This window comes from Citrus clementina, unplaced genomic scaffold (assembly GCF_000493195.1).
Source record: "Citrus clementina cultivar Clemenules unplaced genomic scaffold, Citrus_clementina_v1.0 scaffold_5, whole genome shotgun sequence".
Lineage (NCBI taxonomy): Eukaryota > Viridiplantae > Streptophyta > Magnoliopsida > Sapindales > Rutaceae > Citrus > Citrus x clementina.
Genome location: NW_006262201.1, coordinates 8,498,122 through 8,570,210, shown reverse-complemented (window position 1 = coordinate 8,570,210; position 72,089 = coordinate 8,498,122). Strand labels below are relative to the sequence as shown.

At 32.7% G+C, this 72,089-nt stretch overlaps 4 protein-coding genes across 6 annotated transcripts; 2 read left to right on the top strand and 2 right to left on the bottom strand.

Annotated features, from left to right (window-relative positions):
* The first annotated feature begins 30,427 nt into the window (after positions 1-30,427).
* On the top strand, positions 30,428-37,895 carry LOC18042686. Its single transcript, XM_006431766.2, has 11 exons — positions 30,428-30,755; positions 31,305-31,429; positions 32,896-33,340; positions 33,596-33,708; positions 34,000-34,783; positions 35,156-35,629; positions 35,769-35,957; positions 36,033-36,260; positions 36,495-36,843; positions 36,954-37,137; positions 37,239-37,895. Exons 1-11 carry the CDS (start codon positions 30,534-30,536, stop codon positions 37,720-37,722), a joined length of 3,597 nt encoding a protein of 1,198 aa, XP_006431829.1. The 5' UTR covers positions 30,428-30,533; the 3' UTR covers positions 37,723-37,895.
* Positions 37,896-40,560: 2,665 nt separating this feature from the next.
* LOC18040555 (ATP-dependent DNA helicase Q-like 4A) lies at positions 40,561-51,564 on the bottom strand. 2 transcript variants are annotated; one of them, XM_024184810.1, is made up of 26 exons: positions 51,410-51,564; positions 50,730-50,796; positions 50,456-50,629; positions 49,834-49,891; positions 49,077-49,502; positions 48,479-48,652; positions 48,265-48,395; positions 47,633-47,993; positions 47,426-47,557; positions 46,990-47,076; positions 46,772-46,899; positions 45,874-45,994; positions 45,635-45,786; positions 45,432-45,567; positions 43,903-44,026; positions 43,752-43,822; positions 43,540-43,608; positions 43,197-43,325; positions 42,947-43,105; positions 42,748-42,828; positions 42,375-42,536; positions 42,213-42,268; positions 41,672-41,804; positions 41,477-41,571; positions 41,246-41,323; positions 40,561-41,175 (listed from the first exon to the last, which is right to left on the bottom strand). In XM_024184810.1, exons 2-26 carry the CDS (start codon positions 50,732-50,734, stop codon positions 40,779-40,781), a joined length of 3,639 nt encoding a protein of 1,212 aa, XP_024040578.1. In that variant the 5' UTR covers positions 50,735-50,796; positions 51,410-51,564; the 3' UTR covers positions 40,561-40,778. The 2 variants fall into 2 exon arrangements, with proteins under 2 accessions (XP_024040578.1, XP_024040579.1); XM_024184811.1 differs by having other exon boundaries at positions 50,456-50,495.
* A 631-nt stretch (positions 51,565-52,195) lies between these two features.
* LOC18040554 (thiamine biosynthetic bifunctional enzyme TH1, chloroplastic) lies at positions 52,196-57,829 on the top strand. 2 transcript variants are annotated; one of them, XM_006431763.2, is made up of 10 exons: positions 52,196-52,285; positions 52,514-52,753; positions 52,873-52,947; positions 53,167-53,242; positions 53,328-53,403; positions 53,965-54,099; positions 55,199-55,263; positions 55,380-55,507; positions 56,192-56,448; positions 57,117-57,829. In XM_006431763.2, the coding sequence occupies exons 1-10, from the start codon at positions 52,241-52,243 to the stop codon at positions 57,646-57,648; spliced, it is 1,629 nt and encodes a 542-aa protein (XP_006431826.1). In that variant the 5' UTR covers positions 52,196-52,240; the 3' UTR covers positions 57,649-57,829. The 2 variants fall into 2 exon arrangements, with proteins under 2 accessions (XP_006431826.1, XP_006431827.1); XM_006431764.2 differs by having other exon boundaries at positions 52,480-52,753.
* A 3,668-nt stretch (positions 57,830-61,497) lies between these two features.
* Positions 61,498-66,286, bottom strand: LOC18042495 (serine/threonine-protein kinase SRK2A). The gene is made up of 9 exons (XM_006431761.2): positions 66,113-66,286; positions 65,892-65,966; positions 65,650-65,751; positions 65,434-65,487; positions 65,246-65,338; positions 65,058-65,150; positions 64,184-64,288; positions 63,998-64,096; positions 61,498-62,334 (listed from the first exon to the last, which is right to left on the bottom strand). Exons 1-9 carry the CDS (start codon positions 66,230-66,232, stop codon positions 62,020-62,022), a joined length of 1,056 nt encoding a protein of 351 aa, XP_006431824.1. The 5' UTR covers positions 66,233-66,286; the 3' UTR covers positions 61,498-62,019.
* Between the last annotated feature and the right edge of the window lie 5,803 nt (positions 66,287-72,089).

Here is a 72,089-nt window from a genome sequence, read left to right as displayed (position 1 = left end):
CATTGCCCGGTCATGATGGAAGCTAAAGAAAAGGAGCAGAGCCTGGAATATGAGAGGAAACATGTTCGTAGAATTCATTACGAAGACATGTGGAGTTCTTATGAGGCATGTAAGGACATAGTGAAAAATGAATGGCTCAAATGGCATACAAACACAAGAACCAGCCCTGTGCAGATGTTCAAAACAGTTGCCAAAAATTCCATGGCTCAATTGCAAGTGTGGAGCAGGGAAGAATTCGGGGACAGGAACAAAAAGTTGAAAGAGCTAATAAAGAAGCTTCAGGATGCAAAAGAAAACAGTTGTCAGTATGAAAAAGAAAATGACATAATAAGCATTGAGAAGAAAATTCAGAGAATGTTGATGGATGAAGAGATGTACTGGAAACAAATATCGAGGGCTGATTGGTTAAAGGGAGGGGACAAGAATACCAAGTTCTTCTATGCCAAAGCATCATCTAGAAAGCGGAAGAACAAGATAGAAGGCATTGAAGGCAGATCGGGGATTTGGCATAAGGATAAAGATGAGGTTGAAATGAGGTTTTGTGAATATTTTCAAGAGTTATTCACTACTTCAAGTCTAGGGAACGACCAGATCAGTGCAGCATTGCAAGGGTTAAGCCCAAAAGTCACCACAAAGATGAACACTTTCTTAGAACAACACTACACAGTAGAGGAAATCACAACATCCCTTTTTCAGATGGGCCCAACAAAGGCTCCAGGACCAAATGGATTTCAAGTCGTTTTCTTTCAAAAGCACTGGGAAGCAGTCAAAGACGAAGTCCTTGCAACATGCCTTTATGTCTTAAATGAACAAGGTACCATAGCTCCACTTAATCACACACATATTGCTTTGATTCCTAAGACGGCAAGGCCTAGGAAAGTGACTGAATTCAGACCTATTAGCTTATGCAATGCAATTTATAGATTAGTAGCTAAAGTGATTTCTAATAGGTTGAAGCAAGTACTTCATGAGATAATATCCCCAACACAAAGTGCCTTTGTACCAAATAGATTAATAACTGATAATATTATTATTGGTTATGAATGTTTGCACAAAATTAGGCATAGTAAGAGTAAAAAGAAAGGGCTAGTTGCCTTGAAGCTAGATATTAGCAAAGCATACGATCGAATAGAGTGGTTGTTCTTGAAACATACAATGGAGAGACTTGGTTTTTCTGATAAATGGATTAGGCTTGTTATGGACTGTATAACCACCCATTCCTTTTCTATTATCATAATAGGAGTTGCTAAGGGGCTGATACAACCTCAAAGAGGGCTAAGGCAAGGGTGCCCTCTTTCCCCCTATTTGTTTTTAATGTGTGTAGAAGTTTTCTCCAACCTACTGATGCAGGCTGAACGACATAATTTAATTCATGGCCTGACGTTAACCAGAAATATTACAATCTCTCATCTACTCTTTGCGGATGACAGCTTAGTGTTTACAAGAGCCTCAACTGAAGATTGTAACAAATTGAAAGCAATCTTTGAGTGTTATACTTCAGCTTCTGGCCAACTTTTCAATTACGACAAGTCATCAATATTTTTTGGGGGAAATGCCTCGGATGGACAGAGAGAGGCAATCGAAAGGATTTTTCAGCTGAATGTAGTGTCTAGACATGAAAGATATCTGGGGCTGCCCTCGATGGTGGGGACAAAGAGAACTAGCTTCTTCAACGACATTAACCTCAAAGTATTGACTAAAATTTTGGGCTGGCAACACAAATTCTTTTCTAGCGGAGGCAAAGAGGTTTTGATCAAAGCTGTAGCTCAAGCAGTACTAGCATATGCCATGAGCGTTTTCAAAATGCCCCTAACAGTAAGCAATGATATTCAGCGAGCAATTACAAGATTCTGGTGGAGTTCCAAAGAAGATAAGAAGGGGATACACTGGACAAAATGGGAGAAAATCAACCATGCAAAAATTAGAGGGGGATTAGGCTTTAAAGATTTCTCAAGCTTCAACCAAGCCTTGGTGGCGATGCAAGGGTGGAGATTACTTCAAAACCATGATTCATCAATCACCAAAATCCTGAAGGCCAGATATTTTAGACATGCTGATTTTATGGAAGCTAAGCTTGGCTCTAACCCATCTTTTATATGGAGAAGTATTTTATGGGGCAGGAAAATTCTTCAAAAAGGAACAAGATGGAGAGTTGGGAATGGAAACCAAGCACTCGTCATGGGCAGCAACTGGATTCCCAGACCTTCAACATTTAGACCAATCTTCACATCATCATTGCCCCCAAATACTAAAGTCTCAGACTTAATTGATTCAGATCACCACTGGAACCTCAGGTTGATTGATCAACGTTTTGCCAAGGAAGATGCAGAGGCAATAAAGAAAATTCCATTACCAAGATATCCCTAAGATGATGAATTGATATGGCACCATGACAAAAAAGGACAATACACAGTAAGAAGTGGTTACCAGGTTGCTCTCGGATTGAAGTTTGGGGAAACTCCAACAAGCTCAATAGGTGGCTCTCATGGCTGGTCTATGATATGGAATCCCAACCTCCCAAGGAAAATTAAAATCTTCTTCTGGAGAGCCACCAAGAACCTACTACCAACCTCAGAAAAGTTGTTGAAGAGGAAAATCTTGGAGGAACCAGTCTGCCAAATCTGTAAAATGGGAATTGAGGATGTTTTTCATGCTCTCATGGGTTGTAAAATGGTGAAAAAGGTCTGGAAACGTACTCATGTTAACGCTACAGTGCATGATTTGGGGAGAGAGGATATGTTAAGCGTTATGTTGAGCTTGGTGAGGAAAATGCCTAAGAGAGAGGTAGAATTTGTAATTGTTGTATGGTGGGTACTATGGCATGCTAGGAATAAGTTTATCTTTGAAGGAAGAACTTTGAACCCTCTGATGATAATCGCCAAGGCCAACGCAATTATAGAGGCTTATCAAGGGATGCATGGAATGGAACAGCTAAGCAAAAGTGGTAATGAAACCATTAAGCAAGACCAATGGAGACTACCACCTAGCGGACATTACAAAATCAATGTAGATGTTGCTGTACATATAGAGCAACAACTTATAGAACTAGGGGCTGTTATTAGAAACTCAAAAGGCCAAGTTCTGGGTGCAGCAGTGAGAAGCACAGCGTTTCAGGAAGATGTTACAGCTGCAGAGGCTGAGGCTATCAAATGGGGGATGGAAATGGCAAAGGAAGCAAGGCTAATGGATGTGATTGTGGAAACAGATTGCATGGAGGTAGTTAATTTAGCCAATAATGAAACCAGCAGCAGAAAGGAGATCTTGTGGACTATCTCAGAAATCCAAGAATGCAAGGCAGGGTTCCAATCGATTCAAATCCAACATGTTCCAAGATGTTATAATAAATTTGCTCACTCTCTAGCTAAAAGAGCTTTGAAAAGCTCGGAATCTGTCATGTGGTTAGAAACCCCTCAAGCTGATGTACTGACTTGTTTCAGTTTCTTTTCAAAAAAAAAAAAATAACTCAACCAAGCACAACATGTATACAAACAATGTTATCACGTTAAGGACATCTCTCCTACGCCTCAAGGATGTGTAAATAGTGTCTAAGATTTTTTCAATGAGTAAATTTTGAATTATCCCCCTCCTAAATTGACTATTTTCAAATACTATCTTTATTTTTATAAACCTTAGTTTACCCCCTTTTCTTAAAGAACCAAAAAATAATTCATCAACCCACCATTTTTCTCTTACCTTTTGAAAAGAATAAGAGTGATTTAAAGTCCTTAAAAATAAAAAAGATAATTTAAAAATAATTAATTTACGGAGAATAATCCAAAATTTACCCTTTTCAATTGAACGTGGATTGTACAGAATATTATTGAACCACACTAATTGTGCTTCACTATTTTTATTAAATTTTGACTTTATAAAACGACCAAATAAAATTGACTTGGAATGTTATCATTTCAAGATAGATTATTTAGCAAAAACTCTTCCACTAAACAAGAATTATATTATTGTTTCAGGCTCAATTAACAAATAATCAATTAATTAGCTGTCTTGGCTACTTTTTCCTCGTGAAATTAAACAAATTCTATTTATTCAACTGTCTTAAGCTTTGATAAAATAGAAATGATACATATATGCATACACTTGATCAGGTCCCTCTAATCTCCAATTCTTCTCCCTCTTTCTTATTTATTCTTCTTCATCAAATATTATGCAGTTGTTTATCATAATTTTAATTTATTGAAAAACTAATTGATTACCCTTAACTTAAGGACATCACATGACAATTAGAATTAATTTCTAACATTCATGTCAAGTCAAGTAAATTGAATTACAAAATTAATTATTTTGGGCCTAGTTATAAGGGTATAACTCATTTATTATTGTCAACTGTCAAAAATCTCAAATATTAACCTCCAAGGCAGAGTATTTATGGTTGAATTCTTTCATATTAGTAATTTATATTCAGAACATCTGTGTGATTTAATTTTTGTCTAAAAAATTGATAATAGAGATACAAATTCTTGTACAAATTGATTTAGCCTAAATTCATTTGTTCAATGAAAATACAAAATCATAAAAATAAATTATAAGAACCAAAAGTTATTTAATTCAACCAATTGGTATAAGAAATTGTATCTCTATCTTTACTCTTGAAAGATTATAGGAATGGGCAAAACTCAAATTGATATTTTAACAATTAACCTCTTTAAGACTTGAACTCACGCGAATAGTAAAAAAAAAATCACTTAAGAATCACTCCAACAAAAAGAGACGTGTGACTTTAAGTTAAATTTTGCTTCCAACAAGAAAACACTAGTATACTTATATGTTCAATGATATGTGTAAATTTTTTCCTATGATGTTTTAATTTATTGTTGGCTAAACAAACAACCTGTGTATTGCTAGATAATTAATGCTTGAATTTAATGGCTTCATGTATAATACAATTAATTTTCCATTGCATAAGAAACAAATAAATTGTTGTAATATTGACTAGGTGAAGGGGCATGAATTGAAACTTCGTGTGTGTGTCTCTATATGTCTTTTCTCATACAGGAGTCTTTATTTTTTTATTTTATGCAAACACGTTGTTAAGTCATACGATTTAATAGAGTTAGTACTTAATTCACTATTAAACTATTTAATTTAATAGAGTTATTATTCAATTAACTATAAAACCAAATAGCTTAATTGAAACAAAAAATGAGAGCACCCGCACTTGAAGATTTATATATATGTATATAATCATTCTTAGGTGTTGGAACCCTCATTTATTTTAATACGGACTCGTCGTTAAACTATCCAATTTAATAGATTTATTTTTCAGTATACTATAAAATTATACAGTTTAATAATGTATTTGCACTGACTTTATTAAATCACACGATTTAACAAAGTACCCACTTGAAGAAAAAGTTTGAGGGCTATGGTGTGGGTTTTATAATATTCCAATATTCCTGTATGAACAAGCAAATATAGTTAAAATAATTGATGCCAAAAATGGAAAGTTGGGTCCTTACAAAGATCGAATCTGCATTGTAAACATAAACTAATTAATTTTAATACAGAAAATTAATCCATCACAATCACTAGTCATCACAAACTAACTCTTCATTTTTTTTTCATTTTAATAACCAAACAACATATAACATTACTCCAGTATGAATGGGACTACAAAACCATTGTGTAAAAGAAAAACAACGTGGGAAAGCATAAGATCAAAAAGGTGAAGAAGCCAAACTGCCAAAGAGACCACTCAATTCAAAAGTGAAGAACCAAATCAAAATGGAAGAATGAGAAAGAGAATCCCAGTCTAAGTAGTCAAACTTTTACTGCCCAAGAAAGAAACATATAATAAAATATTTCGTAGAATAAAGAGCCTCAAGCATTGTTTTGATGATCTGCCTTTTTATCCGGCCCATATCTTACAGTAGTACTATACAACTGACTCCTTTTTGAGAAACTTCAAATTTTAAAAGCAAAAGAGCATAAAGTAGAGACAGACTCTCAATATTTGTGTGTTTTATGTTCTAGAAATTAGGATATTGGAGTATTTGGAATTTATAATCCCGCCCAAGATTTTATTATTTGTTAATTTAGAGGTGAATAATCATTTTATTATAATATTGCCTCTGGACCTGGTTTAGTTGAACATAAATGCATTTTATGTTCGTAATTACTTGATATGTGAGATTTTTCATCCACATCCAAACCTCTTCTTTATAAAATTTTATTACAATATTCATTTTATGACAGATGTATTTCATTTATTAAATCAACAAACTTATAAGACATTTTTAAAAAAAAAATTGCACAGATAAATTTTATAACAAGACATCTCCAATTTATTCTAAAATTTTATTGTAATGAATGTTTGGTTATGTTTTTTAAACGAAAACATTTGGTGTAGTGCTTTCAGAAATCATTTCGAAAACAAAAGCAGCTTCTTTTCTATGCAAGTACTACAAAATTATTTTTTCGATTTTGGAAATTTATTTTCATCCCTCCAAAAAAAAACATTATTTTCAAATCTACTACCAAAAGCACCCGAAAATTCTTACACTTTTTCTTTTTCTTTTTTCTTTTCTTTCTATTCATTTGTGTACAATTAAACAATAAAAACAGAAGATTCCCCAATCATCTCCACCACTTTGTAGGAAACACCCATAATTGCACCCAACGATCCCTTTCACCATACCCTTAACCTGTTCATCATCATATCACTTCCCCCACTTTCTTTCACAAACCCCTTTTAATTTAATTTCTTCTTCTTCTTCTCACCTTCCAATGATATTATTAATTATAAATATCTGTCAATCTCCAACCATCATCTTTTTATTTTCCCCCAAACAATAATACCATCTTTTCAATTAATTTCTTCCCTCATCAACGACATGGATCCTTCTTTTTCTTCTGTCAATGACTTCTACACTTTGCTCAATCATGAACTTGATGATCTTGGTCACTCTTTTAACACTCATAACTTCATGTCAATCCAGTTCCTTCAAAAAGTTTTATCCTCTCTTTGTTATTTTCATTCTCAACTAACCGTTTTGGTCCAAAAACTTCACTTGCCTGTTGGTGAAAAATGGCTTGATGAATACATGGATGAAAGCTCCAGGCTATGGGAAGCTTGCCATGTTCTCAAAACCGGTGTTTCAAGCATGGAAAATTATTATTCTTCTGGAGCAAATATTGCTTCTTCTTTCGATGGTTTGCACCATTTCAACCCCCAAGTTTCCCGCCAGGTATGTATATGTTACATGCATATATATTAAACCCTAGAAATTAATTGCAAGGTTCAGTGTTGTCTGTAAATACAAGTTGGTTCGACTGATAAGATCTCTATTTATTAAATTTTCATTTATGTAATTTTTTAAATTGAATAAATGGCTAGTAATTTGATTCTTTTAACTCTTTTTTTTAATCCTTTTTGGTTCTTGCTTATAGGCTATTCGGGCAATCATGGGTTGCCAAAGGGAAATTGTAGTGCTGGAAGAGGAGAATAAGAGCTTAATGGAAACAAGAGTTGGGCAATTATCACTAAAACTAGATGATGAAAACATCATGCAAGAGTCAAAGTTCAATGCTTTTAATGGGTTTAGAGGAGTGCTTTACGCAATGAGAAACGTTAGCACATTGCTTTTGATGATTTTGCTAAGTGGGCTAGTATTTTATTGGCCTAAATCGAGCTTTTGCCAAGAAGGGTATGAAGGTCACATAATATTTGGCTCAGGCTTCATGATCTCATTAGCAAGACTGCAACAAAGAGTGGCAAATGAGATTGATCACCAAATTGGAGGGCAGCCAGGGCTTATGCTTTTTGAGTTTCGAAAGGCGAAAACCGCCATGGAAGATCTGAAAGAAGAATTGGAGAAGGTTGTTGAATTTGAATCAGAAGAATTTGATGAACAAATCCAAGAAAAAATCGAATGCTTGAAGAATTGCTTTGGTTTGTTGAGATGTGGTGTGGAAACAATTGTCGGGCAGATTGATGATTTGTTTGATGAAATAGTTGAAGGAAGAAAGAAACTTTTGGACATGTGCGGTCATAGATAAAGAGAACAAATTTTAAAGTTTTTGGACATGTGCAGCCGTAGGTAGAGAAAATATTAAAGCTGAAAATTGAAAAAAGGAAGTAAAAGAATATCAAGTGTGTTAAAGTGCCTATAGTGGCAGTACCTTTTAATATATATTTTTTTAGTTTTTAATTTCTTTTTGCCATTGAAGTGACTTTCTTTTGCAGCTACCTAGAGATTTGTCCTGATGAAAGTATGAAACTTTGAGGGAGCTAGGAGAAAGGAAAATTCTGAAGGAAAGGGGAATAGTGAATTGTTCTTCCTTGGAAGAAAGGCAACAAAACTTTTACTGTCAAAAGAGAAGAAACAAGAAGAATATTTAAGATATAGCTACTATAGCTTAAATGGAAAGCAATATTTTTCCCATAAAAAGTGAAGATTCTTATCTAGGAGGAAAAAAGTTTGTAAATGGGATAAAAATTATGCTTCTTGTTTGTACCTACAGAGGTATTTTAAATTAAATTACAATTTTTTTATGTTTGTATATATTTGTGTGTGTGGGGGGGGGAATTGAATTAAAGATTTTTGGGCATATCTAGAAGTATTTATTTTTCCAATCAATTATTCCTTTCCTTTATTTTTTCCCTATTATGAAAAATTGATATTGTAACAAAATGTATAAGAATTTGTTAGTTAAAAGAGAAAAGGAAGAGAAACACTCACTAACGTCTGTTTGGGATTGAGATTTAAATGCTATAAGGAATTTTCTTTTTATAAGATTTGACAAAAATAGTGTTTGGTAAATTTTAAAAAGTATTTATTAATAGGTTTCTTTATTTTGATAGTAGCTTTTAAAAGTAAATAGGGATTACTTTTTATATGCATGTTATTAAATAAGCTATCAAACCTTTTTAAAGTTCCTATTATAACTTTAATATTTTAACATAAATATAATTATATCTTTTTTTTATAAACCCTAATATATAAATAAAAACTTATATATATTTTAGTCATTATATAATAAAATAGCAGTTTTGTAATAAAATTTACCAAGTACATGTACTTTGTTTTTAAACTAATAATAACCGTAACAATACAGTTTATCAAACATCAACTTCCTTTTTTAATCACTAACTTATTTCATTTGCATGGTAAAAGCAATTATTTTATCAACCACTGCAATTCTAAATTGCCCTAAAATTGGGTAGATGTTTTAGTTGCACTCATTCCCTCCCACAAGCAGAAATCTCCCTAAATATGGAGGCAAACAAAGAAAATGAGATACAAGAATTTGAAAACATAAATTTGTTTCTTGTATATTAAAGAATTTTCACATGTCTATTTCTACAAAATGAAGATATAAAAGGAACAAATATTTTATACATTATAACCTAAAACAAGGCTGAATTTTTAGACTAGCAGTTAGACCTAATGTTGTGCTAGATTCATTCCCATTTGTTTGTAATAATCTTGCTAATAGAAAGCCTCTTGCTAAAGATACACAAAATACTAAATTGGTCTCAAACTCATGTATTGTATGCTCCAACAAATTAGGTTGATGAGAGTCTGTTATATTTGTACCAAGATTCTTGTTTGTAATGTGAATCTTGTCATCCCCCCTCAAACATGGCAGTGACATAAAATGCATCGTCACATAAGAAGATGAACTATCACTAGGCCAAAGGTTTGATGAAGGTGTCAGCAACTTGCCCTTATGTCAGAACACAAGAGGGGTGAGGAAATCCTCGAACTATTTTGTTTGTGCATGAAATATTGTTCTTGCTAATCAAATTGCACTCTTATCACAAAACAATATAGGTTTTTCCTTTAATTGTAAATAGGGGTGAGCAAATGATCCAATCTGATTCGACCCAATAAAAGAAAAAAGGGTTCGGATCGAATCAGTTTACTGGCCCTATCCGATCAGATGGTATTTTAACCAACCTGATCAAATCGTGATCCAAAAAGGTTTAGCCTAAGTCGATCCAAAAATCTAATCGAGTTTGTTTCTTTTAACAAGAAAGTTAAAACTAAAAAACAAATAAAATCTAATTGAACATTACAAACATTTGGTCTCTTCTCTTCATACATACAACAAAACAATATTTCATATACACATCATGCCAGCAATGGTAACACACCACACACGGTCATACATGTAGTGGCAGTTGGCAGCACACACCAATCATAGATCAGAGACAGCACACCAATGAAAATATTGAGACGTTGACTTACAGCCATAAAGCAGCCCGCAATTGCAACTGTGAGCAATCTGCTGCACCATGACCACTGTTGTCACTTGATCCACAAGCCACCGCGACTGCTATTGCAAGTTGCTTCACCTCGACCAACTACCACCATCACCAGGTTCTTTCAAGCCTTAACCCAAATATTTTAAATTGCACTGACCCAAGTTATCCCAAACCAAAATTGACTCGAACGTATTTAATCTTACCTGATTCACTCCGAACTCAACTTAATTTTTCTATCTAGTATGATCCAACCTACATTAATCTGAACATGTTTCGATTGGATCAAATTAGATTACAGGCTTAGGTTGAGTACATATGACATTTTTCCTAAATTGATTAACCTGAAACTTGATTAGATTGATCTGAACTGAATTTTGCCCTCACCTAATTATAAACCAATCTCATATAAGATGCACTAAATCCAAGTGAGTTCTATAGCACTTGTTACCATATAGCGATACTCCAGTTCAGCCTAGATTGAGATATAGTGCATTATCTGTTTGAACTCACAAAATGCATTTACCACTAAGATAAACATAATATCCAATTGTGCTTTTTTTAGCGTTTCAAAAACATGGCCAATTAGAATAAGAAAAAGTGTAAGGATTGAAAGCACTTTGAGAAGTATATTTGAGGCTATAGTCTATTGTTCCTTTAAAGTATCGAATGATTCACTTGATTGCCTTGAAATCAGCCATGATAGGGCTTTGAAAGCTTTGATATACTTTATTGACTGATTGTGTGATGTCTGGCCATGTGTATGAAAGATATTGTAGATTGCCAACAAGAGCATGGTAGTTACTGGCATATACATGTTTTCCAATGAAGTTGGAGATTTTACAACCATTGGGATCTTAAAAGAACATCATTCGAGCATGTGTGCCTTGGTGAGAGATCAAGTATGTACTTGGGTTGGGATATAAAAAGTACCGTTAAGAAATTTTTTTCATTTCAATGCTAAAAAGGTACTTTAAATTACCATGGTCTTTTAATGCGAATTTAGAACTCAAATTGTGAATGATGGAATGAATTTTGCCACTATCGTTACCTATAATAACATCATCATCAACATAAATTAGTATAAGAATTAATATTTAGTTGCAACAGAAAATAAATAAGGATAATTTGGCTTTGATGCTAATAAACTAATAAGGCCTTTGAAAGGTACTCAAACCAAGCCTTAGGTCTTGTTTAAGGCCATAAAGCAACTTTTGTAACTTGTAGACAAATGAAGGGTGAGTGGTTTCTTGGAAGCTAGAAGATTGTTCTGTATATGTTGTTTCATTCATCTTGCCATGTAAAAAAGCATTGTTGACATCTAGTTATTGCATTTCTCAATTTGAACTAACTGTAATTTCCAAAATAAAACAAATAGTGGTGGCTTTAACGATAGGACTGAAGGTCTCATCGATGTCAATGCTGTAAATTTGAGTAAATCCCTTTGCTAGTAGTCATGCTTTGTAAGGGTCAATACTGCCATCCCCTATGTATACTTTATATGGTAGACCTACTTCAATCCTATGATATTTTTGTTGCACGACCATAAGACTAGGTCTAAGTTTGATTTATGTAGAGTGCTTGGATTTCATTTTTCATGGTTTGCACCCATTTTAGACTTTTAATCGTAGTTTGGAAGGCTTTAGGTTTAGTTTGTGTTACTAGGCTAGTTTAAGGTGCAAAAATTAAGATTTTGTCCCAACTTGTGGAAAGTAATCATAGGGTGAGTGTTAAGGGTTTGAGAAATGTTTTCTAAAGAAAGGATAGTTTTTTAGATGTTGGTAATTCAATAGTTATGTGATGGGATATATCAAGGAAGGTCTCAATAGTGCTTGAGGAATTTGAACTTTTTGTATGTGAAACTGTATGATCAAATTTGGAGGTTCATGATTGATTTTGGGAGACTATAAGAGTATCATTAGTTTTCAAGTTTTGATTTGGATTAGGCAATATTATTAGACTATCATCAGTTTCCAAGTTTGTTTGTGGTACAGTAAAGGAGTATTATGTCGATCATAAAATACCATAAAGGGAGGAGAAGATATAGCCGGGTAAATGTTATTTTATAATGCTGGTGGGTTAGAGTTTACGTTGTGCCTAAATTCTACTTGAGAAAAAAGAGTTAGATTTACGTGACTTCAAGATTTTAATGGGGTAGAATTCACATCATGGCTAAATTCCTTGTTGATGTCTTATTTGGATAACCATTTATCATTGGAAAGAAAGCTTGCAATCTCTATTTTTCCTTGCACAAGTCCAATTTATTAAGCTTTTTTGAATAAGGTAAAGTAAATTTATCAAAAACAATGTATCATGAAATACAAACACGATTTTTTTTTTTACTATAGACATCTATACCCTTTATGTAAAGGGCCACAGACAATTAAAATCTGAGGATATGACTTCTAGTTAAATTTATTTTTAGTATAGTCCCTTAGATAAGGAAAACATCTAATAAGAAATTTGTTAAAAAGATTTTCATAAGGACTATGCATGTTAAGTGTAGATTAAGGTAGTCCATTAATAACATATGTAATAGCTAGAAATGTGTCCACCCCTAATTGTAAAGGTATAGAGGATAGAACATCATAGTGAGAGTTGTTTCCAGTATGTGCCTATGGTTATGATCTACGACTCTGCTTTGTTTAGGAGTGTAAGGACATGAAATTTGACATTGTATTTCATATTGTTCTAGATGTTTGATGAAAGTTGTTGAATTGAATTCAGCTCCACTACTACTTTGGAATATTTTTATTTTTATGTCGAATTGGTTCTCTACCTACCTATGAAATTTTAAGAAACATTTAAAAATTTCATATTTTTATTTCAAAGAAAACAACCAAGAGAAACGAGAACGATCATTTATAAACAATGTATAAAAATGATAATTTTAAAAAGAGCAGGTAGAAGTAGGATTCTATAAATCACAATGTATTTTGTGAATAGTAAAATTTAAAATTTTATTAGACACGTCATGATGTAGGATGTTATTTTGGGATTTTGAAATTTTATTATTATAGGATTTTCCATTTTAATTAGAGTTAATTATGGTATGTATCTCAGTCTTCCATTTCTATTATAATTGTGATTTAGTTTCCCATTTTCAATTAATTCAGAGAAGTAGGTTTCCTATATTATAAATAGAGAGATCTTATTACTTTAACTACAACCTTTGATCAATTAATAAAACCTCTCTTTTACAATTTCCTTAGGGATATGTATCAAAATTTTCTTTTGTAGAGTTGTTTGGGTTAGAGCATCAACTAATTTCGCTTTAAGGTTGTTAAAAATTTTATTGATTCGTTTGGATTATAACAAGATCTAATCACGCTTCGATTAGAGCATAAGTTAATCGCGTTTACTTGATTTGGTACTAAAACTATATCTAGTGTTATTTATCCTATCAATTTCGCTTCCGCTATGCCCACCCTATCAATTGATGTACGGTGTTATTTAAGAATTCTAGAATTTTTATTATTTTAGGATATTCTCTTTTAATTAGAGTCAATTTTAGTATGTGTCTTAGTCTTTTATTTCTATTATAATTGTGATTTAGTTTCCTTTTTTAAGTTAATTTAGAGAAGTATGTTTACTCTATTATAAATAGAGAGGCCTTATTATTGTAACTTCAACTTTTGATCAATTAATAAAAGCCCTCTTTTAAAATTCCTTCTAGGATTATCTATCAAAAATCTCTCTTGTAAAGTTGTTTGAATCAGAGCATCATCCAATGTCGTTTTAAGCATTATTAAAAATCTTCTATTAGAGCGTAAGCTAATTGTACTAGCTTGGTCCGGTACTAGAACGATATCTAGTGTTATTTATCCTATCAATTCCACTTCCGCTACACTCGATCCATCAGTTGGTATCAGAGCAACTTGTGCCAATTGCACAGCTTTCTTGCCCACCATATCCCTCCACCACAAATCACCCAAATCATCCATCATCGTTCATCGTAGAAAAAAAAAACCAAAAAACCCCAAATTTGAAAAACCTAGTCACTGCCACAACCACCACTGCTACTGCTACAATCCAGCAACTGTCACCACTTGCAGCCACCACCGCCAAACAACTGATGGAGTGGGCATAGCGAAAGCGGAATTGACGGGATAGATAATATTAAATATCGTTCTAGTATCAGATGAAGCTAACGCAATTAACTTATGCTCTAATCAAGGTGTGATTAGATCTCGTTCTAATCCAAACAATTCAATTAGATTTTTAATAATGTGTAGAGTTGGATTAGATGACGCTCTAATCCAAGTGACTTTACAAGAGAGATTTTGATAGATAATCTCAAAGGGAATCATAAAAGGGGGTTTTATTAATTGATCAAAAGTTGAAGTTACAATAATAAGGTATCTCTATTTATAATAGGAAAAATGTGCTTCTCTAAGCTAACTTAAAAAGGAAAACTAACGAAGCAGGCGTAGCGAAAGCAGAATTGATAGGGTAGGAAACATTATATATCAATCTAGTATCGAAACAAGCCAATGCAATTAGGTTACACTCTAATCGAAATGTGATTAGATCTCGTTTTAATCCAAATGACTCAAAGAGATTTTTAATAACGAGTAAAGCGAGATTAAATTATGTTATAATCCAAACGATTATATAAGAGAGATTTTAATAGATAATTCCAGAAGAAATTACAAAAAAGGCTTTATTAATTGATCAAAAGTTGACGTTACAATAATAAGATCTCTTTATTTATAACAAAGAAACATATTTCCCTAAATTAACTTAAAAAAGAAAACTAGATCACAATTATAATAGAAATAAAAGACTAAGATACATACCATAATTGGCTCTAATTAAAATTAAAAGTCCTAAAATGATAAAAATCCTAGAATCCTAAAATAGCATCCTACATAATTCTCCTCTTGAAAGAAAGTTGTCCTCAAGTTTGACTATAGTTTGGAAGATGAACTTATAGTGTAATACCAAATCATCTCGTAATTCAAACTTGTTATCTTTCTCATCAATCTTTTTTTAAACTCTGAAGAATCTATACTTCATCAATTTTCTTTCGCTTATATATTCATCAAGGTTATGGAGATTTCCAAGAACGACATGATCAAACAACTCTTGCCCTTCCCCAATTGACACTCAATTTGCTCTCTAATAAATTTCACCTTTTCAATCAGATCTTCTTCAAGTACAATCTTCTTGTCTTCAATGTGGATAGGTAGAACCATTTTGATCATTTCAGCCTCTTCTACAATAATAAGAGAATTAGGCATCTCAAGTGAGTATTCTTCTTGAACAATAGCTGAACTTATTATTAAATCTTTAGACAGTTTCATATAGACATGCCACGGCTTAATTAAATCATGGACTTCACCAAGTCTTTTAATCACATCATCTAAGTTTCTTTGATTTTATGACTCGATTTGCATGGCCAAATGAATAGCATGTTGTAAAAGTGTAGATAGTGTATGTAGGCATTTTAATTTGAATTTAAAAACTTAGCCCCTTCAAAAACCTTGCAACCATATCCTTCCCAGGTTGTTAATAATATGTATGCCCATAAAAGTGTTCAAACTCACATGCGTAATCAAAAACTAATCTCACACCTTGTTGTACCAATACAATAATTAAGAGGGATAAACTCAGGTTGTAGAATACGCTTCATATGTTTCTATGATAGAATTTTGCATTTGCCTTGGTCAAGTCAAGAATATTGCAACAATTCCTACCAATCTGAAACACTGAATTTTAATTTACTGGCAACAAATGATAATTCTTTTTCTTTAAGAGTGCACAAAGCTATAAACCAACACTCAACCTTGCCTAACCAATCAAGAAATTTGTCAGGATAAATGTACAAAAATAATTTTGATACATGATCATAAGTAGGGTAAGAATGATAGTTTGACATTTATTTTTCACACAATGGTTGTTAGCCTATATGACTATAAAATGTTAATTTTAATGATAACAAACCACATGTTTTAGATAAATAAGGAAGTACACATTATGTTTTTAAAACAAGAAAATGATTTCATGAAATTGGTTGTTTTCAAGTTTATGGTTTAAATTGAAAAGTTTTGAGAACTTTGGAATTAACAAGTATTGTTTTAAAATTCTGAAAATGGACATATTTGCAAAGTTCTATAAAGATTTAGGTCATAGTATAATTTTATAAAATTTTAGGGCAAACTATAATTTTAATAGTTGTTTCATTGTAGCAAGCGGCAAACTAGATGTTATAAATGGCAAAACGGTAGTTACATCAAATGTGCTCTCTAAAATTAAAACGGCTAACCGGATTCACCAAGCGGCAAACTGGTTATCAGGCAAAAGCTTTCTGGAGTAAAACGGCTAACCGAAAAATGAGAAGCAGCAAACCGATTATGCAAAAAAAATCAAATCTTTGACTATAACGGTAACATCAAGCGGAAAACCGGTTAACATAAAATGGAAAGCCGATTATCACCAAAATGTGAACAACAACTAGTTTTCAACTCCAACTATAAATTGACTCAATCAAATTCAAACAATAACAAATCCAAGAGTTATCATTGAGCTTACTACTGAGCATACATTTTTATTTGAGCTTTAAAGTTGTTTTTGTTTCATTGAGCTTTCATTTGTAATCAAACATATTGTGTGAGAGAAATTTATTTGTAATCTTTTTTGTAAAATCAAGTTGAGAGGTTGTAAGTGTTGGGATACACTTGGATTAAGAGATTGAGGATAATCACTTATCGTAAAGCTCTATTGACACCTTGGAAGTCAATTGTAAAAGCTACTAAAGCCTTGGAGGCTCGTTTAGTGAAATCTTTGATTACAAAGCGTGGATGTAAATTCAGTTGGTCGAACCACGTAAAAATCACGTGTTTGCTTTCTTCTACCCTATCTCTTTATTTTTCATTACACATTAATTTGTTTATTTTGAATTCGGTTGCTTTGTTTATATTGCATTAAGTTTTAATTGTTTAAATTTTTAGAAACTCAATTCATCCCCCTCTTGTGTTGCTTAGTATTTCAATGGAAAAACTGTCAATAAAGCTCAACCTCATTTTTGGTGTGGCCAGTAGTTGGTGGTCATGATTTGGTATCTAATGGTCAGATCTGGTAGATTTGGTAGTAATGAACATGATGGTTACTGTGGATTGGCCGGATTCTCATATGTTTGGTCAAAAAATTGACTTGAAGTGACAACTACGGTGCTTAGCTCGTGGTGAAGATTTCGGTCGTTAATCATATCTAACGTTAGCTGGGATTTGATGTACGACATATGGGGAGTTTGATGATGGTTGAGATTGATAGTGAGAAAGCTGGTTGGTTGTCGTGAAGGTGGGTGAACGACGATGGGTTAAGTAGTGAAAGGTTGCAGGTTTTAAGTATTTTATGGTAGTTACCAGCAGCAGTTGAGGAGAGGTTTGGCAGGGGCTTGGTTAGTGGATGATGGCAGGTATGGTGGCGGCAGTGGCGAGTCGTAACGGTTGCTAGTTATGATGGCGGTTAGGTTTTTCAAATTTGAGGATTTTTTTGTCTTTTTTATTTTCACATATCATAATTTTTAGATTTTTCATTTATTACCTAATAAGTCACATTCTCCTCTAGCATAAAGAGTTTTCCTTACTTGCATTCTCTACATATGACCTTGTTTTCCTTGTTCTTCACAACAACCCATTAGTATAAAAAATAATAGAACACTAAAGATCATCAATAAGTTGCCCAATAGATAACAAACTGTTTTTTAGTTTTGGAGCAATAAGAATATTCTGAAGGCATAAATTACTGAGAGATGTTTTTAAAGAGGCACAACCCACATGTGTTATGGATAATGCCAAAATTTTAGACCTTTCTACGATGAAATTTTAATTTCACCACTAAATGGGTATCGCTAAGTGGGTATTTTTAGGGACGAAAATATTATTTCATTATTGAAAATGTTCATTTAAAAATTTAAAGCAGTTAATTTGCTGCAAAAGTTTTAGATTTTTAGCGATGAAATTAAAATTTTGTTGCTAAACATATACCTTTACCAACAATTTTCATTTCATCGTTGAACAACATGAAAATTTCAAAATTAAAGGCTAATTATTTTTCGCCAAAATTAAGTTTTGGTTAGAAATTTTAAGTTTCATTGCTAAGAACTTCAATTCTCTATTTATATATCATTTACTTTTATTTTTTTTTCACTCTTTTTTATTCTCTCATTCTCTTACTTCTAAAAGAGAAAAGAAGTAGAGATTGAATTAAAGAATGAGAATTGCATATTAGAGATGAGAGAAAAGAAGTAGAGATTGAATTAAAATTTATTTATGCTTATCTTATTTGTTGTAAATTATATTACTATTATGTTTTGAAGTTAACTAATTATTAACTTCTAATAATTAGTTAACTAGAATTTAAAAAAAATACTAATAATATTTGAGCACCATTTGGCCACCGGCATGGCACCACCACTGGTTAGTGGAGGTGACCAGGCTTTGCCGACTTTCCCTCACCCCACTAGTGACCTTCCTCTAGCCAAGCAGCCACCATCTCAACCACATGCACGTTCGAACCGTAAGCCACGCAAACGGTCTAGATGTAAAATCCAGCCCTTGGACCCATCGACAGCTATTGGGTGATTTCTATTGCAATAGAAATTTATATTCATTTGTAAAAAAATTCTTTCAAAACAATAGATATTAAATTTTGTAATTATTTTTGCTTTTTCATCAATAATAATAATTCTTTTTAAATTAATTTAGTGTTAGAAATTATAATAATTCTCTTGTTATCATAATGGGGTTAATTATCATTGCAATTTAGTGATAAAATGATAATATTTTAGTGTTAATTATCATTGCAATTTAGTGATAAAATGATAATATTTTAACAATAGTAATAATAATTAAATTTTAGAAAAATAATATTTTTTAGCGACAAAATAATATTTGTTGCTAAAAACAGTTTTAGCAACCATTAGTATTTTGTCACTAAAAATAATTTTGGCGACGAATAGTATTTCATTGCTAAAAGTGTTGTTAGCAACAAATACTATTTTGTTGCTAAAAGTGTTCTTGGCAACGACATATTATTTCATCACTAGAAATATTTTAGCGAGCATTCACAGCATAAAATACTCCCTTTGCTACGAATTTAGTGATAAGATTTCATCGCCTTTACCTTTTTTGCAATGAAAGTAATTCCGTCATTAAAACATTGAACAACAAAATTTGAGAATTCGTTGCCAAAAACTTAAGTCGACGCTCCTATTATGACGAAAAAGCAAGGAAACTTTTTTCGTCACTATAACCTTTAGTGATGAAAATTGTATGTTTTAGCAACGTGTTTTTTTTTTTTTTTTTTTGCGAAAGCCCTTTTTTGTTGTAATGTGCTAAAGCTGAACAAAACGCTAAATTGGTCTCAAGCTTGTGTACTATATTCTTCAGTAATTTGGTTGAAGAAAGTCTATTGTGCTTGTTCTAAGGTTCTTGCTTGCAATGTGAATCTTGTCAGCAGAGTATTGCTTCTTATTTGTGTTAATTTATGAATTACAATCAACAAATCGCTTACTTGTAACTACTGAATATCCTTATGAAAAATTAATCACATAAAATCATTTTACGGTCAAATCGATTTTAAATTTGATAAATGGGTTGTTTGTAAAGTATGCATTTGGATATGTCCTATAGACCTACTGTTGTTGATTGGAAATTTTTGAAACAAATATACAAAAAAATGATTGCTTAGTTATAGTATTGATTTTGGAATTTGTATTTTTTATGGTAACTACGTTGAGTATTGTCCAAGAAATTATTTATCAATGATTGATAATATGAACTCACAACTTAATAACATCAAGAATTAAATTATAATCAAATTGTTGTAAGTTGTTTACCAATGTCAGTAGTTAACGATTTTACAATTCAAACAGTTTTGAACTCGCCTCATTGAAAAAACAGCTACACCTTTTTAATCTTGAACTACTAAGGTTTAGTTTTGGTATAGTTGGTATAAAGGGATAAAGTTGTCTTTTTTGCTTCGTCAGTAACTCCAAATCCCAATTTTGATTGGTTGATGAAAAGTACAACTAACTTTGTATTGAAATGAAATAATATATAGACAAAAGCTTTTTTGAACTATATAACTTCAATTTCAAAATGCCATTTAGAATAACAAAAAGAACAAAATTGATCCTAGAACAGTGTCTGCATCAATTTCCACTTAGTAGATTAGAATTTCATTGAATTCGAATTGAGAATGTCTTATAAATAATTTTTCCTGATTGGCTCAATAAAGTCATGAAAAAGATTTGATTTATTTATCTCCTCTCTTATATTAGGAGGTCTGGGAGTGGTGTTATCTACCAACCCAATTTATTTTACCTTTTCCTTGGAATTGGTTCTTATTTATATATTATTATTCAATATTATATCAAACTCTCATTTTGTAGCTACGGCGCAACTCTTTATTTACTTGGGAGCTGTAAATGTTTTAATTTTATTTGCTGTAATGTTTATGAACCGCTCATACTATCCGAAAGATTTTCATTTGAATCTTTGGACTATTGGCAATGGTCTTACTTCCTTGTTTTGTACAATTTTTTTTTTTTTTGGGTTAATCACTATTATTCTAAATACATTGTGGTGTGTGATTATTTGGAATGTACGAGCCAACCAGATTATTAAACAAGATTTGATAAGTAATAGTCTACAAATTGGAATTCATTTAGCAACAAACTTCTTTCTTCCATTTGAACTCATTTTAATAATTCTTTTATTTGCTTTGATAGGTGCAATCACCGTGGCGCATCAACAAAAAATCTTTATAACTAGGAACAACAATTGCAAATTCTACTTTTTTTATATGTCATCATATTCATTTCCCTTAAATTCTTTTAAAGTATAGTTGAATACTATTCAAGAATTAATGGAAAATCAAAATCAATTTTTTTTTTATTTGATACATTACCAAACAGATTTTTTGTTCCCTGCCGGATCTATTTTAAACAATCAAATCACTTGCATAGCCCTCCAGAATGAACTATAATTATAATTATTAATTCAAATATCCAATAGACCCATGTTATAATATACGTAAATTTTGTCACCAATTAAATAAAATTAAGGCTAATTTCAAAAAAAAATCATGGTTATAATAAAATGTTTTTGAAAAATGACAAACAAGTTAATGTAATGATGTGAACAACCTCTAAACCAAGGTGAGGAAATATGATTTAGCCTCTCAAGAAAAGGCAACACCAATAAACAGAAGAAAAAGGTTGTATTAGACAGACCCAATCACTCAACTTCCAAGAAAAGCTTTAATTGATTTCTCATCATCAAAGTCGCTCTCCTGTCGAGCGGAAAAGAATGATTACACCAAAAAAAGGGAGATATGCTAGTTGCTCAGAAGACAATTTTTTTAAAAAAATAACAATAATAATCAAGACAAAGACAGATTTTGGTTGAAATGAAAACAGCATTTGCTTTTTATTTTTTTATTTTTTATGAATTTATATGTGGGTCAGCTAATTTGCTTTCATTTTCAAGCTGTCCAATTTCAATGCCAGTTCACTTCATCAAGATTTAGCTTATTAGATGAAGATCTCTTACAAAAATTTAAAATTAAGCTACAAGTAAAATTTCCTTTTTAAATTGTTCAACTAGAGCAGATTTGATTTGATACATATAGAATTATAAGATATCATACTTTTGATTTTGTTTACGTGCACCTTAAGGATCTCGTGAAGACTTTTAAAAGTTGATTGTCTAGAAAATTTAGAAAATTGGTTCCTGTCAATCTAATCAAAATTTTTATCTTTCGTGGAGACTAAATAAAAATCTATATAACATATTGTTAGTAATCATGCACTACAAAGATCTTAAGATGTAGGACATGTAATTATACAAGTCAGCTAACTATAAATGAGAGTAACTTGTGTAACAGAGACCAAAATATAGTATATAATTTCTAATATTTTCTTTTTAACGATAAAATCTCATTTGCAAATCATAAATTTATTCAATATTACGACCTGCTAAAAGTAATAACCCATTCGTATACGAGTGAGATTTTTATTGTTTGAACATTAAAATTTGTAACATAGAATATTAAATTTGTGAAATACCATCTTCATAACTTATTTATGACTTTTTTTGTCTCCAGAAGTCTAATTGAACAAATTTTAAATAGTTGTATTAAATTAACAATCTTAAATTTTATAGAGGAATTGTTAGTTTTATACTGTGAATGGACTACTGGCACCCCTCTAAATATCTCTTAACACCCTTTTTCTTAATTAACCCCACTAAAATATTTTAAAAAATTATAAAATTCTTTTAACACCTTCATCAATGACAAAATACCCTCAAGTAAAACTTATTGTATAAATATCATTCTCTAACTTTTATTATTAAACTCCATTTCAACAATCGGGTCTCTTCCATTTAAAAGAAAAAAAACATGGGTTGTCATTCTCTCTATTATAGTCATCGGTAGTAAATTCCTCACCCAAAAATTAGATAACAAAGCAACCTTTTTAATTTCTAAAATGAAAAAAATTATTTAACTTTTGCGTGGTGATTTAATTAGAAATTATCCTATTATATAATTTTAATAAAAGTTAAAATTGTAAAATAATTAAAATTATTTTAAGAGGTATTTAGGGAGTGCCAATAGTCCCACTCTTATGTTTTATATTTTAAGTTTTAGATTACAAAAATCACTTGTTAATTAATTCCAACACCCTAATTAATTGTATCTTAACCAAATCCATCTTGTCAAAATTGACCAATTAATGGCACTATAATTATAATTTGCATGGAAAGTTCAAAGCTATAGTAACGGAGCATTAATTAGTTAGTGGCACTATATATACTTCGTATTTAGATTTCTTTGTTATCTTGAACCACGCAATTAGAAGCATTATAAATTCGTGGCACTTGAGTGGGAAAAGAAATCTCCCCACTACATTTTTTCTTCTTCTTCTCTAGATTATGATGATTTTTTTTTAAAGTAAAATTGTTGCCCTTGTAGCCATTGAAAAAGCTTTATCTCCAGCAAATCTTTTGCATTTTTCCATAGAGATTCTGTAAAGTTGTGATAGTAAATGACTAATCATTATAGTCGTGAAACAATGATGAAAAAGTAAGAGAAAGACAGGAGGGAGAGATTCCTAAGTTTGCTTTACTAAACATATTTTTATATTTTTCCAAAAGAAGCGTCTTCAAAGTCTTTGCCCTTGGGGTGCCTGCCTTAATTTGTCTGATCTTTGCTTGTTTAGTTGCTATTGTTCACTATGGAAGTTGATGAAAGTCACTGTCGAGACGCCTTAGCATCATTTTCTTGACAGGTTTTGCTCTCTTCATTTGATTCCACAATCTCATAATTTCTGCGCGGCGTGCATATATATATATATATATATATATATGAGTAATTATTTGGTGTGAGTTTTCGCAGAGTTTTCATATTTTATTAAAGTGCCGAAAATTATTACACCATATAGTGTAATAGGTATTACGCTATTCCACCATACGGTGTCATAGCATTTTCACACTTTTATAAAGTGTGGAAAAATTGTTACGCTATATAGTGTAATATCATATGCATGCATACATCCATACAAAGCAATGTTCTAATAAGGAATCTCATATTTTATTAAAATTAAGAATTTTTTAAAAGATAATAAAAGTAAACACTCTAATACTTTACAAGATTAAATACATTATATTATGATGTGTAATTTTTTTATCTTCTAATTTATCTTTATTTTAATAAAATAAGGGATCCTTTATTAGATAATGAGTCTATATCAAAAATATGAATTTCATATGGACACAAAAAAAAAAAAAAACAAGAACTCCTAGATACTTGAAGATAAAAAGCAATGCATTGAAATATGTGGTCTTCTTATCTTTTAACTGCATCCACATTATATTTCATATTTTAGCGCCTATTCGTGATGAAGTTAAAGTCCAAGAAAGCTATTAAACCATGTAGTTTAATAGCACAATGGCATTATACTATTAAACCGTATAATTTAATAGCTTTCCCGACTTTAGTTTATATATATAGGAAAATTTTTCAATTTAGGATTTTAAAATGTGAAAAAAATTTGGTTCCGGAAAGTTTTAAAACCGCGTGGTTTTAAAACTTAATTTCATAATGTTTTAAAACTCTACGATTTTAAATATTCTCGGACTTTTCTGCATTTTAAAATTTTAAAACAGAAAACTACTATCAATAAAAAGATGAATATTATCACAAAATTTAGAAAAAGGGCTTCGTCACTGATAATTTGATATCAATATCATGTCGGTGGCTTTTGTATAATTGCCAAAACCCAAATTGTGATATGTCATATGTTTACCTCAATCATTGTTTAATCTTTTGTAAGGGAAAACTGATTATTCACAATTTGAATAGATATAATTCTTTATAAACTGCAAACTTAGGTGTCAGTATAAATTTTGCAGGGACTGGCCCAAACTACGGCCCGAGATAATTTGTGGCACGACTTGATTCGTCAACTCGACAGGATTAATGAATAAGAATTATAAGTTTGAGTTGACATAAATTATGTACATCACTTGTCCGCTAATCTCGTCAGGTTTGAGTTTCCAACAAGCGAACTCATAAATGATAAAATTAATTATTTGATTAATCTTATTATTGTTTTTCTTGTTTACTGATAGCGTTCGGTTCGAATTTAACAAAGTATCACTGGTATATGTTTTTTATGCTTTCGTTAGAATCACCACTATCCAACTTTGAGGATTTATTAGGCCCACGATTGATAGCCCAATCCAAGTCCATGACCAAGATGGACTATAAAAGTAATAGAAGCCCTTGTTGCCCAAGACCACAATGGCTAAAGACGAAAGTAACAAAATGCAGATAGCTGCAATGTCGCATACTACTCGCATTACCAATAATAAATATTAGGGTCACCCTATGTTACGTTAAGTGTAACATACACGCACTCACAGCAACAGTAACAAGTCCCATTATTAGCACTGTTGTTGTGAGTGTGTGTATGTTACACTCAACGTAACATAGCAGTAACCTAAATATTAATATGGGCCACGACTTATAGTGCTTAATGTTTATCATCATTAGGGACTATGGTTAATCGACATGTATTCATAAATTGGACCCCGAACTGACTTATCATCATTAGGGACTATGGTTAATCGACATGTATTCACAAATTGGACCCTGAACTGACCTGTTTCTTTTAAACATACAAAGCCATTATCGATTCTGAAAGCAAAGAAAAGTCAAAATTTACTAGTTATTTCGGCTACGTGTTGCAACATTTAACTCACATGAAAAAATACAATAGTTTAAAAATAAGAATATATATATGTGTGTGTGTGTGCGCCCACAAAAGCTCATGAATACCCTACTTTAACAATCTACTTTCTAAAACCCACGGATTAAATATCATTTGATATCAGAGCAAGCATCTCGCCGACTCCGAGCATGCATGGGGATAGTTACTGGTGTGGTTTCTTGACCTATGTTGCGGATAGCACAACCAAGGGAGGATTGTCACCTTCAAGGAAAAAAAAAAAAGAAAAAGAAAGGGCATTTGGTGATATGGTTCGCCATTGTGGACTTCGCCTGTAAAACGTGATGGAATGTTAGAATACAATATGCTAATAGGGGGAAAATGCAATAATCTAAATTTTAATATAAATTATAATGTAATTGGGAATATAAGCTTGCAGACATCCATCCTTCACAAACTAGATTTTAAGAGTAAGTTTGACCTTACTAATTGAATTTTAAGAGCGAGTGTTACTTTTTAAGTTTTTATTTATTGTTATCAGAGCAGGCAACATATAAAGTATAAAAAATCACTATAAGTGTTTCGAGACAATCTAAATTGAAATATATTTTTATGGGCACCCTTTTCATACAAGTTAGTTCATAAAAATTAAATTCTACCTATAAGTACTTATCAAAAGTGTAAATTTTTAGGTTATCCTCTTGAAAAATGATACTATTCAAAAATTCACAAACTATTATAAATTTCAACTTAGTTTTATTTTTGTTTTAAAAAAAAAAAGGACAGATTGATGAAAGTATTTTTATTTTTTAAAAAAAGATAAATTAAAATTTACGATAATTCAAAATATTTTAAAAATTGTTGTATTACAAGGGGCGATCCGAAATTAACTCCCATCAAATTTCTATTATAAATCGGTAATGTATTAATCAAGATATTTAATTTTGAATTAATGAAAATTCGAGAGCAATAATTGGGGGGCTGTATGAATCCGGCACGTAAGCTTTAGCGAATACAGGTGGCGTTAAATTGCGCGGTCCAAGATTTCAACAAACTTTTTCAAGTATGGGTCCACATGTGAGGCCCACCATCTGGCAATTGTCTATTTGGTTGGTATTCAATTGTCCTGATTTCGCAGCCGGACACGTGCCTATTTCACGCATGCTTTTCGTGTCAACCAGGCACCAGCCGCTCTCAGCTAAAGCAAAATATCTGGTACATCCCGCACTACAGGTACTTCTGTACTCTAACCGTTTGTGTGCGTACGCGTAGCGGGCAAAATATGATGTTCTAGGATTCTCTAAAGTTCGGCGCGGAAATGGATTGACTTGAGAAAACAGGTGAGTGACTGGGAGACAGGGCCAGTACAAATAGTATTTCTAAACGCGCGAGAGTGGGCAAGAAAGCTGCCGAATATGAGCGGATGAAGAGTGTTCTGTCGTTTGGCTCACGTGGCTAACGTCCACTGAAAGGACGTGTCACTTGACGGTAAAGCGTAGTCGACTCGTCCGTTGGCTGCCACCGAAGACCGAAACGAAATTTAAGCTATTAAGAAATCATGGAAATGACCATGTTATCCTCTAGCTCTTTTTGTCAAGAAAATTATACTGAAATTTTGCCAATTTTATTTTTAATTAACATACGCTCACTACTGAAGATCGAATTTCAAATTTAAGTTGCCACTCGTTACCAGTAAAGCTAGATCTCGGTATTATATCTTTGATAATAAGAAAAATTAAAGAAAATTTTACTTTTTCAGAAAGTTAATATTATAGTGTAATATAATTAATTTTCTCGAAAAATCCTTAAAAAGAATCCTAAAAATGAAATACTTATTAAATTTTATTTGATTTAGTTTTATCGATCTCTCCCACAATAAGAACTTAGAAAAGGGCCATGGTACCTACATCTTTATAGAGTTGAAAAATGAAACATTGAAACCTACTTCTTTTGTAGAAGTTGAAAATGAGAGTGACATGAGTTGGCTTCCAACTAAAAGTTTTTTATTTAGGATCTCATCTATAGGAATTTTTCTATTCTTTTTTTTTTCCCCTAGACTCAAGCCCTCCATGTGAATCAATAACTACTAGGAAAAAAATATGAATGATGATTCTATGATTCAAGCATTTTACCTAATTTATTTTAGCTATATGTGTTTATATATATATATATAACGCACAAAATTATACAAATAATGACTAAAAGATAAATGTTCTACAATTTTGAATAATTAAGCGATAAGTTTTTGTTGCAACGTTCTACTCTAACATAGTATGGAATTATTCGCTTTTAGTTCGTATGTTGAGAGATTTTGATAATACTCACCCTTGTGTATTATATAATCCTTTCTCAATGGATACTTAATCTCATGTGCAGTCATGGCTTATGTCTACTACGCCCAAATAGGATTTCACAGCTCCTCTATGTTTTTCCACTATGAATCAGTTGGTCCATTCCATATGGTAAGATAAATTTGACTCTGACACCATTTGTAGCAATTCGTTCTCATATTTAAAAAAAAAATACAATTAAAATTTTTTTACACCAATTGTGATTGAATTATTCAAATTTCAAATAACTTAGGACAACACAGCAGCCCTAAACGCACCCTTAATTATGTATCTCATTGATATATTTCACTTGAATTTTGATATATGTATTAAAACTCATAATCACTTAATTATCACTTTGGACTACCTAAATGTGATCCGTTCATAAGATTTTGGCTTAGTCGATTGAACATACACTAACAAAGTACAACAATTAATAGAAATAATTTTTGTTAATGAATTTTACCATTTTCAATAAGCTATTTCAGTAAAAGGGTAAAAATCTTTTATACACAAGTAAATTGATATTTTCCTTTCCAAATACATTTTAGAAAAAAACTCAAAGCTCAAATATTGAAAGATTATAGAAAACTCTTTCTACTACTCTACATATAGTGTTAAATTAATTAAAATAGTTTCATTTTTTATCTTATATACATGCAAACATCGAGTAATGATTATTTATTGTGCACATTCTACTTGCATCTTTTTTCATTACTTGCACATTTTTATATATTTATAGGACCTGTCTATGTTACAGATTCTGTAACAAACATCTCCCGTCATCCCACCATCCGATTTTCTTTTGTTTAGTTTCTCACTCCACATCCAACCACATCCAACGGCTGATGCTGCAGTCTGTACCTTACAGATTCTGTAACGTAGTTTTGTCCATATTTATAATATGTATGCTTTTCAAAAGGAAATGCATGATAATGATTATAGTGGCGTGATTCCATGAATGGTCTACATTGAAACGGTGGGTACTACTTTTATCTCATGGGATTTGACTCTTAAAAGTCTGCTTTCGGAGTAGCAAAACTAAAAGTTTATTATTTATGAATTTTTAAACACATTAATGATAAAAATAAAAATAGGTGGTGGACTCTCTACAAATTAATATTCCCAATTCATTAATTCATTTTCTAAACATCATATGATAGATAAATAACTTGGACTAATTAATGTGATGTCAATTGTATTCAAACAGTTTTTATTAATGCGATGTAAATTGTGTTCAATCAGTTTTATTTAGCAATCATCCGAATTTAAATTTACTTTTTTATTAATTAAAAGCAAAGTTTAAATAATATTATATAAAATATTCTCATTCAAGCATTACCCCCTTAGAGTGGCTTGTGATTTTTTTTTCACCTAACCACGCTATTACAACCAAAGATACCAAACCTGCTTTTAGACTTTACCCAACTAATAAATTAAAGGACTCATTCCAAAGTACAACTAATTAAATAAAACGAAAACTTAAAGGTCTAAACTCTAAATGACGCTTGAATCCCCCAAGCTTAATACAATACCAATTAAGTCCATTATGTGTTACACTATGTTGCCACAAATGTTTTAACATATTGGTTAACATAAAAAGATAAGAATAATAATATAATCACAAACTCTTATACAAATTTATGTGTGTACAAACTGATTTAACATTAATTCATTAGTTGAATGAAAATATAAAATAATAAAAATAGGTCATATGAGCCCAGAGATATTTAATTCAATTAATTTTATCATATCACATCAGTTTGTATAAAATAAATTTATATATGAGTTTGTGGTGATATTATTACTCAAATGATAATAATAAAATAGTAATGTTATAGTAACAAACTCTTATACAAACTTATCTTAAACAAATTGACGCGACATGATTAAATTAGTTGAATTAAATATCTCTTAGCTCACGTAATTTATTTTTATTATTTTATATTTTCATTCAATCAATGAATTAATGCCACATCAATTTGTACAAGATGAGTTTGTATAAGAGTTTATAATTGTATTATCACTCATAATAAAAATAAGAGATATAGGTGATCATAAAATTAAATAAAAAATAATAATTTATGATGCAAGTGTAACTGGATAAGGAGATAAATTTATTTTTAATACATATCCCAATTGATTATAACAATTCTTTACACCCTCGGTCGGTCATTTAAATTTGAGTAATAATTTAAGGTAAGAGTCGATTTTTAGTGGATAACAAATTGAGATTTCTTATCTCCTGACAAATCTTACAAATCTTTAAAAGCAAAGTAAGGAGGTAATATTTGTATTTTTCAGAAAAAAAAAAATGAATAAGAGGACAAAATTGTCCTTAGAACAACGTCAGGTGGGTTAAAGTGTCATTAAACCAAAACCCCGAAGGTCATAAACGTAAATTAATATCAGTCCAGGAGCATAAAGTCAAACAGGAAACTAGAAAACGTACCGTTTGGCCGAAAGCTTACGTGTCAAGAACCTGGATAAATAAAGCAATACAAAATACAGAGATTATAAGTTCCATTAAACACAAAACAACACGCTTTGTTACGACTTTGTTTCATCATATTCAAAATAAAGCTGAGAAGGGAAAAAAAAAAAAAAAAAAAAACACAACACGAAGAAGCTTTTAATTCTTTTAATAATTTCTTGAACCATATTTAACTTTTTTTAATTTTTATTATTTTGTAAATAAAAAAAGAAATAGGAATTTGGAGATATTCATTGAAGAGTAGTGATGATGATGGAGTCGTCGGAGGGGGTGAGACCGGCGGCGGGGGTAGCGATGGAATTTTCCGTGAGTGACGAGAAGGCGGCTGAGACGACGTCGTTTTCGTCGGCAACGGCAACGAGAGTGCCTAGGAGGCTAAGGAAGAGGCTTCTGGCTGAGTGTAGTAGGTCTCCGTGTACTGTTGAGGAAATCGAAGCGAAGCTCCGCCACGCCGATCTTCGCAGACAGGTTTTCATATTCAATTTCACCTTTATTTTTTTTAGAAAAAATTATTTATTTATTCTGGAGGAATTTAATTTTTTTCCAAAAAGAAATTTTGAAGGTTTTAATTGCTAATTAATTATTTGCAGTGATCAATTCTTTGATATTCATAATTAGGAATTAAAGTTTTGAAACTCGAAGAATATCAAGCAAGTGATCAGGTTGAAATTAGAAAAATTTAATATCTAAACTTTTAAACTTATGATTTTAAAAAATAAAAATAAAAGTCTTTCTTGTGAAGGTGTGTTACTGTTGTGTTAGGTGAATTTTGCTTTGCACCTTTTTTCTGATTACTCTTTAGCACATGGGTGTCTTTCTCTATGAAAACTTGAGGTTGAATATTTTTAAATACTCTCTTGACATGTGCTTAGTTCTCCAAGTATTAAGAAATTCTCATTTTGTGTTTATTTTGTGTTCTCTTTGTTATTATCTTATAATAATTGTATTTAACTTTGGCTTTAAAAAAAAATTAAATTTTATACCATTATTTATTAATTTGTCATTTCCTTTCTGTAGCAATTCTATGAGAAGTTGTCAAGCAAGGCCCGGCCAAAGCCAAGAAGTCCCCCACGGTCTTCATCTAATGAGGAAGACCTTGGTCAGCGCCTTGAAGCAAAGCTTCAGGCAGCCCAGCAGAAAAGGTAAAATCTTTATATCATATGGTCTCTCGGAATACGAATATAGTCGTCTCACTCTTCCTGATTACATGCTTGAAGTTAAAGAGGGCCATTGGTAGTTGAAATACTGATCATGGTTTTGATAAGTCTGGTTTTAGGATGAAGCCAGTCTACAGTTTTCTAGATGTTTTCCTGTTTGATAATGTGGAACCCCCACATGGCATCATTCCTTGTCAAAGCCTTATCTGATTTGTGTTTTATTGATCATCCCACTTTACTAATGAGCCATGATATGGTTTGTGGGTTTATGATGCCTAATTATTTTCCTTCAATACTCTTTGGTGGTCCACATTCCCTTGAATGTCTCCTTTTTAATGCTTACAAAGGCTTTTAATATGGATCAGATCACTCACACAGAAAAGCAAGGACTAAGCTAAAAGACAAGAAAAACACAATATCCTTTAGCTTTAGCAAGTTACTAATAAATTTTGACTTTTGAAGTTGCTCCCAGTTATTGATACAATTGTTTTGCCAAAAAAATGTAACTACTTGTTAGGATGGCAATTAAAAAATTCCACCACAATAATTGTTGCTGCAACAACTTTTCTTCTTTGGAAAACCTTTTTCCTTTTTCTTCTTTGGGAAATTATCAGCCATATACTCTTAAATGACACCAGTATCAAACGTGTTACAACACTTTTCAAGTGTATCACTCGTATACCCTAATTTGACAAAACACTTCTACCGTCCACCAATCCGTTAACTGCCGTTTGCGAGCGCTGACATCATACGGGTAATCTAGTCTTTTTTTAAAAATGACATGTCATCTCATTTACCTAGTAAAAAACGATATGTCATATGATATATTTTGATAAAAATGACATGTCATCCCATTTATCGGATAATTGTTAATAATTGCTAAAAAAAAAAGCTACTTTACAACCGAATCTACTCCTCCAAAATTTAACCTAAATTATTGAAGATCTACTCCTCCAAGCTCCAACTTGAATTTTTTATGGTATAATATGTATAATTGTAAATAATATGTTGTTAATAATTTTTTATGGTATAAGATGAATATTTTTTATGGATAATTGTTAATAATATGTACCATTAATAATTCATATTTTTTTAATAAAAAATGTATTGTTAATAACAAAATAAAAAAATTGTGTATTGAAAATTTACATTAATTTTCAAGGTAAATTTGTCTTTTTACCTCATTTTGAGTTTAAAGGGTAAAATAGTCATTTTGCTCAAATTCTGTTAAGTTCTTAACGGTAGTAAATGAAAAGGTGGACGCCAGAACTCTTTTGTCAACTTAGGGTATACGAGTGATATAAGCGAAAAGTGTTGTAGCACGTTTGATACTGGTGTCATTTAAGGGTATATGGCTGATAATTTCTCTTCTTCTTTTTTCATAAATTTTTTTAAATATTAAAATATATATTGGATTGAGTTTACAGGACAACTAACTATTGAGTCTGCAGGCTGAGCATTTTGGCTAAGGCTCAAAAGCGCCTAGCTAGGTTGGATGAGTTACGGCAAGCAGCTAAAACTGGGGTTGAAATGCGTTTCGAGAAGGAACGTGAAATGCTTGGCTCAAAAGTGGAATCAAGGGTTCAGAAGGCAGAGGCAAATAGGATGCTTATCCTCAAGGCTTACAGCCAGAGAAGGGACAAACTAAAAGAGAGGTCATCTCAATCGTTATTGCGAAGGATGACTCGTGAAAGTAAGTATAAGGAGCGTGTGCGTGCTGCCATTCACCAAAAGAGATTAGCTGCCGAGAAGAAGCGATTGGGACTGTTGGAAGCTGAAAAGAAGAAGGCACGTGCGAGGATGTTGCAAGTTCGGCGTGTAGCTAAGTTTGTTTCTCATCAGCGTGAGGTTGAGAGGAGGAAGATGAGGGAGCAGTTGGAAGATCGACTGCAAAGGGTATGCTTGCTTTCTTTTTTCAGTTAATTTACTTTTTGTTTCAAATATTGCATCAATGAAAACTAAATCCCCTCCCCACTCATGTGAGCGGGGTTCAAACCCCAAAATGTACCACCCTGAGTGGTTTTGCCAGATGAACATACTAACATGCAGAGCTTTCTGTATGTTTGAATCATATATTCATTTTTAATTTTGTCACTTTTGACAGCTACTTGGCTACTTTGCATATTTGATGTTTTGAATAATTTATATCAGGCAAAGAGGCAAAGAGCAGAATATCTGAGGCAGAGAGCAAGGCTACATACTGTTCGAGTAAATTGGAATAGGATGGACAAGCAGGCTGATGTCCTTTCCAGAAAATTAGCAAGGTAGCTGAATTTGTATTTCCTTTTTGATAGCTTCACAGATTTGTTGCTTTCTGTCATTCTGTGTATTAAATCTTTGCTGACCTTAACCAGCCATAAGTTCTGTACAGTATCAAAGTTTGCGATGGCTTAGTAATTGTTTATTGTATGTGATGAGTTTGTCATATCTCTCTATATCTGGGATAAACTCGCGTGTGTAATTGTGTTGTTTCATACATTTTCTTCCCCCAACACCCCCCCCCCCTCTGAGTATCAAGATATGATCTCAAGCCCAACATTATTTGCTTTTATCAGGTGTTGGAGACAATTCCTTAAGCACAGGAGAAGTACCTTGGAGTTGGCTAGATCTTATGATGCCTTAAAAATTAATGAAATTTCTGTTAAGTCACTGCCATTTGAGCAACTGGCTCTTCTGATTGAATCTACAGCTACCCTTCAAACAGTGAAAACTCTGCTTGAACGGCTTGAGAGTCGCTTTAAAATCTTTAGGGCTGTTGATGCGGCTAGCAATCATTCATCTTGTTTGGATAGCATTGATCACCTTCTTAAAAGAGTCGCATCTCCAAAGAAAAGGCCTACTCCTAGAACACCTCTTAGGAGCAGAGAGGCAAAGAAAGTAAGTTCTTCTAGGGAGGCAGGTAGAACTCCGGCTAAATTATCAAGGTATCCAGTGAGAGTAGTCCTTTGTGCTTACATGATACTGGGTCATCCAGATGCCGTTTTCAGTGGGCAAGGTGAGCGTGAGATTGCTCTAGCGAAGTCCGCTGAAGAATTTATTGGACAGTTTGAGTTATTGATAAAGGTTATATTGGAGGGTCCCATCCAGAGTTCTGATGAAGAGTCTGACTCTTTGCCAAAACGCTGGACCATCAGGTCTCAGCTTGCTGCATTTGATAAAGCATGGTACTCCTACTTGAATTGCTTTGTGATGTGGAAAGTTAAGGATGCCAAGTCATTGGAAGATGATTTGGTGAGAGCAGCATGCCAGCTGGAACTCTCGATGATTCATAAGTGCAAGATGACTGCAGAAGGAGATAATGGTGCTCTTACTCATGATTTGAAGGCTATCCAGAAACAGGTCTATAGCTATAGCCCTCTTATTGATACTCTTTCTAGAGAGATCTACAAGCATGCATGAGATAAATAGGTTCTAGCAACCCAACAAAGTAAAATGAAGAGAGCTACTAACTTGATTTAGAATTGCATCATTTTCACCAAGTCTTTTCTGCTTTTATCTCCTTCGATTCATAGTAAACCTAGAGTTACTTTATTGATTTCTGATTGGATATTCCTTTTTATCAAGAGGAGGAGCAGTTTTTTAATTAATCTTTCAATTAATAACAATAATAAGTACAATACACTATTGATTTGTTTTCTATCGTTTTTGGTCAGCTGCTGACCCAAAAGCATTTTCATAGGCATTTATATCCTGAAATTTTACTTGATGCAGGTAACAGAGGATCAAAAACTTCTACGAGAAAAAGTCCAACACCTTAGTGGAGATGCTGGGATAGAGCGGATGGAATGTGCGTTATCTGAAACCAGATCTAAGTACTTTGAAGCGAAGGAAAATGGAAGCCCAATAGGGTCGCCAATCACGAACTTCTTATCTACCAGTCCACCTAGTTCCTCAGCTGCTTCTGCATCTGTTACTAGCTTGGATCATAAAAGTAACCAAACTAAGGGTGCTGAGAGGCCAAAACATGTTGTTCGGTCCTTATTTAGGGAGGAAAATCCATCTGTAACCAAAAGAATTGATTCCTCTGCTTCTGGGACCATCTCTGTCAGTGGTCAATTGGCTTCATCTGTTGAAAGGCGGTCTGTTAAAGAGAATGAAGTGATTATCAATGAATATGTCCACAATCAGCACTATGCTGCTTTTGATATATTCACTGTCAATAATGAAAAACCAAACATTATCAAGGTTAGTGAATTCTCACAGTAGGAAAGTTCATTTGTGGGCAGTCACTGAATTGTACCTGTGAAATTGGGACATGAAAATTGTTTAAATTGCATTGATGACAAGTTTAAAAGGTTATGTTTATCTTTTCTTCACTTAACAGGCTAAGATTAGAGAAACAATGGAGAAGGCTTTTTGGGATGGTATTGCAGAATCTGTAAAACAAGGTGAACACAACTATGACCGAATTATTCAACTTGTGAGGGAAGTGAGGGATGAAATTTGTGGGATGGCTCCCCAAAGCTGGAAAGAAGAGATTACTGAAGCTATTGATCCAGAAATTCTTTCTCAGGTGGTAATCATAACTGCTTGTACCACTGCCGCTTTCTCATACACTGTGATATTGAATCTGTTAAATTTCCTGTAGGTGCTGAGTTCAGGTAGCCTGGATATTGACTACCTTGGAAGGATTCTAGAGTTTGCATTGACCACTTTGCAGAAACTTTCCGCCCCTGCTAATGATGATGATATGAAGGCTAATCACCAGAGGTTGTTGAAAGAGTTAGCTGAGATATGTCAGATCAGAGATGAATCGAACTATTCACATGTTAATGCAATGATCAAGGGTTTGCGCTTTGTTCTTGAGCAGATTCGAGTGAGTATTCATTCCTCTTTTTCGCTGTTTTCTCTTCCTTTTTTCATGCATAGACTTGTCCTGGTAGATTGGTCTCTCATGCATGATGCTAGTAAGCTTCGTTAGTTTTCTTCAGAAAGCACACATCAACTTTCCAAGTTTTACTTTTAAAACAATAAAATGCGCACAGTGGTGGGTCATGCACTCCTTTTGCATCCTTTTTCAAATATTATAACATGGAATGATTTTTTCCAGGCTCTTCAGCAAGAGATAATCAGGGCACGTATGAGAATGATGGAGCCTTTTTTGAAAGGGCCTGCTGGTTTGGAGTATCTTAGAAAAGGTTTTGCTGACCGTTATGGACCTCCTTCTGACGCGCACACCTCTCTACCGGTGACTTTGCAGTGGCTTTCATCTATTCGGACTTGCAAAGATTATGAATGGGAAGAACACAAGAGTTCTCTCTCAGCTCTGGTGAGCCAGGAAACATCGTCTGGGTTGCCTCTGCCTTCTACCACCCTTAGAACTGGTGGAAGCTTTCGAGTTAAAACAAGTGGAAACCAAATCACATCATCTCACACTTCTGATGTGTCAAACATTACAGGTGAGGATGCAGATATTAACCTCGTTTACATTTCTGACTTTTGAGTTATTATGTCATGAAAGATTGCAATTGCTGTTCTAAATTTTCTCGATCTTCTGTTTTTGGATCAGTTAATCAGCAGCCAGAATGCAAGGGTGAAAGACTTGATTTGATGGTGAGGCTTGGCCTGTTGAAGTTAGTAAGTGCAATAACCGGAATAACGGAAGAAGCTTTGCCTGAAACTTTAATGCTTAATCTCCCGAGGTTGAGGGCTGTGCAGGCTCAAATTCAAAAGATGATCGTAATTTCCAACAGGTGAGTTCTTTCCACATAGTGTATCTCTGACCTCCTTATCCACTTTGATGAACGAGCTACTTTATTGATCACTTACTAATACTGAAGGATTTCAATTCCAGCATTCTTGTATGTCGACAAACCCTCCTAGGTGAGCGGGTGGTGGCCAGTCCTACAGACATGGAAGATGTAGTATCAAAGTGCACTGAAAGACTCTTGGAGCTCTTAGATCATGCTGAAGACGCAGGTATTGAAGAAATCGTTGAAACAATCAGCAGATTTTCAAGTGAGGATGAGGAGTCGGTCAACCTTGACAAGCTTCAACTAAGAAAGGCAGTAATGGCCAGGATGTTGAGAAAGAGTCTGCAAGCTGGAGACCCGATATTTGAAAGGGTATCCCGAACTGTATATTTGGCTGCAAGAGGGCTTGTGCTTGGGGGAACTGGTCCAAAAGGAAGGAAACTGGCTGAATTGGCCCTCAGGAAGGTCGGAGCTGCTACCCTGATTGAGAAGGTGGTGGAAGCAGCGGAAGTGCTGGTGGTTGCAGCTAATGTTTCAGTCAGTGTCCATGGACCATGGTATACAAATCTGACCGAAAAGATGTGAAAAATGTGTGAATTTGTGAAGAGCAAGTAGTTATGAAAAGATAATAATAATACACAGTTTGTACATAGTAGTAATGTGTTCAGAGCTCTGTATTTAACTCTTAGCCATTGATGTCTGTAAATTGAACAAATATTGATTAATTACTTGTGCAAATCTGCTTCTTTTTATGTAAATTTAGACTAAATAAAAGTCGGTTAATGATTTGATTATTTGAACGCTTAAGTAGAATACAAATATTATATTTATGAAAAAATATTTAAAAGTATTGGCAGCCTTATATTTCTTTTGATTGATGAGGACTAATTATGATTGGGAGTTATCCTATCCTCGGCTCTTTTTGCCCAGAGCATGGATTTTGGGCTCACTATACGGCATTTTGTAAAACTTGAATAGTAGAAAGTAGAAATAAATAAGAATTATAAGAAATTATTAGGGGTTTTTAATTAAATACCCTTTAATAGTTCCAAAATTGTTTAAATACCATCTCCCTTTTTAGTTTTCATGGATACCCTAACAAAAGTGAATAAAGTCTGAAATGCCCTTAATGAATGCATCAAATTCACTCAACTTCGTTGTCTTCATATTTTTTTCACTCAAATCTTTTCTTACTGTCGAAATTCTCTCAAAATCTCCTAGAATCTCTCAAAATCTCTCATAACTTCTTACACAAATACAATTATGTATTCATTTCTTTAACATCCACTCTTTCTTTAACTGAAATGAGGTGCATTGCTTATTAAACAACCCAATAAGGTATATTAATGCTGTTGGGTTTTAACTTTTTTTTATTTTTAGGAAAATTTAGAAATTTTCCTCACATTATAATGTTTTATTTTCACTATTTTTTCTTATACGTAGAAATATATACAATGTAAGTTGTTTAATTATTTTTTTAGCAATATAACTTATTTATGGCGAAAATATTTCGCGTCGTGCATTCATTTTGATACCGTGTACGTCATGTAGTTAGTCATGTAGGTCGTGTAAGTAATATAGTCGTGTAAGTTGTATAGGTCATGTAAGTAATATAGTCATGTAGGTCGTGTAAGTTATGTAAATAATGTAGTCGTGTAGGTCATAAAATTTGATATTATTGTTTTTATTGTATCATTAGATATGATTTTGATATGTGTGTCTAACTGCCTATTCTCTTCAATGGTGAATGGATTGAGCAAAATGACGAGTATAAGTTCAAAAGTTTCAAGGCTAAAAGGATAATGATATCACGATTGACAACATATGCTGAATTGGTGTAGAAAATAGCTCACGTTATTGATATAGATACTTCGGAATTTGAAATCACAATGAAGTTTAAGCTTAAGACATCTGATCCTATGCCACCAGTTACAATTCAAACCAATGATAATGTAGAATTTTTCTTAGAGGAAGTAGCTAGTGGAATGGAGTTTAGAAACCCGCTCTGCATTAATTTTGAACGTAGATCAATTTCGGTAGTTTCGGTGGATAGACAACCTACACCTCATTTTTTCCTAAATACTTTTTGTTAACATTTTCTGCATAGCAACAAATATAAATTTTTAGCAAAAATTAAGTCTTTAAACAACTAAGTTATTCTAATGAATTAACAATAATGAAAAAAAATCGCGTAATTTTGAGGTCATATAATACATGAAGGTCGTATAATACATGAAGGTCGTATAATACATGAAGGTCATGTAATTGTGTAATACATAAAGGTCGTATAATCGTGCAATACATGAAGGTCGTGTAATCGTGCAATACATGAAGGTCGTGTAATATATAACCTTGAATTTTACATAACCTTGCACGACCAAATCGTGTGTTACATGACAAAATTATAATCGGCACAGTCCATCAATTTTTCACAATTTGCATGCAGCAAAACAACTAGAAATTTGTTTTCAAACATGTTATGAGAGACCCGCAACTAAGTAATCCATTTTTTCAATATAAATCCCTAACTTTTTGTTTTTTTTCCCTGAATATCAATAAGAAAACTAATTATAGAGAATTACTTACCTCAACTAGTTATATTCTGACCATTTTGCAGTAAAGGATCAGCTCTCGCCGGTGATTATGTAGCAATGAACTAGGCTTCTCTTTCTCAATTGTGGCAGCTTCCCCTTCTCAAGTTGAGTTTGCTCGTGTTGAAGTTCGATTTAGCATATATGGAGAATGGATGTTTGTTTAAGTAGAGGTGATGCTGGTGAGGGAATTGCAGAGGTGATACTGGTTGATATTCGATTTAGCATGTATGAGAATAGAGGATAAGTGTTTGTTTGTTTGAGTAAAGGTAATTGAAAGAATTGCAGTAGATATGAGTGTTTGTTTGTTTGAGTAGACTCAGTAAAAGGAGGGAGAGGTTCTGTCGGTTGAGTTGAAGTGTTTTAAAATGAGGATAACTTAGTAATTTCCTATCAACTTTTAAAGGGTATTGATGAAAATTTTGGCAAAATCAAATTTTAGGGTACAGAGATAATTTTTAAAATATAAAGGTGTATCTGCTGCAATTCCTTCAAATTATTACAAAAGTACCGAGTAATCGAAAATATAATTATTTTAAAAAAGCTTACACGAAGGTAATTACGTTTTACGAATTAACAGTCAAAAACAATTTATTAACAAGAATTCAGGATAATTTTCAGTTTCTAAATCAACCTATGCATTGCTTCATCATTGCTTTGTTTCCATATGAACTTGGGTTTTTAGAAATATAAACTCTTGTAAGAAATCTTGTAAGGAAATTGTCATTTCATTTTTCACCCATTGGGCAAAGGAAAAGAAATTGAAGTTTCCCGTTTTTTGTTACAGAAGGCATAGCTACTTGCTACAAGACACTTCACAGAAAAAATGAAGCCTTTTTCATTTACATTTAACAACTTAGAAATGTAAACAAAAGAAGATATCATCTGTTATCTTGACAAAGATGATACCCTAATTCCAAATTGGCCAACAATTTTTTTTTTTCTTTGAGTTCAAAGATAAAAGGATGTAACTAAAAGAAGCTGTGCATGGTGACAAACATTGCAACAATTCTTCAAGATAAATTCTTCAAACATATTATGATCCCAGGATTACCTATTTTCTGAAAACATTGACCACCGAGGTAGGACTCTTCCTCCATTGTTTTGATCAGGCTTTGTTGTCGAGCCATTCATTTCATAAACATATTCATATTCATCAAAATCCAGGTCATCTACGCACTCATAAGAATCTGGCTCGTTATGATTGATAACCTCAACAGTTTTGTTTTGACTCTTAGATGCCCTTTTCTTTGATCGAGCAGTGGATTTAGTGAAGTCATCATCATCACCTTTGTTTGAGTTCGGAGCCTCGTTTTCATCTCTTCTCCTCTTTCCTGAATCATTGCTGTCATTGCTACTACTACCGTTTTTGTCGGTCTTGTAGAATTCCTTGATGGTAGATTCAATGGTTTCCAACAACCGAACACCGTACTTGCTTACCTTCGCTCTGAATGAAGCCAAAATAGTAAATTAGTAGTTTGTTTGAGCTATTAACATAACCCAATTGCAGAACTTACTTTCCAATGCCATTGATCTCAAGTAGTTCTTCCTCTGTTCTGGGTACCCTTTTGCTTAAATGCTGCAGTGTAGCATTCCTGAGCAAGAGAGAATGCAAACATCAAGGCATATCAAAGAAAAATAGCAACTTACAAGAAAATAATACCAGGAAACATATTCAAACTTTTGTAACATGTACATCTCAACATATTCAGAAAGTGAAAATGATCAAAGAATAGCTTAGAGCTCACCCAAAGATGTGGTATGCCATGACCCCCTCCCCAGCTTCTTTCACAAGAAGAGTCCGGAGCATTCGCAAAGAAGAATATAATTTGGCAGAGAGATTCTGTTGTCATATCAAGCCAAAAAAAAAAAGTTGGAGTAGGCAGTCTGGGGCAAATAGATCTCATGAAGCAGTTAATAATAAGATACAAATGACAACATACCAAATCTACTTCATTTTGGGGTTGGGAAGGAGTGTCATTCCTTGAAGGACTTAGCTTCCCAGACATAAGCGAGCCTTTTGCAGGGGTCACATCAGATTTGCTCAACTTAGTTGAGTTTATGGCAGAAGGGAACCTGCAAAGTACATCAGATATCAGTATCAAAACCAAGCGTGCATGGCAGCTATGATATCTGACTGGAAAACTAAAAGCTTTTGCTACTGATATAATTCCAATGATAATAGATTAAAGAATTTGATTGAACCAAGTGCAGAGTTAAAATTGGTTGCTATTTCCCGATGTCAAGTCTAAACATTATAGTTAAAAAAAAAAGGAAAAGGAAAAGCCTTATGCTGTTTCAGGGGACAACAAACAGTAGACTTTAAGAAAGACAAAAGAATCAAGGGTTAGGAAAAGGCATTTGAACCTCCATTGAGAGGAAGGAATCTTATATACAATTCCAGTAAAATATTTGCATGAGTAGTGAAATTCATCACTGTAATTTCAGTATAAAGCAAGGAATGAGTTGACAAAAAGTTTGAACCTTAATACAACATTCTGCCTGCCAATGATGAGATTGTGGGCCTTGGATTGATTCACCTAAAAACAAATAAAAGATCAGCAAAGCATTTTTTCCCCCTGTTCTCAACTACAATGATCACTTTTCACAATATAGTGCCGAAAAATGTGGAGCAACTAGAAGTACCTTTAATACTGATGATACAGATCCATAGACATCACTTTTCTTCACCTCCTCCATAAGAAAATCCTCAATGACAAGATGACGCAATATGCGGGAAGCTTCACTTTTGGCAAGATGTTTTCCTGCTCCATGCAGGCTCAAAGTCTCATGTCTGTGTTTCTTGACCTAGTTTTGGCATAAAAAGATGTAAGGAAGACAACACTACAAGAAAGAAAACAAGCCAAGCGTCAAGGATATAATATCCCCAAAGGATGGCTCAGTTAGCTTAACTCTTGCAGTGGGGAATATGTTTAATTTGAGGTAGGGCAGATTGGAATTGGTGTTGTATGTAACTGAAAGAACGGTACCAAGCATATAATTTATTCTTTAGACATACAAATTGGTTCAAGGAACCTCTGAAGACTTCTAAAATATGAGATGATGAGAACTGCTGCCCTGTTAATTTCACCAGTTCAACCTAATAAACATGTACAGAAAGTGTGATTGGAAAAGCATTACAACTGAATGTTAAAATAACTCAAATCCAATATAAATTGTTCCTACATGAAAAGGAAATGAGAAAGAATGTATCAAACCAATTTCTTTGCAGTATCAGTTACGTCCTTCTCAATAAAACTTTTAATCTTGGAACAATTGTCGCATGTTTTTTTGCAATGTGCACTATCAAATTTTTCTCCAAAATGCACAAGCTGAAGTAGACGTCGACAGTCAACATCATTTTCACAATAACTGACCTGAAACGTTAAAACCATTATTCATTACATATCTGATTCAAATTAGAAGGATGACAATGATGGAAATTGCAACAAGTTTTATATCATTTACCATTCTTAGAAGATTTTCAGTATTTGTTTCCAGTACCCTCCCAGAATTTGCCACATTGAAACGATTATGTCCAGGGGTAAATGGACTTTGCTCAGCCACTCCTTGGCTAATCATATGCTTGACTCTTATCTGCAAAATGATGGAAATGTATAAGCAAGCAATAAAGTGAAGAATAGAACAAACAATTAGAGAGCAAAAAGGAAAATAAATAAATAAAATAGAAGTTGCTGCTGTCAGCATGTTTGGCATTATCAAATGTCCAAATGAAAACTAACATACATCCATCAAACTGAAGTGTTAGCAAGAAACAACAAGATGCACTAGCAAGGTCGGACTGACTTACAAAGTCACTGTAACTGTAATACAACACACAAGAAGAACGCTGACCATCTCGACCAGCCCGACCGCACTCCTGAAACATGGTAAAAGCATAATACTCATAATGAATGATCATGATAATTTCAGTACTTTGTTACTCAGCAATATATTAATTATCAAGTATTGACTCAAAAATACCAGTTTTCGAAGGTAACAATGACCTATCTCAGTAATTACCTGATGGTAACCTTCAATAGATTTTGGTAGAGAATGATGAATTACAAAGCGAACATCTGGTTTATTGATACCTGTAAAATACATGTATTAGTAACTAATGATTTTCATAAATCAACCAATAGAAGCATCAGTCAACAGCCATCAATGATACCCATTCCAAATGCAACTGTAGCACAAATTATATTGATCTCATCTTTGCTCCATTGTTTTTGAACAAAGGCACGTTGTGCAGGATCTATGCTACCATGGTAGAAAGCTGCTTTGTGTCCACATTCCTGAACAATGCATGCATTATCTTAAGCGAACATATGTTTGAAGTATAATGAAAGAAAAATGAACAGAAAATAAAAGAAAGAAAGAAAGATGCCAAGACAATGTCAAACAATTTGCATCTGAATACGAACATAAAAATGGAAAATGAAAGGCAAATAACGAACACCATTACATCTGAGTTAAAATTGATGACAAAAAATTTAAGTTCAAGCAAATTATGTAGAAAATGAAACAACAAAGGTGATCTGAGGCATTCAACATCTCAGGCCCTAAGAAAAGTAATCTGAGCCATTCAACATTAACTATTTGAATCCCAACAATTGTCAATTAAAAATTAAATAAAGCAATTTCCAATTTTTTAAAGCAATAGAGGACAAATAATCTATACCAACTACTGACTTGAAGAACATTTGGACACATATATCTGTGCACTCATCCATCTGAGCCCTTGTTAGTGCACGTGCTTACAAACATGCATGGTGAAAACATTAACCCTTAGCATATAAACAATTGCATGAAATCCAATCAGATGGTTAACAACTCATCAACAACCAAAGTATCATTTTTCTTATATCACCATGCAATCATATAGATCATAGATCTTGAAGTTCTAGCTACTTTTTTAGTTGCTTATATTTCTAATGCTGATGCTTATCAGTCAATGAACATAGATGGAATCTACTCACACCACAAGAAGTACACGAAGTCACTCTTTAAGAAGTTTATATATGTACAAGGGCAAGATAATAGCGACTCCACCTAATCACTAACAATTAACTAATCAAGGAAAACAGATCCAAGAAAGCAAGCACATCAGTCAGCAGAACTTTTACTAAAAGTTTATTAAACAGCAACAAGAGCAGAAATCATGTGCACAACAAGACTACTATCAACGTCCAGGCAGAACTCATACAAAATTAAGGAGAAACAGCAGGAATATTAAGATATTTCCTCTGGCATTAGAAAATTGCATCCGTATCTTGGCTTATCATAATACCAGGAATTACAAACATCTTACTTTTGTCTATTTCAAAATTCCACATTTAGTAGCTACATAATAACATGCAATCTATTATACGATATATAGCGTGCACATTTGACGACCACCAAAGCTCTAACTAGAAAGTTGAGAAAGATATTACATATTGAAAATGAGATTCTTGATTCAATTTTGACAAATAACAATGCTCCTCTTCAACATCAATCTAGTTTAGCATCTCACACTACTAGCATAGATGTAGGAAACTAAGAGTTTAGCATCTCACGCTACTAGCATAGATGCAGGAAACTAAAAGGGACCTTTACTAACAAATAGTAAGCAATCATGATAAGCTTTGGAAAACCACTTACTAATGAGACAACATAAAACTCCTTAAGAAGGAAAAAGTGACCATAAGAAAGACCAACCTGTAACCTTTCAGCAACTTTTTCACAGTCCATCCTTGAAAGACAATAAATAATTCCACATTCATCAAAGTGGTTTTCTTTAATAAACTTGTCAATGTCATCCAGACATTTCTTTGTCTTGGGTATTACTGAAAACCTGTGATTCTCCAGAATGAGTGATGATATCAGAATCCAAGGACAGATCATCTTCATTGAAAACTTACCATAGATTAGGGCGATTGAAACTTTGGCGGAAAATAATGCAGTTAACAAGACCAAGAGCTTGCACAACATCTTCTTTTACACTGGCTGTTGCAGTAGCTGTCAAAGCTAACACTGGAGTATTTGGAAACTTCTGTTTCAAGATACCAAGACCCTGGACATTTAACAAGATCGGTGGCCGTAAAACAGCTAATAATCTATGGCATAAAATGGAATAGGATTTTAAAGTTCAAACCAAAACCTGGTAGTCTGGTCTAAAATCATGTCCCCACTGACTCACACAATGAGCTTCATCAATAACAATCCTCGCAAGCAACTCACGGGCATTTAAACTCTCCAATTGTCGCAATAGAACATCACTTCTGCAGTCAAACCACAGAACATGTCATATGAGTTGGTAGTTGGAAAAGATCAAACATAACCAATATCAGCTTTTCATGATCCCATTGAACTACTAGTATGCAAGAACGGCACAAGTCAATTTATACGATCGAGTTTCAAAGTCCACATGTTAAAAGGCTTAGGGCCTAGGGGTTGGTTTATGAAGGGAAGAGGAAATTCCAGAATAATGTATTCTGGCAAAATGACATCCAAGATCAATCTTGTATCATACCTTCCTTACTCAACTGCCTAACAAGTTCATCAGATAAACTTATAACAGAGTAATATTTGACAAGCCAGCCAGCTCAAATACAGATGGGGCCAATTAGAGTACAAGCTGTTGAAAAGACAAAAGTATATTTCCTTGATACAAGTTACATGAGGCTGCAGATTATATAGAGTTTGCTTGCTAAATACATAAGAGATCTCTAGAATTATGTACGCATAAAGCAAAAATGAATAATGATAAGAAGAAGAAGAAGAAAAGGGGAAAAAAAAAACATTTGCAGCACTTCATTCCCAAAATAAGCTCTAAACCAGCTACTACTCATCTGCTCTTAGATATATTATATTTATCATCTGGCACTACTATAAACGTCTATTTACTCTGCATTAGTCAGCTATAAATATAATAAAGTTGTACACATCTGGTGCTTCTCTGGTTTCAAAGCAATATAATACAAGTAATGGTGCAGAAGTAATTATTAGACTTAATGAACAGCATTTGCAGCATCATAATTGATATAGGTAACACTTACTTTGCAACTTTCTCTGGAGTGACATATAACAGCTTGTATTTGCAATAATCAGAGTTAAGTTCTCTAAGAATTTCCTGTTGTTCAGTCCACTCCATATTGCCACTTAGGAAAGTAGCAGGTATATTTGCCTATAGTGCAAACCAATGGGAATAATGTGTCGCCAGATAAGAAGCTAATGATAAAAAAGTGATTTACAACACTAACGCAGCAAATATTACCTGCAACAGATGCATTATTTGATCTTGAATAAGTGACACCAGAGGAGAAATTACCAACGTTATACCTGGACATATAAGAGCAGGAAGCTGCAAGACGAAAAGAACAAATGTGTCAAATCTTATAGTTTCAAATATAAAAAGGTCTATATCCTAGTATTAATGAAGTATCAAACTCTAAAGAAAATTTTTCCAATAAAAGTAGAACTCAGAAAATTTTTTCCCAAAAAAACAAAAATCATTGTCCTGTTAGTCTAAGACTATTCTAAAGAATGCTGTAAGGCACTGATAGTTCTTCTAGTCACCAAGCTGGTCAACAAGCTAAGTGTATAACTGAATACAACCGTAAACTGAGACAGAAAAAGCTATAGAGATAGGTAATAAAGCTAGTAAATGATGTCCAAACAAGAAGAACATAACAGAAGATAAGCTAATTCACCTGATACGTCAGACTCTTCCCCCCTCCAGTTGGCATTAGAACAAAAACATCATGTCCGCTCATGGTGGCATTTATGATCTCTCTCTGATTGGGGCGGAATGAGTGGTTTCCAAAAACTTTTTTGTTGTTGGCCTAAAAGTTGAAGCAGGCAAACCACAATCAAGACAAATAATGTAGAGAGAAGATAACAATAATTCAGAGACATACCTCCAGCTTTTTTGTCCATGGGAAATCCCGACTGCTCCACTTTTGGTCATTTGAGCCTTCAATATAATTAACCTTAATAATTTTAGGTATGAATGGTTCCCTCTCAACAGGATATGATGAAACACCAAGCCTGTCCACAGAAGAGAATGAAACTGACGAGGAATTCCAGTTTCCATACCCTTCTGATTCATTATATAGATGAACCTGGGTATCAAATCTAATGGGATCTATCTTGAGCACAGCTGGCTGAGGGGTTTCATATTGATAAGTGCGAGTTGTTGATGCAGAAAAATGCGACTTTTGTCTTTCCTCAGCCTGACGGTACCCCTCGAGCAGCTGAATCTGCTTGCTCAGCTGCAACCTAACAGCGATTATATGCCCAGGCATAAAACACAATTCTAACCCCTCAAGTTGCAGAGTAATTTTACAAATAAGACTATGCTTGAAATGTACAATATCCAACAGCACTTTCTGATCTATGGGTTCTGATTGCCTACTCTTTTCCTTCTCTTTTTTCACTATAAATTTTATAGTTATAATTTTTTCCACTGAAAATATCAAAATTAAACATTCAAAAAAGAAAAACAAAGACAATGAAAGAAGAGTGCACAAAGACAAAGGATGCCTGAAACCTCTCCTGGCGAAGCTTCTCTGTCTGCGCTGGACTCAGGTTGGTTGCATTGTCAAGCAGTTCATTTGATATGGCAATCAACATGTCCTTCATATCTTGTATATGACTAGATGTTTCTGGGCATAGTCCTAGCTGTATTAATCTCCAAAATCAGGCATATAAAACTAACAGCAGTCTTAGAATTACAATAGGAACTATTCAAAAAACATACATACCTTACATCCATGATTACAGATCGAGCATAATTCAGGAGGTAAACAAGTCTCATCTTGCCTAGCAAATTTGTCATTACCTGCATTCGGGGTTATGGGCGGAAGCCTAGAAATCGACGGCTTAGGGGTGCAACTAGAGTGGTAGTGTTCCATGACAATTTGGTCTACATCGATAGTCTGAAACAAAAACACGAAATTAATGCATATGATAGATGCATGCAGAAAAATCAACATCCATTTGAAGAAAACTACAACATAAATTTGACTTTGGACTGGATCAAAACATAGCACCTCCATAATTTATCCAGAAGGATTGCTCAATTTTATCAAATTTAAAGCCGGAATGAACAAGAAAGGCTCCAAACTGATTAAATGAAGTGCAATAAGAAAACAGTATATACAAGTTGAAACATAGTAATACAATTTTCCAGTACAATCAACCAGAACGCATTCACAAAGTAAAAAACTATTTCTGGTTGACTACATCCAGATACTTAACCATTCCAATCAGAATGGCTTCTGATAAAGTCAAACTGACTCCATCGGTTTGTACTTTGCATTACCCCATTGCCTAATTCTATACTCAAGTAATATGAGTTACCTCGAGTATTTCATCATCGTCTATTTTATTAGCCAAAACTTCTGCAGACTCATCTATTTGGCCAGCCTCTGTAGTGTGATTGCCGAATCCATCAGAAAATTTAAAATGAGCGTTGGCTACAACTGATGCTTTAATCTCATTTTGCCCCCTAAGACCCTTTCCAGCCCCTGCGTCTCTGACATTATTAGACAGATGAAAACTGCCCGTACACCTTGCAGGTTCATTGACATTGAAATTGATTTGACTGCCCTTTTGACGGTTATTCATGGGTTCAGAAAATTTACTGCCATCAGATGAGCTTTGTAAAGAAGCTCTTCTGCTGACATTATGTGATGCATCATTATCAGAATGCTCAACTGGAGTACTTAGTCCAGGTCTTATGTAGTTCCTGCGAGATATCTGAAGACTGGAAAGAGTGTGCCAAGCCTGCAAAAAGCAACATTTAAATCGATAAAATTACAGTAAAATCTACCTCTGAATCTCTACGAACTGGATACAAGTTTCAACATACATATTTATATGACTATTCATTATTTTGAGTACACATCATTTATAGGAAATTTGATCGAGGGAAAAAAAAAAGCAGGGCAGAGAAAGCTTATGGTAGTAGAAAATGTAGTAAAAAAGATACTACTGCCATTGAATTTGAAAATGGTAGCACATTGACAAGTATCAAGAAGCAATATGGTTGGAATTGGAACCCATGAAAGACAAAAAGTATAAACTACTGCTGAAGAATGACGTGGCATAATTTTACCTTTTCAACTTCAGCACTGTGTAATCTAGGAAAATTCTGAATTTGACCTGTCATTAACCTTAAAGACAAAAAGCCTTCAGTCAGAAGAATGAATTGTGTGGTTAAATATGAATAAAAATAAAAATAAATATGAACAGATTGATATCCCTTTAAGCATGACATATCCAGTAAAGATTATTTTTCTGTAATTCTTGAATCAATTGCTAAAAGACAAAAGGTGCCAAGCTAGCAAGAAAAGAAATAGCAATTCCAAATTCAAGAAAAATGGTAAGTGGCTGTTTCTTAGATGACAATATCATTCTCTGATAAGTTATGAAGCAAAGTGGGCGTGATAATGAGTTTGCAACAACGAATTATAGATGATAATCAATCATGAGATTGAGTTACTATATTGGACAGCATTTTCTCCATTTAATCAAAATCACTGACTGACCTAGGATCCAACATCTACAGCCAAGTTTCAGCACATTAATTTGTGGTTCTCAATGAAACCCATTCAACTCCAGTATATAGCAAAATAAATGTATGCCATGAACTATGAAATGGACAAAAAAGAAACAAAAGGAATAAAAGGAACTAATTCCATACAATGAAAATTCTCATGTATATGATTATAACAGACCTTGCACCCATTGCTCCTTCAGCACGTGGTTTTTGTGTTTCTAAGGAGAAAAGAAAATTTGAAGTCAAGAACTTATTTTGGTGTGAAAAATTTTCATGTGCGTTGGCATGTTGCAACCAATTAACTTTAGGAAGCTTGGCACCGCAATTGTAACCATCACCGAAATTGCTCCAACTTCATATCAACTACAAATAATTAGTCAAAGAAAAAAATAATAATAGTAATGATCGGTACAGGGCACTAGAAATAGATAGAAGACGAATGCTGCTTTAACCTCATGTTTTCACCCAGTCATAGCTCAACAAATTCTTGGCTGAAAAGCCATTTCTGTGTCAAGAAACCTGCTACACAAAACTTTCTCAACACCAAGCAGGAAAATAGAGAGACATCAAAAACAAGGAAAATTTGAAAACATCTGTTAATTACACTACAATCAAAAGTTTGTAAGCGTTTTGGTAAGAAACTAACCTAATAATGCTTAATGTACACCCAAACAACCAGAAATGAAGATACAAATACAAGCATAAACGCATTAAAATCCCTTCATCAAACTGACTCTAAAAGTATTTAACACCCAAACTTCTGAGTTTTAGATAAGAATTTAACAATATGAAAATATAACTAAAGACAATATGTTAAGTAACAAAACAACAGATAACATTCAAATCAAAACAGAACCAAAAAAAGAAAAAAAAAATCTTACGCTTTTTGTACACAACTCAAGCACAATTGTCATACTTATTAATCAAATACATTATTGATAAAAGCATACAAAATTGAACAACTATATTATAAGCACCGTCAGTTACATGCATGTTAGCAACTCAAAAAGAAAAAACAAAAACAAAAACCCGAACGCGCCCTAATGAAACCCTAGAAATGAATTTTTTTTTTGTTTTGGTTTTTGGTTAAGCAGCAAGTGATAGAATTGATTCAAAATGGATTTTAACTGACCTTTGAATTTGGCATTGTAGACGATATGCTCCGGCAATAGCGTGTGACGTTCGGTGACCGGCGGCGTGCGAAAAGAGAGAAAGAGAGAGTGTGTTAATAGTGAGTGAGTATCAGGTTTTCAAAATTTACATTGCGCGGTCTCGAGTGGCGGGACAATTTTGCCTTATTTGCGCTTAAAGGATTGAAATCACGGGCTTGTACTCAATTGTGTTAAAACGACAACGTATATTCTTTTTTTTGGGTCTCGTTTTTGAAAAAATAATTATCGAGTTAAAAAATAAAAAAAAAATTATCAAGGCCTTTTTTTGTCTTATCAAAAAAAATTTATTGTTATCTTTAAAATTTTCAATTTACCTCTTCATTTAGTAATAAATATCACTTTATTAAAACTAAGAAGGTTTGTTAGTATTCATTTATTCAACTCGATTTAATTCTAATTAAGTGAATTAGAATTTGAAAATTAAAAAAAAATCATGCAATTCCTCATAATGCTTTTATCAAATTAAGTTAAGAACTTGAATGAATAAAAAATAATTAATAAGAATTTAAGTAATATATTCTTAAAACTTTCGGTCTAAATTTCTTCTCACAAAGCCAAATGAAAAAAAATCCTAAAATTTAGATCATTTACGTTAAAATTCTTGTTGTTTCAATAAAAAGACTATTTAGCAGAAATTTTTATTATCAATTAATTAAGTCCATCATTTTTTTTATCGAAGGCTGTTAACACAATGCTTAATTTACCATTTTACCCTTGGAATAGCAAATCTATCTCTCTGCTTTGACCAAACGCATTTGAAAGCTGAAAAAGCTCTCATTTTCGAGCTTCACATGGCCTGCTCTATTGTCCCTTCCAGTCTCTTCTTCTTCCACAAGGTAAATGGAAAAAAAAAAATTATAATAACAGTGATAATAATAATAACAATAATAATTTTTATTTTCTAAAATGTTAAATAAAGACTCTAGCAGTCGCTCAATATATATCATCGATAGAATCTTATCAATATTCTTATCTTTTATTACCTTTCTAAACTTTTAATTTTTTTTATTTTATTCTCTAAATTTTTCAGGATTCTAGAGTTTTGACTTTTGAGAGCTTTGCAGTTGACAAATTCAAGGTACGGAACGCGGACGTTTGTCGCAATGCAAGACGATTGCGGTGCTGCTTCGGCGACGACGACAGAACAGTATAAGATGAAAATTCCACACGTTCTGACTGTCGCCGGCTCCGATTCCGGCGCTGGCGCCGGAATTCAAGCCGATCTCAAAGCGTGCGCCGCTCGTGGAGTTTATTGTTCTACCGTTATCACTGCCGTTACCGCTCAGAACACTGCTGGTGTTCAGGTTTTGCTTTCTCTTTCTTCTATTATTTTAAAAAAGCTTCATTTATTTATTTATTATTCTCCAATTTTATGGCAGTTAATTTGATAATTTTCTTCTGATTATATTTTACTGATTGCCAGGGTGTAAATATTGTGCCTGAAGATTTTGTCGCGGCTCAGTTGAAGTCCGTGCTCTCTGATATGCAAGTTGATGTGGTAATTCAAATAATTGATTGCTGTAATTATATTTTTTTAAATTGATTAATCAGTTTCTCGGTTAGTACAGTTAAATAGAAAGGAAGAAGAATATAAGTTATTGCTTGAAATAAGTCGTAATTATTATGGTTCAGTTATTTGAATTGGTTGAAATATTATATGAATGCTGAAGACATAATTCATTGCTTGTTTTTTCTTCTAACTATGAACTGTTTCTAGGTGAAAACAGGCATGCTACCTTCTACTGACCTAGCCAAGGTTCTTCTTCAGAGTCTTAGTGAGTTTCCAGTTCGAGGTATGCTGTAAAATTGAATGGTTTGTTTTCGTGATTGCAATTTTTGTTGCTTTTTAAGTTAACTTCGTCATATAATTGAAGGCAGCTTTGGTGGTTGATCCTGTTATGGTATCTACGAGTGGGGACGTGCTGGCTGGCCCTTCCACTATCACTGGGCTTCGGTATGTAAAATCTTCTTTTTCTTCATAACACATAACACTCACGGCCAGGCCAATTGTGTATACTTAGTTGTTTTAACTCAGCAGCGACTTGGACATTTTTCTGTTTACTTTTGATGTTTGTAGATTTTAACTCATTTAGTCGGAACATTTTTCTTTTTATCAAATATGTCTAGTTCCTATCTTTATAAAATTTAAGGACCCCTTCCTACTTTCTTCAACCATTGCTCCTTTCAAGCGCCTTTCTCTGTCGCTGCATTCCTTGCTGTTCCCGTCAAAAATTTTATCTTCAGTCAAAACTACCTTGACTAATGTGCCACAGAAGAAACACTGCAGTAGCTTTTGAGGTCTTCTTTGAAAAGCAACCTTTTTCACAATCACAATGGCATAACTTGCATTTATGCCTACCAAAAGAATTATTTGTCAATATTGCTCTGTATACACACTGCAGCAGCTATTTTAATCTTGCTATTTTTCTTTTTTAGTTTTTAATAGCTGAACATGTCCATATGAAACCATATGGAAAAGGCCTGGTAATTGTTGCCTTCTTATTTCTGAATGCAGTGAGAATCTTCTTCCCATGGCTGACATAGTAACCCCTAATGTAAAAGAGGCATCTGCTTTACTTGGTGGTATGCAAGTGGTTACTGTTGCAGACATGTGTTCTGCTGCAAAGTTGTTACACAATTTGGGCCCACGGTTAGTGCAAAATTTTTTTATTATATTTCTCTCCAATAATAAGTCGTGTAGGCATTGATCTTGGATTCATTTAGGTTACAGAGCTATCTATATACAAAATTTCAAATTGTTCATTACAAATGGAGTAGCTACTATCAGTTTTGGTAATTGCTTTGGTGATTACTGTCCAAGATAAATTGCTAGTAATGGAATTATTTCTTATCAATACCAATTTCTTTCATATGCATTACAAAGATCGTTTAACATTTCAGAAACATCATTCTCCAAGTAGTTTGTTGAAGCTTGCAGAAGTTATAGAATGTATGACTTTAAGCCTTTAATGCCACCTCATACACTCCCCTCTCTCTGAATTTCATCCTTGGGGTCACTACGATAAATTTAATTGCGAAACCAAAAAAAAAAAATTATTTTTTCTAAAAAAAAATATTTTTTCTTTATTTATTTTTTTATTTGAAAAAAGGGGTAATTTTCTGCTAATATTTATCAAATTAGATTGCTTAGTTTTACAATTGATCAATGAGCTTAATGTTTGACATGTACATTTTTTTCCCCCTTCTTTCTTGCATTAGTATCATAGTTGAGCATTGCATTTGATTTATGGTTTACCAGATGCAATCTAGTTGGGATATAATAAATTTTAAATGATAAAATTCGCCTTCGTAGTACAATTGGTGTTTATATTTTCTCAAGTTGTTTTAATTAATAGGACACAGAATATGTCATTTTAAGTTATGTTGCAGCTTTCTTTCAAATGGCCAAAGTGATGCAGCTGCTGTCAAAATAATATCTAATTTTCACTAATTTTAAGTACTTCAGAAAAAGAATAGGGGGAAGGGGGTAGCCGTGTTGTATATAGATATTTTCTAAAGCATGTTACTTTACACATTACCCTGATTGTCATAAATTTTCAGTTCCTCTAGGACATTAAAGTCTATAGTTTCTTATGCATTTGTGTTTCTGATTCCGCTTCATGGGCTGAATCTTTGTTGGAATAACTATACATTATATTTGAATGAACACAATAAAATAAAAATTAGAAAATATGGTCCTAGATAAACAGGCAATGTGCTTAAACGTACTGTTGATTTTTACTTTCCAGAACTGTGCTTGTCAAAGGTGGTGACCTGCCTGATTCATCCGATGCTGTTGATATTTTCTTTGACGGTAAGCTTACGCCCAATTTAATTCTTGAGGAATGCCAAAATCAGATTCCTTGTATTTATGTGTGTTTGTGAAAGGTTAATGTTAACAGCAGTCTCAAATATTTTCGATTATTGTAGGTGAGGACTTCCACGAGCTGCGTTCTTCTCGTGTAAACACTCGTAACACTCATGGTACTGGTTGCACTTTGGCGTCGTGTATAGCAGCTGAGCTAGCAAAAGGTTCTCCAATGCTATCAGCTGTTAAGGTAATTGTTTCTGTAAATGTCTTCTTAATTCTCTTCTAACCTCGAATAGTTAAGTATGTAGGGAGAAATGACAAAAGTAGCTTTGTTGTTGCTGTACATAGGATCCCTTACTATTCACTATAAGACAGTGGAAGTAAATGGTCAAATAATGTGTTTTTAGCTTCTACTTGCAAACTTTTGGACGGTCAGACAACTGCTCTAAACTGGAACCTAGAAATTACACGTTTATCAAATCTGTATGAATGCTGTCATATACTGTGGGTCTATAAATATATTTTTTGAAATCTTAGTTTTATTACAATTTTATGATAAAAAGTTAACATGAATTCATATTTGGCTCCGATAGCATGTATTTTTTGTTTGATGTTTCCTGAAATTTTTTAAAGTTTTCTTCTTGCCTACCCTTGGGCAAATTACATACTGGATGCACTCTTCTGTCATAATTTTATGCCTGGATATTTTAGCACTTTATTGTAGTTTGCTCCAACACATGTGCTTTGATGATCCAACACATGATGTCTTTTTGCGTGAACCACTAAGATTCACGTAACAGTCTATTTATGTGACCAATCATGTTCCTAATTCCATCTCTATCTCTCTCCATGTATTTCTGTTTCATTTTTAATTTCTTTTTGAAATGATGAAACTCAGCATGTCAATTCTCATATATTTGACTTTTGACAGGTGGCTAAATGTTTCGTTGAAACAGCCTTGGATTACAGCAAAGACATTGTAATTGGAAGTGGGCCTCAAGGGCCCTTTGACCACCTGCTGAGACTTAAAAGTACTTCTCACCAGTCTCATAGAGCGGAGGCATTCAATCCAAGTGACCTATTTTTGTATGCTGTCACAGATTCAGGGACGAACAAGAAGTGGGGCCGTTCTATAACGGATGCAGTTAAAGCTGCCTTAGAAGGAGGTGCTACCATTATTCAATTAAGGTTTGTTCCTATAGAAATGCTCTCTCATTCAGGCTTCTCTTAGTTCCAAGATTATGCCTGTTAAGTTTATGTTTCACCCAAATAATCGAAGAGATCTGCAAGATCTACACTCTGTGGCCATTGACTTTTAATTGATCATAGTTTTTATCATATGCTGGCTAGATTGTATTCCTACGTTTTTACCTAGCATTGTATATTTAAAATTTTCACACGATTCATATGACTTGCTGTTTCTGTGCCCCTTACTGTTAACAATATAATGTGCATTTATTTGGCTAGAGAGAGTACATGCTTAATTTTACCCTCGAATAATAATGCCCTCCTTATGACAACGTGATTTTTAATCAGAAATTAGATAATACTTCCCATCTTGAAACAACCTTCATATTTCTCTTTTAGCTTAAAACAAAACATGTTTTACATTGCTGAAATATGTGACACTTTAGTTCTATTTTTCTTTTCAAACAGAAATAAGTAGGATCATCAGTGGAGTAAAACTATTCTCTCTTTGTGCACACTCGTTTCTCAATGCTTGAGATGTTGCCTTGTCTCTGAAAGTTCATCACCTTTTTAGCTGCATTAGCTCTTAATAGCATCTGCGATGTGTATTTATGTGCAAATAAAAGTACTCAGTGTGATGTTGATTTCATTTTTACTTGCTTTTGCAGAGAGAAAGATGCTGACACAAGGGGCTTTCTCGAAGCAGCGAAAGCATGTCTTCAAATTTGTTGCGTCCATGGAGTACCTCTGCTGATTAATGACCGCATCGATATTGCCCTTGCTTGTGATGCTGATGGTGTGCATCTAGGTCAGTCTGACATGCCTGCTCGTACTGCCCGTGCTCTTCTTGGTCCTGATAAGATCATTGGCGTATCGTGCAAAACACCTGAAGAAGCCCATCAAGCTTGGATTGATGGTGCCAATTACATTGGTTGTGGTGGAGTATATCCAACTAACACAAAGGCAAATAATCTCACTGTCGGTTTGGATGGATTGAAAACTGTTTGTTTGGCTTCCAAGTTACCTGTGGTTGCAATTGGTGGCATCGGCATTTCAAATGCATCTGACGTGATGAAAATTGGTGTATCAAATCTTAAAGGTGTTGCCGTTGTGTCAGCTCTTTTTGATAGGGAATGTATCTTGCCCGAGAGCAAGAAGTTGCACGCTGTGCTGATGGATGCAGTACAAAGGGTAAAATGAAAATTGAGTAATTAGGAGGCAAATTTTAAGGATTTAGGAGATGAAGAATTGATTATTTTGATGTTCTCATATTCCTTTTCATTTTTTCTGCTGGTAAGAAGTGAATTTTTCTCTCTGTATTTATTCTATGGCGAACGGTGAGGGATCTCTGATTAAAAAAAAAGTTCAGAAGTGATTAAACGGAAATCTGATCTTTAAGTAAGCTCCATTAAACAATACTAAAAAAAAACCCCTATTAACATTCATCTTAATTTCAAAAATACCCTAATTTAAAATAACAATTTCTCTGACCAAAAGCCAAAAAAAAAATGAAAAAAGTGTATGATGCTTTTGTCTGGGTTTTGGTGCGGGTAAAGAGTTTTGTAAGAGAAGACTTGGGTTTTAAAAAAAACAAAACATAAAGATATATTTAGATTGTATTTTGTCCTTTATTATAATAGCAAGAATGAGAAGTTTTATAAGATTAATGAAGGAATGTCAACAAATCCTTTGAAGTTTGCAACCTATATATATTTTGGCCTCTGTCGGACCGAAAATTATTCAATAAACGCACTAATGACAAAATGATGTTACTATATTACTGTTACCCTAAAGGCTTGTGTCGAAGTGTTGCACTGTGGCAGCTGCGGACTTTGGGTGGGTTAAGTACTGTAACAACTTTTAAAATAATTATCTTCGGTGGTTTAGAAATAGGGTAGAACTATTTGAACCCACAAATTTATTCTTTACACCTTTTTAATTTAGGATTTTATTATCTAGATAATTTTTAAAAAAATTTATTAATCAATCTTTTCTTTCCTTTCTCATCTCAATTTCACAATTTATAATTAATTCATTCAAATATATTCTTTTAACTGTAAATAATTGGTATCACTATAGATGATGATATACTACGAAAAGTCAAAAATATGGATTTAAAATAGAGTGAAATTGAGTGTTTAGTTTACAAAATATGAGATTGGAGAAAATATGCAATTGTAAGGTAGAGATAGAAAGTGATTAGTGAAGGGTAATTTTAAGATTTTTAAATTTTAAATTTTTAATAATGAATTTATTTTTTAAATACGTGTAGAGAGAAATTTGATGAATTCAAATAACCACCCTTAGAAATAATTAGATACACTACTATATAGAAACAAGTTAAATAGCTTTCGTCTTTTGAAATTATTTTTGCCTTTATTTCATATGTTCATTATGTTACTGTTGTAGTTCTTCTAAATTAAAAACTTTCATTTAAAAAATATTTTTTACTTATAAATTTTTAGACTGGTTTTAGAGCTTGTGGATATCTTGTTCACTTTATATAAATTTTTATATATTCAATCTACTTAACTTTTTTCTCAAGAAAAAAGTACGTAGAAATTACCTAAACCCTAACTTTTTTTTTAGTTCACAATGTCACTTTTCAAGTTCCCAACATTAATTCCACATGGGCCCTTTCTCATTTAAGTGGGTATTGATGTCTAACACGGCATGTCATCACGTAAGTGACTAAGGAAACCCTAACCCCATAGATTCACTTTTGTCAAAAGCAATGATCCAAGTGGATTTGAAAAAGCATCACAACGACAACTCATGAAATAAGAAAGGCCCACCGACTTGAAGAAAAAGTCCGACGCGGGAAGCACTTTTCTTTCAAAATTAAACTAAACTATTAAGCTGCTTTATCAAAGAGAGTCGTTTTTTAAGGAAAAAGAACATTCATCAGCCATGTCATTTTAGTTAGGATCACCTTTTGCGAATGCTTTTATTAAAATTAAATTGGAAATATGCAATGCTACAGTTAAAAGAAACAAAGGCGAATTTGTCGAGTGGTTCTGCCTTGTTTGTTTGCCTAGAAAGAAAAATGAAGTAACATATGGCATCTGAAAGAATGGAACAAATAATGAACCAAACGAAAGACCCACCAGCCCACTACAAGGAATAAAGTTAAAAGCAGATCAAGAAACTCCAATTTTTCTCCCAACTCGTTTTACATTCTTGAGGAACAGAAAAAAAAAAAGAACAGAAACTTCCAGCAATTGTGGCTTTTGCTAGCATCACTCTATTCATTCTTTTTAAGAGTTTTGAAGATCATTCTAGTGACATAAAGTCATAAAGATTCATGAACTAATGTGATGGGTAATTCTTTTTCGTAATCGAAAATAAAAAGATGGGTTGAAATATCTAGTGATATTTCTATAAGTAATCAAATTCGTGGACATTCTTACAAGAAAACCCTTATGATACTCGAATTCATACCTTATTATACCTTATTAAGTATGTTATTTCATTTTTAAATTGATTTATTTTGCAGCAGCAAACCTTTCTTTTTTCCTCTTCCAATTTAAAAAAACGATGAGTTTAGCCAGTTTCCTAAATTTATAATATTCTAATTTAAGAAGGCAATTTGCTAAACTTATCGACTTTGTCCACCTTTCCATAAAAAACCAAACAGAAAATATTCACTCCAGCTAATATTAGAGAAGAAGTTTGATAAACATGTCACAATATTTAAAATGTGTTAATTTCAATCAAATTTTATGTTTTTTCTAAAGCTATCATGGATGTTAGTTGAAATTTGAGCTGAAAATGGGTTGCAATGTCGTTCTCATGTCGTATCAAATTTAAATTGACCTAAATACGGCCCATTTAATAATTATATCAAAATATTAAAATCTTAATTCAACACGAAAAATAAATGGATTACCCAATGATCCGTTTAATATCTATATATTTAACAAAATTTACATAAAATATTTGCACATTATTTCACACACATACACACACATATACACACATATATAATTTATCAATATTATATATATATATATATATATATATATATATATATATATATCTACCGAAATACTATGCATTTACACTATTGGAGTTCTGTATCTATATAAAATTTTATAAGTGAAATATTGATGACATGAATTTACAAATTAATTTAGAATAAAAAATATAATATCAAGGTAAATGGGTTAAGAAGTAAGAACTTTAACCCTAACCCGATATTAAAAAAAAAAATTGTATCGATTCAGATCCAACCTATTTAATAATCGTGTCAAATTTGACGACCCATAATTATTTATACGAGTCGTGTTCGTGTTGAATAATTGAGTCGTGTCAAATTTGGACAACTCATTCAAATATTTGATGTACATAGGATAGGTGACATATGCATGCATGCATGATCCTAAAAAATATCCAAGTAAAATCCTTAGAATGTCTTTTCTTTCTTTATCATTGATTCTTTGACATTGCATAAAACATTTAGCGTAAAATATTCTTCAGTTCTTTTTCTTGACCTTACGTAAGATTCTCACAGGATCATTCTTCTCTCTTTAAGTAAATTTAAAAATTAAAGCACAAAATCTTGTATTCTTTCTCTATCATTGATTTGGTCTCTTTGTCCCTACAAAGCAATTGGTTTTTACAAACACAAATATATTTAGCATGATAAATTTTTTTTTTTTTTTAAAAGGGCCACAGGTGATAGTGATGGTGCCACAAAAACAAACCCAAATCCACTGTACATTTTCAATTCTGGTAGAATAGGACAAATTCAAAACACTGCATTTTCATTGTAGATTAACATTCTCTCCTATAGAAGCATCTTCTCCTAGCAAAATACAACTTTAAGAATCTAAAAGAAAATTAACATTAACTAACAAACATTGTCAGTAAACACACAATACAAAATCCGAAAAGCTATAATGACAGGATACTAAAGCTTAACTATATTAGTTAACCTGATCAATCAACGATCAGTTTTTTTATACAGATACAGATATAAGAATTTTATAATCTGTAACGTAAAACTTAATAGGAAAAACTTCAAGCAATAATCTGTAGCCTTTCGTGTCACAAATTTTGCATTTCAAGTTGCTGAAGTGTCATTATAATCGGAAGCATCCATGTTACAAATTTTGTGTTTCAAGTTGCTGAAATGTCATTTTCTTATTGCACCTCAAAAACAAAAAGATAGACCACACAATAATGACATACTTCAGAAACTCCGTACATATCAACTTTATGATTAAAACTCCTTACAAGAACCATGTTCTTTTGACTGTACCTAGACCAAACAAAAACCTTCAATTACGATGCTAATATCAACCCCAGCAAAGAGAAATCTAAAATAATCTTAAATCCTAATATTTCCAAGATCAAGAAGGAACACGCCCTAATGTTGTCTTATAGTTGAAATACTTGAAACTCCCTCGCCATCCATACACACTAATATACAGAACATTTATTCACCACCAGGTCCTAAATCGAAAACTGACTCTATACAAACATGAAACTAGAAAGCATGCTTAAGTACAGGTAATCCCAGAGGCAAAATCCTTGACTCAAATATTTGGAAGAGGGATAAATTAATTCTTAACTGACGCTAACTTCTCCACTTTGCTGAGCCTCCTTGACGGTCTTCTCATACTCGTCTTCTTCCTCTGCATCAGTTTCCTCTTCCTTCTCATCACCATCTTCTTCTCCTCCCCAGCCAAAGCCTCCGATTGATCGAGACACAGGAGGAGGAACTTTGGCCTCTTCCACAATTTTTGTGATCTCTTCAACACTTTGGAGGGAAAAGGTTGGGTTTTCTTTCCTATAGTAGATGGCTTGAGCTGTCTCTGTGAGTTCCCTGGGCAAGTTCTTTAGAAACCATGGATGGCTCTTGATTTCTTTAATGGTGATTCTCTGTAAAACAAAGAAAGATATAAAAAGTAATTACATAGTTAAAGTTGTTCATAATCAGGACGCTGCAAGTAGTGAAAATAGGATCATAAAAAGCTAATAATGGCCGACTGCTAAAAATGACTCCTCAATCACAATATGGTTCAAATGCCAAACTTCTCATACACTCCATTTCTGCATGTCATGAAAAGTATTATAGAAATTACAATAAATTTTATAATTACGACAAATTTTATAACATTGAGTTCTATGTCTCTGACATTTCAAAAATAGAGTATATTTGTAAGGATATGGAAATGTATAATGTCTCAGTACCGGATGTTAAATATAATCTAGGCTAAATATAACAGATTCAATCCTAGAAGCTGTAAATCTGCCATGTCAAAAGGCCCATCCCCACAAAAGATATCAGCCACGTTGTAGTATCTGACCTGTATCTGACCTGAAATTCTAAATTTCTAGAATGTAACTAGCATGTGGCTCAATGAATTGAGTTCTGGTTACAGGAGGCAATGATTATGTCTTTATCTTTTCTACTCAAGGGAGCAAACAGCATCCAGAAAGAAGCAAAATTTAGTTTCTGCTCCTGAAGAGTCAGTAAATAACTAACTGTCCATGATCTAGCTGACTTCATTTTCACATTAATGACATCTATTAGTGGAAGTAGAATGGCCTACCTGGCTAAACTCCAACAAACATTTTTCCTTTAACCATATGATTTTTGGGACATGGTCAAAATACTACCTACCATGGATACATACAAGGCATGATGCCACAGAAGCTTGTAGACATAGTCCAAGCATGTGGAAGTAGCTGGAGTTTTCAAATGATGACCCATATTTCCCTGAGACTAAATACAGTGAAAAGAAATAGAAGGAGTTGCTTGCTTTTTCCACATCTCAAAGATGTTGTAGCACATCTCACAACAACAGTTTCATAGGCCACCTTGTCATATTGACACTTTCATTGACCCTCCACCAGTCAAATATCACCCTCATAAATAGTCCACATGGTTTCTTTTGGCAATTACAAAACATCTACAATTCCCAAGGCATGGCACTCAAGCTCCCTTGGCATAATACCTTGGCCTACAGGTGAATTATATAGTTCCAACAGAAGTTAAAACAAGTGGAAATTCTATAAACTACAGTCCATGAAAATTGAGAATGGTAAATAAATATAATTTCTCCTTTGATTTCCAGCCTAAACAGAAACAAGACTCAACTAAAACTAATGAACTTTGGCTCATTAACCCCCCACAATGACATAATGATATAGAAAACAAAACCTAGTGGCCAGTCACAGAATGTAAAGCAAATCTCACAATTGCAAACTATCTGACTCGTAATGTCTAAGAAAAGTTGTAATAATCCACACCAAACATCATACCAAGCTAAAGTAATAAAAAAACTTAGAATGATGAAGACTAAATAAGACCACATATGTCATCAGGTCTCCCGTCAAATTAAAACATTGTTCGCAGACCTTGTTTTTCTCTAATTTTACTCTTTTTAATCATTTTTACTTTCAGCATCAGAATCTCAACCTAAACATCCCACACAGTGTTAGAGAACAAGTATGTGTGTGTGTGTCACCCTCTACGTTAAGCCACACATAATATAAATAAATTGAGATTCCCTAGCAGAGTCGATATAATCATACATACCCTCGATGGATTGGCAACAAAAATGCGAGAAAGAAGATTTCTACAGTCTTGAGATATGTGAACATAGTCTGGGATCTTGTATTGAACAGCCATTATTCTCTGCAGAAAAATTGAGAAAGATGTAAAGAAGAATGTAAAACAAATGCTTTCGTGAATAGATGAGAGATTAATGTCAAGGTGTCTTACACTAATGGTCTTCCTGAAATTCTTCGGGTCCTCCTGGTCTTCAAACGGGTAAGCTCCCACTAGCATAACATAAAGAGTAACCCCACAAGACCATACATCCGCCAACTGAACAAACAAAAATCAGTATTAACTGAACCTGCAAGGTGAAAATTTTTTAATGGCTTCTAAAAGTGAAGATAGGTTATATGTTTCATGTTCTTGCCAGAAAAATGACAGTAATCAACCATAACATAATTGATGTGGATACTTTAGATGCTCCATGGAGATCTGGATATGTGAAACTAAAGTCACATGTAAAGAAGACATGATAGGAGTGGATACCAAAACTATATGAAGAAAACAATAAAAAGTAAAAACATATGATAGATATAAGAATTGCTGCCCTTTAGTTCGGCCGGCGGCAATTTTGATTAGTAATTGCTTCACACCAAAGGTCTCATCCTTGTATATTATTCACTAGCCAATCAGAAATAAATCATTGATTGACCAAATTGAAAACCAAGGAACTGGCCTTCCCAAATCAACTCAAGATAGAAGATGGGAAACAAAAAGAAAAAAAAAATGCTGAATGGATGTACACGGTGATGTAGGAACCACAATAGAACAGCAATATATACTATTTCACAGGAAACCTCAACCTTAACCTTTGATCCACCCAAGAGAGAGAAAGAAATAAAACATCGTAGAGATGTTTGCAACCATGAACCCTGTTGCCCCAGATTTCCATTCAACAGCCAAGGGCGTGACGGTAATCATCTATGAACTTTAATTCACAGATATAGATTGGAAACCAAAATAATTAGGTACATTATAGATAAGCATTTACTTAGTATGCAATATGAATAAGTCATCCAATAAACATTAGCAATGTCACCTTGCCATCATATTCTCTCCTAGAAAGAACCTCTGGGGCAATATATGCCGGAGTCCCAACTGTTGATTTGGGCCTTGAATGCAACAAAGATGACTACACAAATAAAGAATGTCAAAAGATTAAAATTTTAGAATAACTTCATCAAATTAAACAGAGCTTATAACCCTGATCTGTTTATAATATCAAACCTTTGAGTAACCAAAATCACATATTTTCAGGCGAGGTGCTGGGCTTCCATCCAACAAAGTGTTTTCCAGCTTCAAATCTCTGTGGCATATTTGCTGCAGATAAAGAAAAAACAAATAAAGCAAAAATGAGAGAAATTCACCAATAAATCAGAAAGAACATCTTTCTGATATTTTAAAGTGATTTTTACCATGGAATGACAGTAGCTGACACCTGAGATAAGCTGCTGAAAAAAATATCTGGCCTGCACAAATACAAATATGTGACAATCAATAATATAGAACCTCTTTCTTTCTTCACCGCATTTCAAACAACATAATCAAATTAACAATATTTTTTTCTCTTTTCACAATGGGCCACTGATACTAAGCAAGTCAAAGTTATGAAGAGCTAATATAAATCATACTTCATCTTCACTGAACCTTCCAGCATTACAAATTCGCTCAAAGAGCTCACCCCCAGCTGCATACTCCATCACAATTGCCAGGTGTGTTGGAGTCAAAACCACCTGCAAAACTCAAACGCCCCAATCAAAATTTTGAAAAATAAACATATATGCAACATTGATTCTCAAATTAAAACTATTTTAACAAACAAAAATTCAACTAAACAAAAACCAAACCCACAAAATAAAAAACAAAAAATAACCTCCTTGAAGCGAATAATATTTGGGTGGCGAAGTTGTTTGTGATTAATAATCTCCCTGGCCACATTTGCATCAATCTGAAATACAGTAATTCCAAAAATTAGATAAACAAAAACATAACTCAAAATTAAAAATCAAAAATCAAAACTTTCATTCATCAACAGGTACATGCATGCAAGAAGTAAAATGGGTTTAATAAAAAATTTTAAAAAAATGGAAAAACCTTGTGGCCACGCTCGATGTACTTCATGGCAACGAGTTCTTTGGTGTTTTTGTTTCTCATAAGCCTAGCCACCCCAAAATTCCCAGATCCTATGTCCTTCATAAGCTCATACTTCTCCATGTTCTTTCCTTTTTTGTGTTTTTTTTTTTTGGTGTTTATGCTGTATATGTGTGTGCGTATGTGTGTGTGTGTGTATGTATATAAATATGGGGATTAAAGAAGAAGAAGAAGAAGAAGAAGAAAGCTTGAAGAATTGGGGTGAAGAAAAACAGAGTGATTTATAAAGAACAAGGAGGGATTTGAGTTTGGAGAGATTTGAAGGCAAAGCAAAGAATCTGAAACAACGCTGAGTGGGAGAGAATTATAATTGGAATTAATATTAAACTTTCAATTTTTTTTTTAAATTTTTTTGGGAAAAGGGAAAATGGAAACGGAAACAGAGTAGTAATAATGATACTGTTGTGAAGGGAGAGAATATTTTACTGTAGCTTCAGTCAGAGACGGGGAGAAAGTGGAGGAATTATGGAAAATGGAATTTGAGTGTTTTGGTTTTGTTTTTGTTACAATCTTTTGAGCTGAAAGAGAGAGATGATGAATGTGAAGGCCAATGGCATGTCCATTCTCTGTCCCTTATTCCAGTTTGGTGCGTCTTTTTGTTGGGAAAATAACAATTTAGTCCACAAAGTTTATGCGAATCACGAATAACTAACATAAATATGTTAGTCAAGCCAATTCATTCTTCAAGATTCAATTTGATTCAACAATTTTATGATCCATTTGAATTTAGTTTGGTTATATTTTTTCATAAAATCAGAATAAACATGCATTTGCCCTCCCTTAATCTTAAAGACATAGTAGTTGAATTAATTAGTAATATAGTAAAAAAATTTTAATAAATAATGTATTTTTTTAGAGTTATATCCTAATGATATACGATTGGCTAATTTTCTTCTCATCCTTATGAGTCAAGTTCAAACATTTGATTTTTGTTTGTATTTAAAAATTTTTATCAACTCTTCTAAAAAAAAAATAAAAATTTATCAACTAAACTAGTTGATGCACATAATAAAGAATGTATGATTTGTAGTATTTGGAACTATTTTATATTAAAAATTCCTAATATATTTAAATTCTTAAACTTACAAGTAGTTGTACTTTATTCCAAAATAAAGTACAAAGAAATATGGGATTAATCTAAAAATAAAAGAGCAATCAAGTTTGAGTTTTCTAATAAAAGATAAAAATTCATAAGTGCCATAAAAGTAAAATATAAAACATGAATTTGACTTCTAAATTGTTAATTTAACAAATATTTAATAGTGTTATGATTAACTATTTGAATCTTGTTCGCCCACATCATGAGTTCTAAAAAAATTTATTTTATACTCAACTATGACTTCCGTAGCTCCATTAGCATGGGTCTTGCTAAATTACAACCAATGTAACTTATAGCCCACTTAAAATAGTGTAAACATGAGGTGAATAAGAAATTTTAGAATACATAAGAGGTATCATATTAAATACATAACAAGTAAATAATGATATAATATGTGTGTATTTATTTTAAAAAAAATCATCATACAAGTGGTGATTATATTAAATTCAATTACAAATGTCATACATGCGTTAATTAGTTGTATTAACTCTAATATATTCTAGAATTCCTCCCGATGGGCTTTACTACCATGTTCCTCACGTTTGGGTGAGTAGTGAGTTATATTAATTGTAACTTAATAGAACCCAAACTAATAGTGTTTGAAGTCAACAATTTACAAGTCATTTAGGCCTTGTTTGGAATTAAAGTTGGGCAATTGTAACTTAAAATGTACAATACTAAAATAATTTATAAATACTAATTGTTGTAACTTAAAAGTTATGTTGATATGATTTTTTGCTTGTATGACGAAAAATCTATTATACCATTAATATTTTTATCAAAATTATTTTTTAAAAATTATGTTTACAACAAGCTATTAACTTTTATTTTATAGTTATAATTATTTTTAGTTATATGTTAGAAGATACAGCATTTCAATCTCAAGCCAGATCTTAGTACGGATTTTATTTTACTAATGGATTTTTAATGGAACCTGGCAAGAGGGAAACGTGAAAAAGATTATAAAATTTATCTTTATATATGATATTTGTAAAATTAAAGGATCAAATTGTTAATACTCTTTTTTTAAAAATAAATAAACCATTAAAAATTTTAAAAGTAATTAAATAAAAAGGGTGGAAGAGGGATGTTTATAACGTGCGGGGAAACGTGGTATGTTTGTCATGAGGTCTCGTCTTCATCATAGTTTTTTGACTTTTTATGTTTAGTAGCAATCAAAGGCGATGGTTTACAATCAAAATATTCCCCGTGTACCAGCTTACGAGAAAATCTCAATAAAATCATCTTCTTGGATTATTAATTCTTTTATTATAAATTATTCTCAATATTTATAATTAAGGGTTCATTTAGAATTACTTTTAAAAAGTTAAAAGTAAATTTTTATATCTCGTAAATTTTTTTAGAAATTATTTTTGACAAAATCACCTTATCATACAACAGATTTAAAAAATAGAGAAAAAGTAACTTTTTAAAATTTGATTTTGAGAATTGATTTATAAAAAATAAAGAAGAATAAGTTTTTTAAAATTTTATTTTGATAATCAATTTTATACTTAATATAATTCTATGTATATTCTCACGTATATTATAAAAATCTAAAATTATTCATATTAATTAGAAAATAAAATCATTAACTTTAAGAGATTATTATTATTACTATTACTACTACTACCACCACCACCACCAATTATAATAAGATAACAAAATAAAAAATAAAGTTAATAATTAAAATTTTTATTTTAGTTATGAATTATTATATATACACAATAAAAAAAATTTTTATGTACATGTTTACAAATGTTACAAATGTGTAAATAAATTCTATTTAACATTATATAAATTTCAGTCATTTATATTCATACAGTAGTTTCACAATAAGATTTACCAAACACATATAATTGTTTTTAAAACTCTCAGTACTACTTTAAAAAGTATTACCAATACTTTAATGATTTTATTTACAGTTAATTATTTCTATACCACAACTAATAATAAATATTTTAAAAATTATAACATTACTAAATTGTCCCTAAACTTTGTAGAACTTTATTAGTTTGATTAAATAATAATAGTATTATTATACTATCTATCCTTAGTCAAATACCTAAGTTTGTGATAAGTCAAATCTTACTCAATTTTGAAAAAATTGGCACGCGCATATACATGTGGAACTTAAACATTATAAGTGAAATATCAAAATTTGGAACAAAACAAAAAGTTCGCTCATATCTGTGCAGATAAGATGAAATTATAAATTATATTTCATGAATCATGCGTTAAGAATACGTGAAACTTGATACTATAATCATTCTACAAATAAATAATATAAAGAATCTTTAAGGATAACGTTTCCATTTATACAACTTGATCAATGAGTATGACGTTATAAATCCTCCCGTCTAGAAAGATCGACTTTATAATTTATTTATTTATTAAAAGTGTAATAATTTTTTTTTGAAGATCAAATAAATAATGAGTTGTTAACATTAAAAAAATTATTTTTTTATTTAATGACAATAAAATTTTAAATTATGCAATAAAGATTATGTCATATCATTGCAATAATAGAGTAGAAAATGACATCATTACATAAAAGAAAAAATAAAAAAGGGAAAGAAAACGAAAAATAAAACAAGGAATATCATGTTGATATATTCTTATGGAAAAGAACATCCGCACTCCCATGATTTAAGAAAATGGTCATATAAATTTCCTAAATTTTAAAAAAATGATACTAAGATCCTTTTTTGTCTATAATACCCTTTAAATATAGTAAATAAAAAATTGACTTTAAGATTTTTAATAAATCCAAATATTACATAAATGATGTAATCTATCTAGACTAGCAATTTTTAAATATTTTAATATTTAAATAAAACAAAAATATTCAAATTATTATATTTATATTAAAAAATATTTATACTTATTTGTAGAGATTTTAAATAAAATTTTATGTTAAATACATTTTACAATAAAAAAATATCACATACTAATATTGTTAAAGTTATTATTTTACATAATATTCAAAATAATTTAAATTTTAATACATTTAATTTAATACTATGTTTATTATAAATTTAACTTTAATATAATAAAATACATCTAATAGATTTAAAATATTAAAATATTTTTAAATATTGAAATTATTTTAAAATGTATATATTTTTACATTTATTTTAATATTATATTTTTATTTATTCGAAAACATTCGAGTTAATTTTTCGGGATAATAAGGCCAAAGGGTACTATGGTCAAAAGGGAGTCTTAGTGTCATTTTTTAAAAACTTGGGGTTCTCAATGATTATTTTTTCAAACTTTGGGATGTAAATGTCTTTTTTTCCATTCTTATATATAAAAATAACAGGAAAATTATCTACTGACTACCTGATTTTTCATACTTTATCAAAAATATATTTTTTTTTGCGACAATCCACGTGAAGTTTACATAGTTATCATTATACCACTCTTGTTATAATCTCGTTAAAATATCACTGACATCATAGGGTTAAATTTTTCATTTGAATTGAACACACAAAAACGGCTGACGTATTTCGCTTACAAAATCGACCACCAACTGTTGGTGGGTTGCTACTACCCATAATACCTAAATCAAACAAAAAAAAAATAGAGGTAAAAACACAAAACATACCCATATCATGTTGTGGATAATATTTGAAGGATTACTACCGTTGGGCATCATACTGGCAATACTAACAATTACAGGAAATGTTCAGTATCACATTCACAAAGCTGTTCACGGACGCCTAAAGCACGTAGGTAATGATATGCGGGACATGGTGATGGAAAGAATGGACAAGAAGCTTATTGAATAACTCTCAGATGCTTCCTCTAATTAGATGCTGACTCACCTTTCTGGAAGCTTTGCCGGTGGATTGAATAAAGTTCTCGTCTCATATTCTAGCGTTGCTTATGAAGAATCAAGCAAAAGCAATATGTTCATTTTCTTATATTTTGTACATGAATCTACTTAAACTTTGAAATTATTTTCTGGAAAAAATACTTTATCCGACCATGAATTTAAGAAATTGATTTAGGCTGATAGGTTTAGCGAAGAGCCCGCAATAGCGGTTGCAAACGATTTAGGTTGGGAAGAAGAAAGTAGGGTTGTTCTTAACATTTGTTATTTAATTAATTTATTATTAATTTTTAAGATTCGTTATTTGATATTTATTTTTATACGTAACTTCTATTATCTATCCAACATCAAGCAAAAAAAAAAAAAGGGAGACAAAGAGATGGATCAGAAAAATAAACATCAGAATCGTCACTGGCAAAAAGACACATTAAGAAAAAATAAGAGATGGTCGCAAAAAAAAAAAGTTTGTGCAAATGATGGGGGCACCCCACAAAACCAGTGAAGGTAGGGTACCCCAACAACACCACATAGCCATACGTGAATCGCCCCCCAAAGAAGATGGAAGGCTCTCTTTAATCAAACCAGCTCTCGCCAGCCGGGTAGTGGTCATAACATTGCCCTCACTCTGCAGAGACTGGAACTTCTTTATGAAACCACTCACTTTTCTCCCCACTTCATGAATTGGGCATGTCCCTTTAGACCAAGTGATGTTTACAAAAGTCCCAAGAAACAACGAATAAGAAGAAAATTCATGCGAGAAATGTATGTATACATAAAAAAGGGAGAGAGAAAGAAAGAAATACATACTATCTTCATTAAAGAAGTTCCGAACTTGCACAACATCATTCCCCGCTGGTATACTCCTCCCCCACTCGCCTTCAGCCACGAACCACCTATATCTATAGCCCTTTTTCAGCAAGGGATCCGTTCTCACCAAGCTACCATGAACCCCCCAAGTAGCAAAATAAGCTACAGATAAACTA

Excerpts from the sequence above, each read along its gene's own strand:
- LOC18042686 (XM_006431766.2), top strand. The coding sequence starts at position 30,534 with ATGATGATGGAGTCGTCGGAGGGGGTGAGACCGGCGGCGGGGGTAGCG. Across the intron at positions 31,430-32,895 it reads CAGGCAGCCCAGCAGAAAAG|GCTGAGCATTTTGGCTAAGG; the intron begins GTAAAATCTTTA and ends TTGAGTCTGCAG. Across the intron at positions 35,958-36,032 it reads ATCCAGAAATTCTTTCTCAG|GTGCTGAGTTCAGGTAGCCT; the intron begins GTGGTAATCATA and ends AATTTCCTGTAG.
- LOC18040555 (XM_024184810.1), bottom strand. Across the intron at positions 49,892-50,455 it reads GAAGGAGCAATGGGTGCAAG|GTTAATGACAGGTCAAATTC; the intron begins GTCTGTTATAAT and ends TTTGTCTTTAAG. Across the intron at positions 47,994-48,264 it reads GAGAAGCTTCGCCAGGAGAG|GTTGCAGCTGAGCAAGCAGA; the intron begins GTTTCAGGCATC and ends AATCGCTGTTAG.
- LOC18040554 (XM_006431763.2), top strand. The coding sequence starts at position 52,241 with ATGGCCTGCTCTATTGTCCCTTCCAGTCTCTTCTTCTTCCACAAG. Across the intron at positions 55,264-55,379 it reads TGTTGATATTTTCTTTGACG|GTGAGGACTTCCACGAGCTG; the intron begins GTAAGCTTACGC and ends CGATTATTGTAG. Across the intron at positions 56,449-57,116 it reads GCTACCATTATTCAATTAAG|AGAGAAAGATGCTGACACAA; the intron begins GTTTGTTCCTAT and ends TTGCTTTTGCAG.
- LOC18042495 (XM_006431761.2), bottom strand. The coding sequence starts at position 66,232 with ATGGAGAAGTATGAGCTTATGAAGGACATAGGATCTGGGAATTTTGGG. Across the intron at positions 65,967-66,112 it reads ACATCGAGCGTGGCCACAAG|ATTGATGCAAATGTGGCCAG; the intron begins GTTTTTCCATTT and ends ACTGTATTTCAG. Across the intron at positions 64,097-64,183 it reads ATTTCAGGAAGACCATTAGT|AGAATAATGGCTGTTCAATA; the intron begins GTAAGACACCTT and ends ATTTTTCTGCAG.